We start from the raw sequence: 72,089 nt of genomic DNA, 5'->3' as shown, positions 1-72,089 counted from the left end.
CATTCATACCGCCTACTCTCAGCTACTTAACAAACAATCAACTCTGTAAAGTCATTGTACCCAACAACTGATTAAGACAGCTGATGAAAATTGTCTAGTGCGGATAGTATGAATAACTCCGAAGCATATAGTACTTTATACACTATGAATCCTTTAGAATTTAACAGAATTATTAATGAACAACTGAGAGCAATATATGTAGATATGTGAAAATTTGCAAAACTGGACCTAAGACTGTGAAGCTGTGATCTAAAGCTTGTGTTTGATGAATGTTGAGGAAAACACTAGAAGTAATTACTAATAGGTGAAAAGTACTTAGTGGCCATAAGTAACTTAATTTCTTTATACTCCTTTCATATAAATTACTCTTGAAAGCCAAATTCTCTAGTGTATGTATATTTGAACAAATTGTAGCATGATAACATGAATTAGTTTCATTCTGTTCTACAACTTTAAGAAATAAATACGGGCATACTTTGAACTATTATATATTTCCAAATAAATCAATATAGCTGGGGGAACGATTTGCCAAAAAGAGTTATTTTTGACAATATTCTTTGCAACAGAAGGGACTAAAGTTCTGGGACACAAATTCCCAGTTAAGTATCCACAAAAGATATTTCATAATATGCAAGTGAACAAAAGTGTTACAGATTCTGACAGTTTAGAAACAAGGACACTGAGAATTTTAAGAATATTTCAGTCCAAGATATATAAACTATTTGCTTTCCCTTGTCAAAGCAGTTATCAGTTGGCTACACAGATACACAATCAGGCACACAGGCAGCAATCTGTACAAAGTACAAAATAGGCTATTAGTGAAAACACAAGCAAACAAATAGAACGGGTGGGTTGAATTACCAGATGGACACACACTTCATATATGAACAATTCTACTGCTCTCTCAGCAGCTCACTCTAAATTACAATAGTTTCTCTTTTTCTGTCAACTCATACAAGGACAAAAAGAATATAATATTAGTATTCATACTGGTTACAAGATAAACTGTTCATTACATCAGATGACAGTGTGATAACCTGTTCACTAACACAGGTTTAATTACTTTGCTACAGTAAGTCAATTAATTTTGTCCCTTTTCTCATTTAGTTTTCCTCATCTTTATTAGAAATCCCATCACAAGTACAAATGACATGGATATGACTGTCATCTCCATGATGAATACCACTACCTTCAACTCTCTTCAGAAAGTTAGGAAGCAAATAATTAGGGGGGCGGGGGGAACCAGTCATCTTTCTTATAGCTATTCCCTGCTTTGATTTTAACTAGTATGAAAAAATAGCAACTGAAGTCTAAGATGTGCATATGAACGGTGAATAAATAGTTCAGATAATTTAATCTCTGTAGTTTTAAACAACAATTTAAGTAATCCTGTTAATGACAAAATGTGCTATTATTATTATTCAGATGAGCATTAGAAAGTATTAAGTTGAATTTATATGCAAGAAATTCATCACTTCGTAACATACGAATCTGGTAACAATTTCACTGAGACTGAGTCTTCACCAAGAAAGATATGAGCACAAAAGTTGTCCTCTCCTGTGAGAAGAGGTAGCAAACACATGGGGAGATTTATGCACCTCTCAGTCCACTATTGAATAAATTCATATGGAGTGTGCCTTGCCTGCCTGAAAAGGACAAAACCCATGTATTCTAATTCAAACCTCACATTTTAATCCACAAATGGAGACAGGTTTCAAGATCCTTACAAATTTTTAAGTGCTATTAATACCTTACCACCTCAAAAAAACCCACTAACAGCAGAACACCTTGTCACAACTGTCTTATCACAAATTTCAATGCAAGACAGAGCAATAAACTCCAACTGGTCTTTTGTACTACCAGAAAATAGGTGAACTTCAACAGTAGCAAACAATAAAGTCAATAGGGCTCCAGTCTGGGGGCAAAAAACCTTTAGTTTCCTATACAGCTACCTGCTAGGAGTTCTGGGGAGTCACTGCTAGTGAGAACATGTTACCTAATTCATAGTCAGGGGCTGACAACAGACAAGAACAGATCTTCTAGTATTCCAGTGAAGGGCAAGACTTCCTGTCTGCATGCTACATTAACAAGAAAATCACATTTTGTGTGTGCTAGAAAACATAATGTTTTAATTGGAATTCACATACATGAAATACAGAGCTCGTACCACATATGTGAAATGTCAGCGAACACATAACCTGAATACTATAAAAGTAGACAATAGAGAGAAATGCCTCAAAATATGTCTGCTGTTTCCACTTCATCTGGAAATTGCATATGTATTTGCCATCTCACCTTGTGGCAGAGGCTGAAGAAGGGATACACTGATATACAGCAGTCCTCCCAAATATATCCGGTGTTAGAAATAAATTTTCTCTCTCATGGCTGTCTGGAGAGAAAGAGCTGTTGGCTGGAACAACACTGACTGAACATTTTTTCATTCTAGCGCACTCTGATAAATAAAGGCTACATTTGACTGAGGTAGGAATGAGTTTCCACAACCAATTGAAATATCCCCTCATGGCAAACCTCTTGCTGAATAGTATCTTTGAGTAAAATTTTCTACCACTTCCAGCAGACTACGAAATTAGAAACATAGATTAAAATGGGTTGAAAAGCTCTCAGCAGATCATCAAGTTTAAGCCATGTATGATTAGCTGAGGTTGTCTGCTTGAGTTTTGAGTATCTTCAAAGACTGAAATTACACAACTCTGGGTAACCAGTTCTAATGTCTGACCATTCTCAATGTAAAATAGTTTTCCTACTATTTAACCAGATTTACCTCATTGCAACTTCTTTCTGATGCCTCCTCTTGTTCTATCACTGCATGCCTACCAGAGGAGTCTTGCTTCATCTTCTCTGTAACCACCCATCAGACAGCTCAGGACAGCAATAAGATCTTCTCTTGTCCTTCTTCAGGCTAAAAAAATCTATCAGCCTCTCCTTGTAACATCCCAATGGCCTTTCTCCAGACTCACTCCAGTATATCAATGTATTTCTTATACTGGGGAGCCCAAAACTGAACACAGCATTTCAGATACAGTCTCACAAGTGCCAAAGAGAGGGAAATAACCACCTCCCTCAACCGGCTATTGATGTCCTTGCTATTACATCCTAGATAATTTTCTGCAAAGTTTCAGGTCTCCAGACTGCACTGTTGTAGTTTGATTCCCGTAGATAACAAACCCATCTCCAGTGCCTATGTTTTTAAGAGCATCAGAGCTACATCTCATACTTGAGCCATTCATACTGTCATACCTCTTCACAGCCAACCAGGCTAGTTCTGTTTATTGCTCTACTCTAGCATAAAATGGAAGCACAAAAGGCCAACTAAACTTTTTAACAAGCCAAGGAAGAACCTGGATTTTCAACCAAGGACAAGACAATGCCGGTAGAAAGCAAAGTTACCATGTATCACCTCAAAAATTCTGGGTTCTGTACATGCTGGTAGGAAGCTAGGGTGCTATAGGTCAACTCTCAAATGCTGTAAGGTTACGCCAACCTGAGAAACCTTGTACCATCACCTTACCACCATTTAATAAGTATTTGGGGCTTTTTTTGAACATGCTATAATTTGTTTCCTCTTTTCATTCTTCCGGTCCTTTGATATGTGATGTACAGAAAGCAATATTTCTTACTTTTATTTTGCCTCAGAAAAATAATTTATTTCATGCTATTAAGTGTCTGATCACTAAATTAAGTCACATTATTCTGCAGAAGAAAGTGTTGGAAGTAGTACTTCATTATGAGCAGATATCAAATCTCTGTTTCTTTTGTTTTGCACTGCCTACCTCAATGCACATATCACTGTATCTGTAAGCAGAAGTTGGAATGATATATAATATAATGTACTGGCAATTTTGTTTCAGAAAATAAAGGTAAGATGGAAAGTATTTGATGATGTAATTTCCTGCTGTAGCTGAATGATCATACCAGCCTGGTATCAAAACTGAATGCCTAATTCTCTACTCCTTTACAGCCTATATGTTCCCATACATCTGTAAACAATGGGAGTGAAACACTACCGTTTGAGTGGGATATGCTTCCTGCTCTTAGCAAAGATAGAAATCTATCAAGTGCCCCAAGGAGAGTTTCCTGAGATCTTGATCTCTATTTGTTCCAGCCATTATTCTTGAAACTTATTTTTAGTGCTAAAACAGAACTTTTTGTAACCATAACTGAGCTTTGATGAAGACTTAGTAAAATGATCCTAAGGCAGCACTGGGGAATAATCGCAATAATAAACTACAGACACATCAACTATTGAAAGATAGCAGAATGGTCACATGGGCACTTTCTCCTGTTTCTTATCTACACTTCTACTAATGCATTTAAAAAGGAGAAACACATCACTTTTGTAACTGCCATTTTATACCTGTGTCTAAGTTAATATAAGTTCTGCTTTACCTATGATATGTTACAGAATCACACATAGGACGACAGAAAATCCCTCCACCGAATACTCTGAAATGCATTACAGACTGGTGATATATACATAAGGAGTTCAGAAGACAGTTCCAGGAGAAACAGCAACAGTATGCAGATACAGAATCATAGAATATCCTGAGCTGCAAGAGACACACAAGGACTATCGAGTCCAACTCCTGAATCCACACAGGGCAACCTCAAAGTTAAACCATATATCTAAGAGCACTGTCCCAACACTTCTTTAACACCAACAGGCTTGGGGCCATAACCCCTGCCCTGGGGATCTTGTTCCAGTGCTTGACCACCCTCTCAGTGAATAACTTTTTCCTAATCGCCAATCTGAACTTCCCCTCACACAGCTTTAAGCCATTTCCTTGCCTGTCATTTTTACAAACACACACACACTACACCTATTTTACATATTATGAAGCACCTACTAAATGCCAGCTGTTTCTGTTTCAATATCTGCTTTAGTTAACAGGGCTCTACAGATAATCACATTTTAAGGAAGTTAAATACTCTCTATGGCTTTCTTGTTACTTCCACCTTCTTTTAACTTAAATATTTCTACTCCAACACCACAAAAAGTTAATGAGATTACAGCAGTGGTTAAGGCATTCATTTCTATGGTGTTGATTTAATGAAAAGAAACAATGTTAAGAACTGCAGCACTGAAAAGGTGATACAAAACATTTGTGCAGACACTGCTGTACTGCCAGCCTATGCTTATGCCAGACAGCTGCCCTTATGGAGGGAGGTATAGACTTAGCAACCCTATTCACAGCCTCAGAATAACAGCAGAACAAGACTGAGTGAAACAGAGGAATGTGGAAAGGGATAATGGAGATGTTTAAAAAACACATAGATGCAGTGCTTAGTGACGTGGTTCAGTGATAGACTTGGCAGTCCTAGGTTAGTTGGACTTTATAATCTCAAAGGTCTTTTCCAACCTAAATGATTCTATGACTTTATGGGACAGTATCTGAGATACGACACTCCAGACTGCTGAGTCAGGAGAGTCTTCAGAGTCTTAACTTTCACAGAATTTTGTGGGTCAGCAGGTGGCACAGGGAATAACAAAAGCAGACATAACTGACATTGTGGCGGCATAGATAACTCTCATCAACAATCATACTTACTTGTGAGACTGAGGAACTACAACTGAAAATAGCGCCTTCTGTCAGTTCTTAGTCTGTACTCGTTACTCCATCAGTCTCTGAAATCTATTCCCACTTAACAGGAAGGAAACTGAAGCTGAGAGTTTGAGTTGCCACTCTAAACTTAAGATTTTGCTTCTTGAAAAAGGTATAATGTAGACCTAGGATAGGAAAGGACAAGTCAGTTTGAGTTAAACCTGAAGTTCAGATGTTAAGGTTACCACCTTAATATAAGAAACACTGTCACAAAACTCAATTGCTGATTACAGAAACCGGGTAAAACCAGCTTTTGTAGGGCTCAGAGAGGGAAAAGGGATGACCCCATAAGATCAGAATCAAAATTTAAAAGTCTTGGGGGTTTAGTTTGGTGGTTGACTTCCCCTCCTCTGGGCTGATCAAGCAAGGCTCTCTGTTTTAACAGAGAAATTTGTGAAAAATTAAGTTTTTGCTCCATAGAGGTAGAATACTGAAAACAATCAGACGCAAGTCACCGACTGTCAGTACAAGCATTTTTTTTTAACTTTCCTATAAGCGAGTTCAAGTCATATCAGCCAGAAAGGGTTAGCAATTTTATTCTCAGTCTTGCTAGAGTACAAAAAATCCTCCACAAAACAGGTGCTTCCATCATTTAATTACTGCTAGCCTGAAAATGCCTTCTAGTTTGAACATGAACATTGAGTTAAATGGGGAAAAGGACTAGGTAACATACAGTACCCCACCTGCTGTAGCCCTCCAGGTAGGTTAACTGTGTTCAGGAAAGCTAACAGGTAACAGCACAAGTATAATAAAACCTTTTTGTTGACTTTTCAACAGCTGCCCATTGGAACCACCCTTTAAACTGCTGCATTCTTACATGGTGCAGTGCATTATCATGGAAGAAAAAGTACTGGAAAATAAGATTAAGATATCATAGCATTATTCCCTGGTATTAAGTTATATTTGAATCCACTGACTCACTGGCCAAACAGTTACACAGAAATCATTTTAATGAGCACCTCTATTCCACACATAGTATTATGCACCAGCAGAATACCACTTCCAGCCCTGCTACTGCATGAGTTGGGCATACATCGTACTAGACAGAACTTTCCAAAGTCATATGCTATAAGATTAAGGTTTAAATTAATCCTTGACAATTTAAGGACAAATACATGCCACACTTCTGCAGTTTATTCATCTCGATACCTTCTATTGATGTATTTTGCACCCAACCTCCTGTTGCATACAAAGAGACTGTTTGGCTCTTGCTAGGAGATATATTTAAAACAGTTTCCAGAAAAGCAGATCTTGAAAGTTCACATCACCTCTACACCCATAAATTTTGGTGAAGTTAGCCGTGATTTCATATTCTAGCCACAGATTTTTACAGTAAAATTTTTGCTCACATTTTTAGCATGTTGCTCAACTGTGCTGCACTGCAAGATCTCTAAGCATTCACTATCATTTCCACAGACCCACAGGGTTTGACAGATTAAAATATGATGCAAGAAAAAGCCATGCACCCTCACAAATACTTTCACATTGAGTAGTTCTTTTGGCATTAAATCAGTGAGTACTGACTCTCTGTCTTGGTAACTGCAACTGAGAAAACGCAGGTAATCCCCACTACGTTCTTATTTCAACTGGGGTAGTTAATTTTCTTCTCAGTAAATGATGCAGTGCTGTGCTTTGGATTTGGTGTGAGAACTATGTTGATTGCACATGGATGTTTTTAGTTGTTGCTGGGTGATGTTTATACCAAGTCAAGGACTTTTCATTTCTCAGGTCCTGCCAGCGGGAGGGCTGGAGGGGCATGGGACACCTGGAGGGGACATGGGACACTGGGAGGGGACACAGCCAGGGCAGCTGACCTGTACTAGCCAAAGGGATATTCCATACCGTATGACATCATTCTCAGTATATGTAAGCTGGGGGAAGAAGGAAGCAAGCAGGGGACAGTTGGCATTAGTAACCGTTCCGTGAGATGGAGCCCTCTGTCCTGGGGATGGCTGACCACCTGCCTGCTGACGGGAAGCAGCTAATGAATTCCTTGTTCTGCTTTGCCTGCACATGTGGCTTTTGCTTTACATTTTAAACTGTCTTTACCTCAGCCCATGAGTCATCTCACTGTTACCCTTCCGACCCTTTCCCCCATCCCACTGTGGGGGCAGTGAGTGAGCGGCTGTGTGGGGCTTGGCTGCCGGCAGGCTTAAACCACAACACACCCACCACCACCACCCCAGCATCTCACGGGGCGGGAGGAGGGAGAAACCTGTTATTATAAATAAACCTGAATAAATTTTAACTAACATATATTCCCTCACAAATGAGTGTGAAGCAATTTGTAAAACACCACTAAAAACATCTCAATTGCTGTATTTCAATTCTATAAAAGGCCTTTTTTTGATGAACATGCACCTCAGGTGAAATTACTGTAATTCAAGCTTATAACTTCAGGCAATTATAATTATGTGTATAAAGTAAGTATACATTCTATAATAAAAAATTGTCATTTGTGTTTAAGACTGTACTGTGTTAATTACATACATATGCATATGCCACTCCTGTATCTTCAAACTTTTTTCCACTCAAAAAAATGTTTCTTCTATGACTAGATACTATTTTATTAATTATTTTATTAAGTCCTCTATCGCTAGTTTAGATTGGGAAAGGAGTATCATGGGGCCAGTACAAGCTGGCACGGACTGGTCAGAAGCAAGAGCATCCCTGGGGAGCAACAGCATCTCTGCACTGCCTTCTCCTGTGGCACTTTTTTTCTGGAGGACTTCTTGCTCACAGAAGGAATATATACCTAACGTCTCCATACTACCCAAGATACTATGTTATCAGCCGGGCACCTTCAGCTACTGGATAATGAGAATTAGCCAACAGTTGATGAAATTATATACTGTTCAAGTTCTCTTCTAAGAACTTTACTTTTGATCCTTTTTGGTTTATAGTTCCATTAGTCTATGGTAAATCAATTCCACAGTAAATCATTTGTTAGTCTTTGTGTTTAGAAAAGATGTAAAAGTCCTCAGGACTAGAAATGGATGATAAAGAGATAAAGGTTTTCCACAGGCTTTAAATCATGATTTTCAAAAGTTCCACTCAAACAGCTATGTACGAAGACTCTTTAAGGTCAAATTTTGTTATTCAGTCCCCACTCTAATGTCCTCCTTAAATGATCATACATAAACAAAATCTTGTGACTTTCTCCTTCAAATTAACTCTTTAACACAATGAAGCTATTGCAACGCTTTATACCCCTCTATGGGATTTTATCACACCACAGGACTATTGGTAAGTATTTGCAGTGCAGAAAAGTAAAATTGCTCACAGTACTTTCAAAAGCGGTAACTGAAATATTATAAATAGTTCATTAAGTAGCTTTTAATCAGATTAAAACTATTCAGCAAAAGAACGTTTTTTGTCCATAACTCACCGATTCATATATATTAATTGTTCTCCTTCTTGAAATAATATGAGGTAGAAGGTGCACTTAATTCTTGGACAAAACCCTCAAAGAGCGAGGTGAAGATAAATCACTTACAAACAACATTTATAAAACCAGTGCCAGTGAGGCTTCTTTGTTTATTCAAAGGCTGTTAGAAAACATATTACTAATGTTAATTTGATAGACCGTACTTACCCAAAAATAAATCTAAGTCATTTCTGGACCACCACAATTAATCAAGTTAACTTATTAGATGGGAAGAATTTCTTAATTGCCCCCACAGTAATTTATTTCAAATGAAAGTGAAAAGAAATCAGAAATTAATCATCCTTTTCAATTATTTCTTTCCCGACTTAGTGGGACTGCTTAACTTAAAGATTTTGTTCCTACTAGTAAAACAGAAGACTGCTCAGTGAAGTCCACTGAACACCCAATTTAGTACCATGTTTTGGTTAGTGATACAGTTGCTGCCCTGACATTTTCATTTTCAAAAAAGTTACAAGAATCAAATCCAACTGGCAAGAACTAAGTTGCAAGTCAAAATTTGAGTCATCTCTGATGAAAAATCAGTATTCAAGTGCTAAGCTTGTATTCAAACCATTTTATCGTTCTTCTTTACAATTAAAGAAACTACTTCAACAGTCTGTACTTTGATGCTTCAATGAACCAAATGCATTTGTAGGAATATTTCACTTGGCAAGCAATGGAGACATTTTTAGATTTTTATCATCTTGTTAGACTCTCTTCCTAGTCCTCAGAGATAGTAATTCAAACACGGCAGGATTAACCAAGAAAGAAGCAGTCAGAGAATAAAACCCACTTAAGGGTTTTTTAATGAATTTAAGGAAGTCTAACCAGGCAAGCCAGAGGGGCGTGTGACTTACCAATGACTTATCAAGCTTCCATGCTGCAGTAGCATTTCCTATTCTGGTTAGACACTGTATCACACTTTAAGAAAGATGTATACTTCAATTTATAGCAAACAGACCAGATGCTGATCTTTGCCTTCATATTTGATTTGCAACAGACGTTGGGGAAAAAAAAAATCTTTCCTTTCCAAGATGATTAGAAAAAAAGGTAATCAAAACACTATAGACTAATGGGATATTCTTCTAATTACCAAGGAAAACATAGCACATTGCATTGCATACTTGGCTTTCAAGCGAGATGGTATTAAGCTTGTCTTAACTTTGCAGACCTTAAAAGGGTCAACACTAAAAATGAAAAATCTATTAGGAACATGAGAAAGTATCGCCCATTTGTTTCAAAGTCCAAACAAAATAATGAACATCTCCATTTTCATCTGCATTTCACCTGATACCTCTTGAGTAGAGGATGGCTGTACTAGCTGCTCCCACAGGTGGCTGCCAAGCCTGCAGTCAGCCCTGGCTGCTGTGGAATATAACTGGGACTCTTGAAAGGGCCATAGCCTCAGAAATCTCTCTTCCTTCAGAGCATTTGGATCCATCAAAAAAGTATTTCTTGATGCATAAAAAGGGATAAATTCACCCCACGCTAAGAGGTCCACTTGCTTTCCTGCAGTGCACTGGACAAACAGCCACGCCGGGCCTACCAGGAATCACGACTCTGTGGCCGTTTCCCTGGCCGTGCTTCCTCACATTGCCTCCCTGCCCAAGCTGGCTACCTCCGTTGCCCCCCACCAGCTGCATGACCCAGAGGATACCTTTGACTACACAGAATCCCACTCAGAACAGAAGAATGAGAATTATTAAATTCACTTGAATAAAGGTAAAACAAAAGAGCAAAATTAACCCAAATCTACACAGATTTAAAATCAAGGATCTTTGAATAAAGTTCTACAGCTGTAAGACCAACCTTAAAGAAAAGTGCACACCTCACCTTTTGATAAGCATATTATTTCTGCTTCATAACCCGACTACCACATGGCAAAGAGGAGTTCACAGGTTATAGCTAGGGCACTGTGGTTGCAGGGTCCAGCTAAATGTACCCCTCTTTATAAAGAAAGAAGAAATCTGCCGGTAATTCAAATGCAGCACTGACCCACACCCAGCACTGTTTAAGGCAGACTGCGCCTGTGTAATTAGCAAGGGCAGAGTGTAATCTGGCAGGCCTGCTGGGGAAAACGAGTTCCTGAAAGCTCTGAAACTGGGCTTAAGTAAGCACCTTGTGCCCCAACAGTTAGTTTCCATTTTAATTGCACACATTTTACCATAACATTGGCTCCAAATTACAATAAATTGTTAAGGCAAATAACATAGCTTTTTGAATAAATAAAATAGCTATTGAATTGCTAGGGCCAGCCAGTTTGCGCTTTAAATACAGACCATGTTTCAGGTAATGCATATTCCTCCTAATGCTGGACCACAAATGTACATAATAACAAACTACTAAGCACTCGTTAGTGCTCATTTACTTCTGCAGTCAACAAATGTGAAATCTAATTTGGTAGCAGTATATACTCTCTTTGCATTCATTTTGGCTGGGAATAAATGGTGGTGTTGGCTGAAAAAATTCCTCTTCTGATCATCAAAGTGAAGTACATCAGTTTAAGAATCATATTCTAAACACATCCTCGATTCTCCTCAGCTCAAACTATACATCATCAAATTTCACTAAGTTTTCAGTCATCTCAAAATTCTTGAGCATGAATAACTCAATGAGACAAACTGTGTTTCAAGCACAGAAAACATTAAAATTGTTGCAACATGTTCATCGTCAACCAAAAGCAGCAGTACATCTGGTGTTGGCTCTAGCCTGGTAGCAAGGTTACAACTCCTTTAGCCACCCCAGAGACAAATTCTGTTCAAGTTAAAAGGAAAAATAAGCATCTCAACCTCAAAATAAAAATGCTATGCATCCATACATGGTAACCTGTCAATAAAGAGCCGTGCTCTATTCCAGAGAAAACAGCAGTCCATCACAAACAATAAGCAGAACTAGTTGCTTCTCTGTCAGAGAAGTCAGAGCGTGTACCTATCTCACACATTCACGTCTGTCCACGAGTATCGTGCCTAAACTCGCCAGTAGCGACTACACAAGCACACAAAAAACCTAGTTAAGATGCTACATTTCACCAATAGTATTACAACCCAGACATACCAATAACTTTGTACACACACCTAGACGATATTGACAGGTTTAAATTTAAAGAGATACAACATAGCTTTCACAGTTTTAGCTTGAACATCATCTACACACATATCTATTTCTTCAGACAATATGTTCCCTTAAGAATTACCTCAATCTATTTAACAAAAGTAATTTAAAAATATGTTACAGCAATGTTGTTCATTTTCACTGAGACATAGTCGTTAAATCTCTCACATCTAATAAGTAAGAATTAGTTTCCCTCAAATTCTAACACATTGTAGTTTTATACTCTTCAGATACTCGGCTATGGCAACAAATGCTGTGTACATGGCTAGCCTGGTAATTAAAATGCATTAGAAAAAAATTAAGACAAAAATTAAAATGTCAAATACTGTTTTTAAAAGCAGAATGTACTTCTTGATTCCTTTATAAAGAATGATATTTTCAATGATCTCTAGGATAAAGGGCTTCAAATTGAACAAACTCTCAATCTCCCAAGGAAAAGTTGAGATACATGAAAATTTTCCTTCTTAGAAAGTAACATGTAACACTTGCCATGATCAGGATTTTCAAAAGAAATTCCCTCTCCAGTTCTCCTTTGTGCTCAGCTACATCTGAGAAGGTACGAGGTATAGACCAGGGAATCTTACGCGCATTATTAAGAAACTGCTTTATAAAAATATGACCAATAAAGCTTCTACTTCCCGGGAACATTAGAAAAGCAGTGCAGTATACTCATGAAACAGAATAAGCCAGACTTGGAAGTATCCTTTTAAAACTAGGATTAAGTTTTGCTAAAAGAGAAAGGGTAAAGTAAAAAGTAAAGCTAAAAGTAATCTGTCATGTTTTAAATTACCCCCAATACAATAAATACTTGAGCAATTAAGGAAACACTGTTTCTTTGTGCAACAGTTCCTGACATCATCTAAATTTTTCAAAACAACATAATTTAATCATCTGGGAAACTCCACTTGCACTGCCACGTATGGTCTTACACAGGAGGCTGACACTATCGGTTTATAAGAGGAAAACTAGAAGCTGTAACAGGATTTTTCTCTTCCCCCTGACAAGCTGTAGATAAAAGTTCAAGGTCCATAACCAAGATAAACATACAAGGCTCAACTGTGCTCACCACGGCATTAATTTTGCACCAGTATAATTCCACACTCGCTTAAATGGGGCTCCCCCTGCTTGACACCATCTAAACCCACCTCTGGGCCCAGAGAATAGTAGTGGAATGATACTTTTGTTTATAGTCTTAAGAAAAGCATCAGCTTAATTTAACATAATTTCAAATAAATGTTGACTGTTAAAATAACATTCCAAGTCCAAAAATTACATAAACAACTATAAGCCCAGCACTGATTTGCTTAACTGACACTTAATTTTCCTATGATCCCCTAACTTCAAAATATGCTCAAATTCTGATTCATAAGATGATTAATTTTTGTAAAAGGAAACCTATATGAACCCTAAAGTATTTTGTCTTTCTGCATAATAAAAGCATTTTTGCCTCTTTCTTGGCTCCAGATTTTTAATAAGCATAATAACTGTATATGATGCATTCCTACTGCACTTTTTTCTTCCCAAATAGCAAAATCAGTTCTTACAACTGAACAGCAAATAGCCCAGAATAAGGAAGGGATTAGAATGGAAAAACAATCATGGAGTCATAGAAATAAAAGTCAAGGATCCTTATCTGTCATCCAGTTCATTTCCTTGTCCTTCAGCAAGTGAACTTTTCCAACATGTCCCTTATAAATATCCAGCGCATATCTTTGTTAGCAGCTCCATGCTTTGAAACACATTCTATTTTAACTTAAAATATTTGTAAGTATTCAATACTTATTAGTATTTACTGTTTGATCATGTTTGCATATACAAATGCACATACACATCCTAACCGACACCTGTAGAAGGTTTCATTACCAAGAAAAAAGCCAACAAGCAAACAGATACTAGAATAACACAGTAAAGTTTAAAATGGACAGAAGTAAAATGGATCAAAAATGTAATAGCTCAAGCATTGCTCTTTGAGTTAAAAACACTGCATAGATAGGCAAACTGAAATGAGACAAAGATAGGAATTCCCTAGGTGTGTTTGCAGTACCACTCAGGATCTGAGGACTAAAATACCAGGACAATGACATAGCACTGATGCACTGGCTGAAGATGACAACCATGGCAGGTTACATGCTCCCTATAGTAACAAAAGAGGAAGACAAGGGCACAGTCCTAGTCCTCACTTTTTCCCCAGATCTGTTTTCCTGCATACTAATCCTCCCATTCACAACAGGCAGCTGGGTCCTACCCTCCTAGTTTATAAAAGCTGTAAGACTTCAGAAAAGCTTAGCACCTTCAGCAGCACGTACGGAAATGGTGACAACACAGGGGTGAATTGCACACAAGCAGCAGTGGGGAATACAGGAAAGTCACTCCTCTTGCATAAAAGCTCGCTGTTAGAACAATACCTAAAGCAACAAAAAAAACCCCAACACAAAACCAAAAAAATAAATAAATAATTAACCTTCCACCAAAACTTCAGCACAATAAAAACAGTATTTCTTCTTGCAATGACTTTACTTTCTGCCCCACCTTAACAGCATGTGGCACATTAACAACAAAATCTGAGCTAGACTGAAGTCAGCTGCTGATGCAAAACAGACCTCCTATTTCTGTGCACAGGTTAGTCATGAACACAGACCTCATGCCTGAGGTGCAAATCTGACCTTGGTTTTACACTGCTGACCTTCCCACAAAAAGCACTAGAAATCTATGGATATAGAACACAACAGGGACAAGGTATAATTTCAATAGTGGTATAATCGTAGCAGTAATAGTCACAACTGATTCTCATCAATGTGATTGGAAAAATCAGTCCTTTTAAGTTCCACAGTAAAACAGAAGTGGAAGGCATCGTATACAGAACACAGAGAATATAGGGTTGGGCTAGATTCAACAGCAGTTGTGAGTTTATATATATATATACATATATATAAAACACTAGAGAAAATCAGTAACTACATCCTCCAAAAAGTAGTGCAAAACTCTATTTAGGATATAAATACCTGGATTACTCCTGAATGAATACCTGAAAAAGTACCTGAATGGTACTTTCTTCTTTGTTTCTCATTTTACTTAAATTTGGCAAGTCCTTCTACCAACAGAGTCACTGATGAATTCACGAAGTAATTAATGAAGGATGTACAAACAAATTAACTAGAGGTTTTACAGAAATTTGTAAAGTGGATTCTGCAAAACAATATTAATTGTACTTACAAGCACTCTGTCCACCTCCCATAATAGTCAAACCATTTGATGGAAGAAACAGGAACAACTAAAGTGAATCTAAGTTTATCAATGCTTGTGCCCTTAAACCAGGCTGCACCCAATAGATCCTGAATTTCTTCCTGAAAAGCTGACCACTTACCCCACTTTCTGGGGATAATTAAATCTTTAAAAGACAAAAAGTTAACAGGAAAGTAAGATTTGAAAGACCTGGATCTGAGAAGTTCTCTCAGCTGAGAATACTTAATGTCAAGTTATTATCCACACTGGCAATTGGGACTGGCAATGAGGACAGAAAATTAGAAATGGCACGGCCACCATTCTAAATGCCAATTCTCATCTCCCTAAAACTGTCAAGACTTCTTTACTTCAGTCTCACTCAGAAAGGATGTTGCTCCTAACCATATCTTTCTGCATTTTCAAATTTTGATTCACCATTTGATTTGAATTATTAGCTCCACTGCCAGCCTTCTTCATTCATAATTCATCTCCTACTGACAAGACTGAAGAAAAAAAAAATAAAAAAAGAGCTAGAGACTTACTGGTGTTCAGGATATTCAACTGAGATACAGAAGAGTCAGGTTTGAAGAAGCAGGTCCTACAGTTCCTACATCATTTGCAAAGAAAGATAGCTCTACCAGGAGAGACCTCATGGTCAACACAGTTGTTTATCACAATCTAGCTAAGGCAATTCCTTGCACAGCTTGGTTACTCCTGCAAACCCAACTATTACCATGTGTAATTTTCCCTGCTTCTCACAAACTTCAAAGTCTACTTCGGGGCTCAGAAAAGACAACTTTGGAATGCTAGCTACAGAAACACCGCTTACTTACCCTCACATTGGCTTAAACAGGACCAGATTGCATCCCCAGATTGCAACTGTCACTTGCATTTTAATAATTGTTACCAGTGCAACTATATTAGCAAACAACACCTCTGCAAGGTCTTAAAATAAATCAATCCTTAGACTTATCCTGAAATAATTTTCCCCCAAGACTTTTTAAGAAAAGGCGCTCAGCTCCACCTGCTGCCAGATTTAGATTATTTCTCTCTGAGACCAAGGACTACACTAACACAAAGGGACCTATTTTCTATTTGTTAAACATTGTATATGCATGCAAAAGGCAGAAGTCCAAACTGCTGTTATGTAGATACCTATCAAAGTGAAAGGCATCCCCTCTCCCCACAGGTCCATTAGCACACCTCGTTACTGCCCTTAGCAGCAGCGGTACCCATCCTTGGAAGACCTGTCTTCAACTCAGAACTAATTTATTGTATTTTGCCATTGTTTGCTACAATAATTATAAACATAGAGGCCAAAGGACACTGAAGCTAAGCTGCCTAACAAGAGTCAATTAACTATTTCACACAGCTATGCAAAGATCACTGGGGGGGGGGAAGCCAGTATACTAAATATTAAGATGCTCTCTCACTCTGACTCTGTAGTACTATGAAAATCCACCCACTAATTATACTGCTATAAGTTACAAGTAATTTGAGAAATGGGTGTTTTGCATTTGATGAGAAACAAATCCTCTTAAGAAAGGAATAGGTTCTTTTAAAGAAAAACACTTTACAATGAGTTTAGAGATTCCTAAATATATATTCATTATTGCTTCTTCCTTTCATATGCACCGTTTGGACTCATGAAGTGCTTCTAATGAGTAGCCAGAATAATAAAGAGATATGTAAAATGCCATTAAAATATATTTAAAACTAAATGTTTTAAAATATAAAATTCTAAACCAGATCTTCTGAAAAAAATCTTGCAATAGAAACAAAGTGTACCCATGCATAAAAAGATTTTAATCACCTGTCTTGCGTGACCTGTATGGCTTACCTGTGTCAATGAAACAATACAAATTGACATCAATAAAATCTTTAAAAAACCCAACCAACCAGTCAAAAAAACCCCCACAACCTTTACACCCTATTCCTTTTTATAGGCCCGATTCTGATATTTTTACCAGTATAATTTCTTCTACCTTAATGAAGCAAAACTAGATTTACACTGGAGTAATTTAAAACAGAACAGGGACTGTGTGCCTATAGACAGAGCTCTCCATGCACTTTGGTGGGATTGTGTTCATCTAAGGACAAGTACGAAATGCTTTAATAGCATGGTAGTTCAGTGGAAAAATAAAGCATTCTGAAACACTTTGGCTGTCAGTCTCCTACCTTTTGCTGTCTGTTACATTTCTATTCTCCCTGAGCCAGTCATCAGAGGAGACACTGACTTTTTTAACACTCTCCCCTTGAACAAGGTAAATTGGCCCACCTACATAGTGCAGAGAGGGCAAATCCAGAAGAAACACACTTTTTCCTCTTGCTATGCTGTACAGAATTTTTAATGCAAATCAGTCTGGTATATTTCCTCCTATTTTGGAAAAATAGGTATATTTTGTTTGTTTATTTGGTGTTTGTTTATTTATTTTAATTAAAATAACAAACAAAACCGCATGGTTTTGCAACTACCTTTCCAGAAGTCCTCTGCTGCCCTCATGTGTTTCACAAGAAAAGTAACTCTTGAAGTCTGCATAAAAAATAAAATAGCTCCTCCAAGCACAACAGCTTCTCCGGTTATGGACGAGCCATAGTCCATGGATAATAACTGAAAAATAACAGAAAATGTATCTTTTTTTCCAGTAAAGCTAAGTTGACTGGTTTATCATTTAATTACTATATAACAAAATAAGAACATTTATTCAGTTGGAGATAATCATCATTTCCAAGCAATAGATTTCAAAGCTAGCATACTTTTAGTATTTAGTGAAAGCTGATAATGTTAGCCTGGTGGAAAAACACTTTATTTCAAAACTTACTTTTTGTCAAAGCTAATTTCAGTTGCTTATGCTGACTGGCAAAGTAACTTCTTTCCTGTTCCATTATACTATACTGTACAGAATAAAATCACGTGACAGTTGCACTAAGGCTCCTGTTACTCGTGATCAGTACATCCAAGGTGTGGTTCCCATACTGAGCTTTCCTTTGACACTCCCACCAGCTGCTGCCCTGCACTTGTCCTGGGGGTCTCAGTGCCCAGAGTCACAGTTTGATGGACTTTGCCTCAGGATTTGGCTGCTGAGGTTCAGACCACCCTTTAAAAGGTTTCACCATTCACTTCTTGTGTTATTGTCTTCATCCTATCCAGTCCCTACGCTGCTCCTAGACCTCATGATGTCAATACAAGTTTGTAATAAGTTGTAGTAATATCTCTTATGGCAATGCTGGGTTTACAATGATAAAACATATCAGGATAACCAATAAAATCTGCCGTTATCAAGCTCTTTCATACTCTGGCTAAAAGCCATGAATAGCCCTCCCATACCAAAAGTGGTGACAGATCAGCCAGTCCCCCAGCAGTCATTCCACAGGAGGGGGAAGGCAAAGGTAGAGATGGATCATGATTCCCACATTTGTTCAACCCTAGACATGAGCTGTTGGGTGGGATCAGATCATAAACTTTCATTTATACTGCCTGAACTACCATGATTGATCAATCGTTAATCTACATCCCACCATATGAATGCCTTTAAAATGCCTCAACATCTCAGTAACGACAGTATGTTAAACTCTCCCTTCTCTACACAGAACTCTAGGCTATAAAGCAGAATAATCTATTTTTCTTTCCATCATTAAGAAAATGTACCTGCACGGTAAGTGTTCTGCAAATAAACACCAATGCTCCGTTATCAGCAGGGTGGACTGGAAGGAACTGTTGCCATCCCATAACTAAAGTACTGAGGGTTGTTCTCCCTTCCCCGACAGGTAACAGCTCTGGTACAGTAGTCTCATTTTAGAATAGTGAGGGGGGGTTTGTAAAATTGCTTTATATTTGTTCAATTTTTTAAAAAACAGTAAATGCAGCATGAGGACAGCCAACACCAGAACACTTTTGCCATTCTGGTGACAGAAAAGAGCAAAACACCATTTTATGTGAAGGGGGGGAGAGGGGTTAAACGCTTACCTAACACAGAAGACTCTGTAGTGCTGCTGATTAAAGTTATTCAAATCCTTCTCCAGTCACCACCGGGGAGATGCCAGGCATCAGTCACGCACTCAGATTGCTGAAGCTACCTGTACCTCCCCAAAAAACAGGCAGCCTTACCATCCCAGAGAGGAATGCTAACAAAAAATCCAGTTCTCAGAAGTCAGCACGCCCGGGGGGTGACAAGGCAGCGAGGTGTGCAGGTCACCCAGTGGGGCTGCCCTCACCCACCCTCCACCCACCTCAGGCATCCGTTTAACCCCCTGTCTTTTACTTGCCAGCTCTGTATGCACCTACTGTTACAAGTTACAGATACACGGATCTCCTGGGTTTCATACAGCATCGTTTCTCTTTCAAACTTATATTATCGGATAAAAATGCTGCAAAAAGAACACACTGGCACAATCCTCCACCTCACCCTTTACAAAGCCCATACTCCAACACGAGTTTGATGTTACACAACACAGCAATGGCAGCACAAAAACTTCACAAGTGTAACTTAAAATTTCAGCACAAGGGAAGCCTCGTGTTTTCCAAACACGGCGCTGCGAGGATTGCTACCAGCACCACAGGGCAGGGCACCGCGCTGTGGTAATGGGATGGTCAGGAGAAAAGCAACGGAGACAACCCAAACACAGACTGGGTTTAAAGAAACGTTCTGCTTAACTGGCGATGGAAATTAACAAAAAGGACTGTGTTAACTGACACTGGAGTTTTAAACACCAAGCACTAACCTGCTTGCTCGAGTACCTGCAGATGACTGGTCTGTAAGGAAAACCATGAGCCACCCGAAGCCCACACAGGTTTCCCTCAAATCTTTTCTGCAACACAAACCAGTCGCGCCGGGCACCAGAGGCTGCGGGCACTGGGTGTGTAACACGGGGTAGCCCTTCCCTCCCCACCAATGCTCCCCTCGCTAAAGCTCCGTTTCTGCCGCCCCAAAGCAGCCAGGGCGCCTTCCCCTTCCCGCTGGCTGCCCGGTTTGCCGGTACCAACCAGCTTCCCTCTCAGTGAAGGCCTGCCGTTAACCTCTAACCCACGAGCTAACGCCCGGCGCCGCTTCCCGCCTCATCCGCTGCCCCGCGCGCCTCCCCGCGCCCCGCCCGCAGCACGGCTTCCCGCGCGCCGCGCCACGCGCAGCGCCACACCGCCCGCCGGGCGGCGGGAGCCCGCGGGCAGCACCGGCCCCAGCGCCGGCGGGAGCGCGCCCAGCCCTCGCATGCGGCGCGACAGGCGCGGCTGCCGGGCGGCCACCATTTCGCGCCGCGGCCCCCCGCGCCCGCCTGCCCCACACCCGCTGCGGGGGGAGGCTGGGGGCTGCCTCTGGCCGCAGGCTGGGAGGAGAGGAGGCGTCAGCCCCCTTTGCCCCACGACAGCAGCCCGGCCCACAGGCGCCGGGTGGGAAAGCGCCCCCCAGGCCCCACCCCGCCATGACAGGGCGGTCAGGGGAGGGGCGCCGCCCGGGGAGCCGGCAGGGAGCGGTTCTCGCTGCCCGGCGCGGCATGGCGGGTAGCGGCGCTGGCCCCCGCCGCCCCCTGAGGGTGTTGGCGCTTCTTTGCTGCCTGTTGCGGGCCGGCACCTGCGCCCTCCTGCCGCCGGCAGGCACCCGGCCCGGGGAGGAGGGCGGCGGCAGTCAGGGCCGCCCTCCGTGGGACGGAAGCGGCCGGGAGAAAGAAGCGGCGGCAGCCCTCCGGGTAGGTGTCCTTGCCCGCACGGACACTGCGGGCTCCGCCGGAGGAGGAGGAGGGGTGTGAGGTGCCGCCGCTAAGCGGGTGGCTGGCGGGCGGAGGAAGGTGGCACGGCACAGCCCCGGAGCGCCGCTACCCGCTCCGGCGTCCGTTGCAGTTTCGTTTTCCTCGGCCCTGCCCGCTGGGCTTCCCCCGAACCGCCGCCCGGGGGTGGCCGCTGCCCCCCGCCCCTTCCCCGCGCCGGCGCCAGGTGGCAGCCTGGGGCCGCGGCGGTGGCGGAGGCGGAGGCGGGCCCAGCCCTTCCGCGCCCCCGGCTCCGGCCGCTCGGCGGTGGCCGCTGGGGCCGTTTCGCAGGGAATCGGGGCGGCCCCGCCCCCGGCAGTGCCCCCCTTTCCCCTCGGGGCGGCCCAGGCGGTGCTGCCCGCACGCACTCGGTCAGCGCTGCGGTGAAGTCTGCGTAAAAAAGTGGCGTTAAGCGTCTTTAGGCTTCGTGTCGAACTTTGTCTGCAGCAGAGGGGGGTGGGGGTGTCCCATTGTCTTGCTTTTGTAGGTCAAACCCATGGTTTCCAGAGATCTAGGATTCCTGATAACTTAAAGGTTAATTTTTAAATGTCTCTAGGCCGTTATACTGCCCTTTTGCTTTATGAGGAGGTGAAGCGATACAGGGTTAGCTCTCACACGAAGAGATTTTTAAGTCTCTCTGAACCACAAGGTTTGTTGTGCTGCTGGAAGAGGCCATCAGATGGCTTGGACACAATTTCTTCTTGGCTTGGCTGGTTTGGCTGTCTCATACCATTTTTTTACCGTCTGTGCCCTTAACATTAAATGCTTATTCCGTGTCTTTCTTGGAGTTGAAATCTGTCTAATGGCATTTATATTGGTTTGCTGGGAATCCACGGTGGATCTGAGGGGAGCAGCTGTCTTGTTACCCAGGTTCATGTTTACTCTTCTTTCTCTGCTCTTATGGTTTTGTCACTACTTCTAAGTTAATAATGCCCACTAATATTTCTTTTTCCTTCAGGAAAGTGCTAAAAGAATTAGGTTACTGAATTCATCATCAAAAGATAATACAACTGCTTTCTATGGAATAAATCAGTTTTCTCACCTGTTTCCTGAAGAGTTCAAAGGTACATTTTCTGGCTGCTGCTATTGCCTTTTCTTTTATTTTTCTTTTTTTTTTTCCCAGAACCTTGTGTCTTTCACATTTATGGATTGTCCCAGTGCTGATAGTAAGCTAGTTTACAATGTCTGGCACCAAACTGTAAGTACTTTGGAAGAATACAACAATCGTTTCCTGGGGTGCACCAAGCCCAGCACAGCTAGCCGGCCGAGGAAGGGATGGGCCCACCCTGCACTGCACTCACCTCAAATACTGTGTGTAGTTTTGGGCACCTCAGTATAAGGACATCAGATGGTTGGACTCGATGATCTTAAGGGTCTTTTCCAACCTAAATGATTCTAGGAGTCTGATCCTGTGTTTCTCTGGTCTTGCAATGTTGAATTGCCCAGAGCCTGAATGCGATTTAATACATACACTATTCCTTCTCCTTCCTTTCTCCTTATTCCTTCTCACAGGATCTTAAAGCCTTCTTTATTTGCAACAGTTTTAAAACTGGAAAATACACAAGGTTCTCAAGTACACCCCCAAGACGAAACTGGCTACAATCCAAACAATGCTTTAAGGTCCCTGGCTGTACTAGGATAGCCATGACTTTCAGGAGCAATATGACACAATTTTTTTTTTACAAAGTAAATTTTCCTAGTCTTCCCTTCTTGCTGTTCAAGTCTGCTCTTAATTCTATTCATTGAGGGATTTTGCACCTTTTTAAATTTTAAATAATTAAGCAGCTTTTTTTAGTGAAAAACTAGCAATTTGCTTGTCTTTCGGAATCTATACGTTATTCTCTTATTTTTCTCTTTTTGCTTGACTAAAATAAAGTAATATTTTTCAGTAAGTAAAACGCTGTAGAAAAATTTCAAACAAGATTTGGTTTATGGAATGGTTATTGATCAGCTAGTAAATCTTCATGCTTTGTACATACATTCATTGCCTACTTGAGATATTTCTGTTCTTTCTAGAACTCTAGGAATATTTACATTCATTCTGGAGTACAATGAGTATTTTGAAATACATTCATTTTCTATGTATTTGAGAATGTGATGTAATCTCATGATTGTAACCACAGATCAAAGTTTCCTCTTGGGTTTCTAGTAAAACAGTAGTTTGTGGGGTTTTCTTAGTAGATTTATAGATGTTTGTATTTTGTTTAGCTATTTACTTAAGAAGCATACCTCGCAAACTTCCCAGATACGTGAAATTGCCAAAGGGAGAGGAAAAACCTTTGCCAAAGAAGTTTGACTGGAGGGATAAGAAAGTCATTGCAGAAGTGAGAAATCAGCGGACAGTAAGTCCTGGTGTTTTCCTTTTGTGATTCTCAAGCACTGCTCAGAGGCAGTTCCAGCAGGTAAGTTGCAGAGCACAGTGAGGGTTTTGGAAGGGACCAGCACTGCCTCAAGACTCCTTGGAGAGCTGGCACAAGCATGGCCCGCTGAACATATGCAAAGTCACATCACATTTTATGCAAAATGGGATTAGACTTAAACGCATGAGGTGTAACTGTTGTGCATTTAGAAATTACACAGTTATAAACTGTGTGCAATACGTTTTTTTGATCTAGTTAACTAAATCTGCAAATATTTTGCTCAATGTGTATTTTGTCTTTTCCTGAAGAGACTGAGCTAAGTTCAGTACCTGACGTCATCCCCCAGTTTCACCTGGATGTGTATAGATCCTTTGCTGTTGTTTTCTGTCATGATTGAATGCCCGTGGCTGGTCACCACCTACATCTTTACCATTGAACACCTCGGGGGAGGCATTCATGATAGGAAGATAACCAGACCCCACAGGATTACAGTTTATCCCAAAGTGACTATGGTCACTGGTAAGAAACAAACAAGCTGGTAAATACCCAGTGAGTTTCCTTTCTGTGCTTCACATAGTGTGACCTGGACCTTACCTAGGAATAAATTCAGCTTCCTATTTTAAGTGCCGCAGTTTAAAGAGCCTAGAACTGCAGTATAGATTCTGTTACTGTCTAAGAATTTTGTTTTTATGCTTATTTTCAGTTTACTGTTTCTTAAACTGTCATCTAATACATTTCTAAAGAATTCTTCAGACTGTGCAGCATTATAGACTGTCCTTAAGTGCATCCTTTTCAAAAACTTACTGTTTAATGCGGTTTAAAAATTATTGAATCCTGAGACCCAATCCTTCTTTAAGAAAATAGATATCTCACAGCAAAAAGCATCTTCAGACCTGTCATAAAGGCCAAAAATTAATTTGGAAGGAATCCTTAAAATGAGACACCGATAATGCAATTCTAGCTTTCAGAAAGTACAGGGGGGGAGGGAAACAGTTCATATTAAATGGCTGCTTAAATTTCTGTATTATTGCCTTAAAAACAAGGTTCAAGGAAAATGTAGTAAACGAGCATTAGAGAAGACCCTTTCGACTTTATTTTTTTTTCCTTTTTACGTGAGGCTTCAAAAACAAACCTGACTTTTATTTTTACCCGTTTACTTTCTCTTTGTACCAGTGTGGAGGCTGCTGGGCTTTCAGCGTTGTGGGTAGTATAGAGTCTGCCTATGCAATTAAAGGAAATAACCTGGAAGAACTCAGCATACAGCAGGTTATTGACTGTTCATACAATAATTACGGCTGCAGCGGGGGATCCACTGTTAGTGCTTTGAGTTGGCTGAACCAGGTTTGAAACTTTTCATAAATCTCGAACCCTTTCTTAGCTTTCCTGTTACCATTCCTGTTTACTGGGAAAAAATGAGGGGGAAAGTGCAGTGTAAGGTTGTATGAGATTTTTTTTTTTTTTTTTTAATGTATGGGTGTGCAGGTATATATATATACACATATGCATGTGTTTGTGTATGTATGTGTGCTTATTTATTTAACCTAGAGTCAAGCGGTTCAAGCAGAATTGAAATTTGATTGGAATTTTATGGTCTATATATGTTTTTGTGAATAACAAATCAACCCATAGGGGTTGAAAGTAACGTTCCTTGAAATCTACAGTATTGCCACTGAATTAAATCAGAACTGAGACGTACAGTGCCAGTGTAGGAGGAGTCATTTATCTGTGTGTTGTTTTGTGGATTTAAGTGTCCAGTTTAACCACCAGCATTTGGGGAAGAGGAGGGATGTTAAGATAATTCTGCTTTCAAATTTTTGTGGTTCCTGTTGCAAACACTAAAATCATGCCACAAGTGTGGAGAACCTCAGAATAAAATTCACTGCTTTTACCATTGTTTCACTTGCAACCCAAAGCAATGAAAACACAGACATAGTTTCTACTTTAGTTGTAGCTAACACATTTCATTCATGAAAAATGCAAAATGTACGTTACTATACATCAGCAGAAACATTTTAGTATCTTTAAAAATAAAAAGCACTCTAGGACAACAGTTTGAGTATAGGAATATTAAAAGAATTCCATAGTTATTTAAGTTTTAAAAAAGAAATTATTTTTTCTTTTAAGAAACTGTAATTATGGTGAAGGGTCATATAACTATGGCTAATAACAGTCTAGATACTTGTTTAATTATTTAAGTTTTAAAAAAGAAATTATTTTTTCTTTTAAGAAACTGTAATTATGCTGAAGGGTCATATAACTATGGCTAATAACAGTCTAGATACTTGTTTAATTTGCATTTCAAGAAAGACTGAGGATATTCCATCTAGATTCATCTGAAGCAAAATTCTCTTTTGCTTGACCACAGAGGAACTACAAATGAGTTGGACTGGAGAAGACACTGTCATAAACAGACTGTACTGCAGAAGACAGGAAAAGTATAAAATGTTGATGCAATAGCTTTGTAGCTGGACTTGGAACTGTGGCAGCCGTTATAATATGTTGTATACCTGTGTGAGGATTTGATGCCAATAACAGAATTTGACTTAATTTCAGTATTTTATATAACTGTTCTTGGGATACTTGTAGTCTTGAACTGTCCCAAGGAGAGGGTCATTTTGTGTGTGGGTGTCATTTGAAGGGAAAGAATAGTCATTCATTAAATGAATGCATAGTCTCTGTGTCTTGAAACTGATGAGATTGCTCATAAGGCTAGTTTAAACCAGAGACCTTGTAAATTTCATTCATTTTTTAAAGACTTGTGAATCCCTTCTGAAGCTTTCTCCACAAACAAGGAAACTAAAGATAGCAAATACCGTATTTCCCAGCATAACATTCTTATTTTGAATCTCGCCCAGAGCACACTGACTTTTGAGTGAGTTCTGAGGTAATTTTCAATGTATTTTGAGCTTTTTAGTGTTAAAGTCAAATGTGTTATATTCTCATTCATTTATCTTCTTGCAGACAAAAGTAAAACTCGTGAGAGATTCAGAATATACTTTCAAAGCTCAGACAGGACTGTGCCATTATTTTGGTCACTCAGATTTTGGAGTTTCAATAACGGGATTTGCTGCATATGACTTCAGGTAGCTGCTATTGATTCTTTTTATTTGCTGTACTTTTCCTTCTGCGTTCAGTAACTGTGAAATAAGCTAGAGCCAATAGTGCATTGACCGGCCAAAGGTTATGAAGCTGATTGCATCAGTTGTGTAGCTGTGTACTGGATAAGAATTAACACATAACATTTTTGAGAGTTAAGGTTTGCCACAATGAATCTGCTCAACCCTGTCATCACTAAGCCATTTTGAACTAGAAAGCTTAAGTCTGTGTCTTCAGATTATGTCTTTTACATTGGCTATGTTTAAACTGGAACGTTGAGTCACATACAATTTTTAATATATTCTAAGTGAACATTACACTGCTAAAGTATCAGAAATGGTAAATCCTACCCATACTAAGTGGAATTTGTTGATAAAAGTTAGGAAGTATTCAGTTATTTCAGTATTCATTCATTTGTATACCCATCTGCATCCTCGTCCAGTCCATAACTTTACAAACAGTGCTGTCAACTGAATTTTGTAAAGACAACTGGTAACTTTTTAGGTTTCTGTACCAAGAAAGTTTGTTTCTGATTTTTATTAGCACAATACAGCTGCATACTGAACTTAAAGACAGGAAATACAGTTTTGACTAGGAATTGAATTACTGCCAGATATAAATAACTAAAATCAATTACAGCTTTGCCAGTCTGTATTTGCCAAATTTAGTTATTGCACATATCATGCATGATAAAGATTTCCTGTTCCATTATATTATATAAGTAAAACCATATGAGGATGCTAATGGTAGATATCCCATAGTGGTAATGTCTTATGTTTTGTAATGTTTGAGATACGTATTTTAGTGTATTATTAGGTATGATATAAGAGGTACTTCTGCATGTTTGAAAAAAGAGTGGGAAGTAATAATACAGGCTAATGGTTTGTCCAAAGCTGTTTTTAATTGAGAGGAGTGATGTATAAAAGGTATGTAGTGCTCACCATTGCCCGCTGACTTTACCCAGAAACCTGCTTCTTTTCAATAGGATCATATCTTTGGATCTGCACCTTTTCCATAGTCTTTGTGCCCTATATTTATGTTACTGTATTGTATTATATGAAATACGTATTTATTGATGTATGTTATGTGGTGTGTAGAACTCAAGAGGAAACAGTTCAATTATTTCATTTTAGATTACCACCTCTCGGATTGCTTTAGTGTGCTAAGTTAAGTAACTAGGCATTATCAATCACTTCTTTCACAGCGGTCAAGAAGAAGAAATGATGAGGATGCTTGTTAACTGGGGCCCTTTGGCAGTAACAGTAGATGCGGTTAGCTGGCAGGATTATCTTGGTGGGATCATACAATATCACTGCTCCAGTGGAAGAGCAAATCACGCTGTTCTTATCACTGGTTTTGACAGAACAGGTGCGTTTCCATCAACTGAACTTCAAATCAGTAGGTTTTTGTCTTTCTTCTCTTATTTGCAACTTGCCTCCTGTAGGGCAAATTATTAAAATCCAGGACTGGGAGTTCTGTTAAAATCTGTTTGGTTTGGTGTCATATCAGTTCTGGAAATGCAGCCTGATCACAGGAGGAAAACTCTTCTTGTCTGGCCTCCTTCACTTCTGTGGGACTTCATGTTCTTGTAAAGGCAAGAACATGGCTGTGTTTCTTTACACTAGCAGAGGATATATCCAGTCTGTTCAACTCTGGAATATTAGCTCTGTCCTCTGTGTGCGCAACAGTAGGTTTCACTGTACTATATCGTCAAACTGTCAGAAATGATGAGATATTAAAATAGTAATTAACGCTGTTAGATGTTTTTTACGCTTCCCAGATCTTGGGTGGTCGCTCATTGATGAAAATGTCTCTTCCAGGTAGCATCCCTTACTGGATTGTACAGAACTCTTGGGGGCCTACATGGGGAATAGATGGCTATGTTCATGTTAAGATAGGCGGCAATATCTGTGGTAAGTCTGACAAAAAATATTTCAAGTGATAAAGGCCACATGCTGGGATATGTTTCTTCATGTACTTAAAGTGATCTAGTGGGATCCTGAGAGAGGAAATACAAGGGATTGCTGTGTTTTAAAAGAGGTTAGATGAGTCCAGTAAATAAAGTGGTTGCCGGTTCAACCAAGCCATATATTTGAATGCTTGAAAAACACTATGCAAAGATAAAGCTGGATACGGCACAACCAATAAAGCGCTATTGTACCTTACCATATAGAGGTGATCGCATTGTAAAGCGCATGGTCACGTATCATGGTTGGAGGTTAGTGCTGTTGCTATCCTCAGTACAGGTAAAACAAACCGATCTGGAAAGTGGATCTGCCTCTGCTTGGGAATCGTGTACCCTGCTTGTGGCTTTTCTTGCAGGGCAGAGGTATAACTTTTAGTGCTACTTCCACCTGCCCTCTTTACCATTTGCATGAGATTCTTCTTGGTGTTTGAGGGGGTTATGTAGTGTTTAATACCCAGTGTCTTCTAAATTGCTGGATATGGAGGTAAGGCAGATGAAGCTCCTGTTTACCGGCAAAGATTGCTGAGCCAAATTGCTGGGATTGGACTACCAGGTAGTGTGGTGTGTGTCCATTGAATTTTTGTCTGTTAGATTAACACTGGAGGTCTTCTGTTGGCTTTTCCTTCCGCGTAGGTTTCAAAGTAGCTCTCAGTCATTGTAAAAGGTGTTAAGATGATGTAAGCCATCTGCAAATAAGAATAGATAATACTGCATTTGCCTGCACTCGGTAAAGATCAGGACAATGTATCCCATCATAGCTTTTCCATGTTGCTGAAACTTTTGTTCTGACTGTTGTTGTATAAACACAGTATTTGCAAAGAGAAGTTTAGAAGTAGTGCTAATTAAAGCAACTCAATTGTAGAGGTGGTCAGGAAGAACAGATGTGTTATTTTCAATATCTCATCTTTCAAAAAGCAGGCTTTTGCACATTTTCTGTAGCATGCCATGCAAGAACATCCTGCAAAGGCCAGTAGTTTCTCTTTTTACCCCATAGATTATGTCTTCTGGTTTATAGGTGCTGTGACACCACTTTGGAGGGTGTAAGAGCCATCACCCTTTGATACCTTCCCAGGCTGTTGTCAGACTTGGCTTTCAGTGCTGGAAAGAGTACAGTACAAAAAGAATTGAGCATGAATAAAAGCCTAGTTCGTTCTGTGTTTGTATATATGTACAAAAATGTGTCGTGTAATAGGATTTGTGATCTCTAGTCTCTTGGTGAGCTTTCAAAGCTGCATAGCTTCATATTGTCTGTACATTGCTAATGCATGTGATTAGAAAGGAAGAGGATATCAAAGTTTAGAGGGCTTTTCAGTGCTGAGATTGGACCAATGCTGAGTCCTCAGAAAGGATGTAAAGTTTTGAACATGAAAGCAGAGGGAGGAGGAGAGTTGATCTCAGCTATAAACAGTCAGGCAAGGGAGAAATAAAAGGACTGCAGCTGATTCCCTGCCTCCCCTGCCTGCCCCCAGCAGTTCACCGACTGTCATGGCATAGATGGCATTATATGAATTCTGGAAACTTATTTCTGGCAAGTTTCCACTTCCAGTATTTATTAATTTTTATTATTATTATTATTTCATTTGTAGGTATAGCAGATACAGTTTCATCAGTATTTGTTTGACACTTAATGGCCAAAGACCACAATAATGGTTTGGACACACACTGCATATGAAGATTTACTTCAAAACAACATTTTCTGAGATAAGAAATTGCTGTAAAGGCAATTCCTGCTTTTAGGCAATACAGGGATGGGCTGGCTGGAGTTTTTTGAAGTATTTTTATTTGGAATGTGTGTTGCACGTCAAATCTCTCATGGAATAAGAAGACTCAGAATCAACTGCAGAGTATGCAAAAAGAAGTTACAAAGGTGGACTGAAACTGTGAGTGTGAACTCCATCCAGGTGTTGAATACTACTCCATAAAATAAATGTGACAAGAAAAGAAGTGATGACAGATGATAAGGAATTTGGATCCAATAATCAATAGAATGACAGTGTATAATTGAAATGCTTTGAATATAAGAAGGATCATGATTAGGTCTGCTTTTATTGGACAGTAGGAAGAAAATACTTCCTGTTATTCTTTGATACTTGGCTTTTCTAGCACCTCTGACAGACACAGCCTCCTTTTTGTTAAATCTTACTTTTTCTCTGAAGTTAGAAGAATAGAGGAGGGAAACACCTAGTCAAATGTTTCCTGAGCAGCCAGTGTCTCTGAAGTGCTGCGGTCCTTCAATTTTAGTCTTTAGACCTTTATTAGGTAAATGTAACTTAAGAGCTTTTCAGAGCATGTTTTGGAAGGTGCCTGGAATGTCAGTGTCTTCTGCATTCATTTGTTAGATGGGTAGAAAAGTAAGAAGTAACTGTATTTAGGCATATGGAGGCAGTTCTAGTGATTTAATGTTGTGTCTTCTGGCAGGATGTATGTGTTTGCAAATCAGCTTTTCCGTGCTCTGAGAGCTGTACCAGTTCTGTACCTTCTGCCTTCTCTACTTCACGGCTAACAGTGAAGCCAGTTGCGAAGCAGAAATTAAAAACCTCCCTTATTACAGAAAAAGTGTCAGGGTGCAGTTTGTTAATATATATTTGCCACCTTTACAAAGTCAGCAATTACAGAATATTCCAAACTGAGTCAGGGTTAAATTTCTCTACATTAATTGAATTAATAGGTGGGACTTGCTGAGAATCGAAAAAGGGTGCCAGCTTTGCTGACTTGTAAAACTGCTGTTGCAGGCAAATATAACTGAAATTCACAACCAAACGTAATTCTAAAATGCTCTGAATCTTTCACCTGGAATGCTTTACCTGACTCTTTTAGGAAACATTGCTAGGATACGTATTGAAACAGTTCTGCAATTTTTGCACTAAATTAGCTCTACCATGTTAACAGATCGTTGTGTTATAATCTTTTTTTATGAAAAATGCAATGAATGGTCATAACTGTCTATTGTAAGTATTGCCATTTTAGTCCTCCTGCTTCTAAGTGTTAATATTTTAAATGAAACTTAGACCAAGTGCAATGGTCTCACTACTTCAGGTTCTGCTACTTACTGCATTTACTGCGGATTAACAAAAGAGGAAGTCTTCTGTAGTTTTGCCGTCTCCTGTAGAATGGCCTTCCCTTAACAGTCTACAAACAGCAAATAGTGCACTTCCATAACTGGAAAACAATAGCCAACATTCCTAATAGGCATTGCTAAGGACAACGTTATTAAAGTGGTATCAAACACAGATGTCCCACCAGTGGTTTTGAGGTGGTACTACCCCAGGTGTAAGTACCTAAAGTGCTAAGATACAGAACAACTCACCAGAAGTTAAGGCCTACAGCATATGTCCCTTCCAAGGGAAACATTTAAAAAGACAAAAGTCAATCTAATAAGAAGACAACTTTATCAATATTGTATAGACAAATTTGTCTCGCTTTATATCAATTTTACCCTTATTTCAATGATATTTTGAATAAAAAAAACTTAAAATGCCCATGAAACTGTTGTTTGAACTTCATGCTTGCGTTAGAAGACAACTTAACAAAAGATGAACTTTAATACTGCTTTATTTGAAGTGCAAAGTGAGTACTTACTTAATGTTAAGAACAGCAGATATATTTCTATGGAAGGGAGGAAATATATTACATGTTATCATATGTAACACATAGACAATAACATAGTTCTTGATGGGTGTAGAAGTTCAAGATGCTTGGGTTTTTATAAAATCAAGACTTAATTTTTTAAATCTCACTTTTGAAACTCTTAACCCAGAATTCCTTTTGAAATGCCACTAGAGCTCAGAAACTAATAGTCTTCTACAGGTGATGAGGCTAATTACATGCTCAACTAGAGGGAAATTAATAATAACCATTAGGCAAACAAACAAATAGATAAATATGTACAAATAAGACATGATTGTGGTAGTTCTGTGTAATTTGCTCCCTCTCTCTCTGTAGGTTTTACGAAGCCAACTAAGACTTGAATTGGGGTATAATTTTAGTTTTAATATAGGCTAACTCAATACAGATTATTTTTTCTACAAACAATTAAGTTTCTTCCACAAGCAGATCATACTATTCACATAGCTTTCATACATAAATACGTATTTACACACCCACACTCAGTGAGAATAGCTGTTGTATTTGAGGGATGGCACCACTTGAGGTGAAAGTCCTGAAGCAACCAGCCTCAAAAGGCAGGCTAGTCAGAGTCGTCGCTGCTAAAATAGGAGCTGTCGCAGTATTCTGCTGTGTAAAGGAATTTATGAATGGTTGGGTTCATCTTTGGTATCCAGTGTCTTGGAACTAGAAAAGTTGAAAGATTGAACAAATCCACAAACACTTTGTATCTGTCACTGAAAAAGACAATCAGGACAATTAATACGGTGATACTGGCATAGAAGGCCATAATTTCAAAATCCTCAGGAATCATTCCATCTTTTTTTACTTATTTAATAAGGTTCCTGCACCAACCCTCCTCCTGACCGTTCTGGAGTAAGAATCCAATCCTAACTGTTCCTAGGGCATAGCAGGTTATGACTTAAAAAGGAAATACAGTTGCTACAGTCACATTGTTCTTCTGAAAATGCAGAGTATGTAGGCTGTAGTCTCTAGACCTCCACTCTTGTGGTAGATACAAATACCTAGGAAGAATGTCAACCTGAAATTAAGGAAGAGTGAGAAGGCTCGCTGAAAAAGACAGCAAACATTTAATCTTCAAATTGAATCTAACCGTCTGCTTTCTGTTCCACCCTCTGTTAACAATGATTGTGATGGGAATTGTTGCCCACAGCCGCATGTGGCAGTCACCAGCTATCCATGGTTTCTGTCTGAAAACAAACTTCAAAGAAGCTTCTCTTAAAAGAAGGTGCTCAAAGTATCCTTGTGTTTTTTGATATAATGTGGTTCAGGACTGTCAGGACATAGTTGCAGTTCAAAGACTTGAACTGTCTAGCTGAGTCCTCACATTTTGTATAAAAAGTTCTACCTGTTCAAAGAGTTCGGTGCTGAGCCCCCAACCACCCCTTTTAAGTTCCTTTTCTGCTTCATCCAACAGAAGAAAACACGTTTCTGATTGTTGCCTGCACAGCTTGAGGGTATTAATTACTACCAGCTTTAAGAATATATTCAATCCTAAACTGAAGCACCTTAGGTTGTATGATTAGAGGTCCTGCTAAGGAATAAAAAAACTGTCACAGCTGCACAGCAGACGGGACTCGCTTCCAGCCTGTATCACCTCATTAACTTGGGCTCGCTTGCATGCAAACTAAAGAATGCAGGATTAATGTTATTGCCATTACAGTGACACCTGGACCTCTTGATGGAGAATTATACGTGGCACTTTGCGCGAGCAATCAAAAGGAGTTCTGTTTGCCCTAGAAGGTTTGGAATTTACATATGTCAACCCAATAAATACACGTACAGCATCCAGGAGGAAATGCCAGAGTCCCCAAAGAGAAACAATAGCCCCTCTGGCCTTCAGCGAGTGGCATGAAATCTGTCTCTTGGCATTAGGGTCTCTGTGAACCGCCTTATTGCAGGCAATGGGGGAAACACGTTGTCCTTACCTCACCGTTGAGCGCAAATAGTGGTAGCCTGACGAGCCTCCGGTGCCAGCCTTGCTGCCAATCATTCTGTGCACCATGCAGACATGGTTATCTAAGTCATACAGGGAGGAAAATCAGGGCATAAGTTCAGTGTCAAGGTACAACCAAAGGGTCACATCAAGGTGCATCACTGAAATACTAGTTTTCAGTAAATATGATCATACAGAGGTCTTTACAGAGAGACAGAACTACTGGGTCTTCAGCAATGCAGGACTCTGAGCTAAATGCAGGAAACATACTTCAAAATGGAAAAAACCCCACTCTTCAGTCAATTAATATAAAACAATTGTTGCTACAGAATGAATACGCTAACACTTATACATTATTATGCTCTGTTAATACAGAATACATTCATTTATGAATGTCTATATAGGGAAGGAGCAGAAGGAGCGTTTGCATTTGAAGAGACGTCATGATGGCATTTTGGGAGACACTGGAAAATATATACCTGTCCCTTAAATAAAATTGTTCACCTAACTTATATCATGTCATGGAAGTAATAGCTGTACCTGTGTATCTAATGATCACTGAAGGAGCTGTTGATCTTTCCTCTTGGCTGAAGTACAAACAAAAAAAAGTCATTGCTAAAGGACGAACTCAGGAGCTCAGTTCTAAAACTCTGGGTGTACCTTGTCTAAAGGAGTGTGAAACAGAACGATTTACTTGCATCTAAAAGAGAGAATGTCACAGTCAGAAAGTGGAACTTACATCTCCATTTGGTCATGAGAACATCTATATCCATAAGGGAGGTAAGAAGCTGAAAGGGAACCTGGAAACGAGGCTCCTCCCTTGGAAAATGAAAGAAAAGAGAATGAGACCTCTTATGAGATGCGGTGTTTTTCAAACTACTGCTACACCAGTGCATAATGGTGACTTAATGTATATTTTTTCTAAATTGCTATTGAAACGTCAGTAGACAGAATTCTAACAGACGTCTCTGCCGTGTGAGACCTGTTCTGTGCCTTTTCCCTCATACTTGGATAAATATTTTAAATCTTTCTAGGACACTCTGTAGAACAGTTCGATCAAGGCATTTACTAGTTACAACCTGAGAAGCAGCAGCTGGTCAGACACACAGTGGCTGCTCAGGGAGGCCACGTAACCTCCACCCTTGAAGATGCTCAAAACTCAACTGGACGCAGCCCTCAGCAGCCCAGTCTGACCTTCAAGTTGGATCTAACTGGTCTGGGGGTTTGTGGAGGGCTGGACACGAATACTTTCCAAGTCCTGTTCCAACCTAAATCAACCTGTGCTGCAGTCCTTAACCTCCACCTCTCCTGCTGACAGTCAGCGTTAAAGATACACCTTCTAGCATTACCTGTAGAAGTAGATCATTAAGGCACCCTTCAGTGCTTTGTAAGACAGTCGTCTTTCTCCTGCAAAACACAAGTGTCCTTAGTTTGTTACTGATTCTTCTGCAAATTTAATGCTATTGTGTGATTGTATATATCATAGATAAAAAGTGCATAGTGACATACATTAATTCAATCTACCTTTACTAAGAAGGTGTTCATGGCGTTTTTCATCAAATAACGAAAGTAATACATCTTTCTGCTTTTGGAGTTCAGATAAGTCATCATCTTTTTCTTCTGATTCTGGTTTGGCCTTTGATATTTCAAACAAAAACGGGTTTTAGAATTCAATAGGGAAAACTGAGCGCTTGAATGACCCATGATGTAACTTATTTTCATGATAATACTCTCTATGTTTACATCGTAAATGTAAGAACTGTATTTTCAAACAAGATAGACGAGTCCTTTAAAAAACACTACCACAAAATGTACAATTAAGTAGCTGTCAACACAATTCAGATGAATGAATGCTCAAACAAACTGGCAGCTTATCACTTCTCTTTTGATCTAGAGGCCTTAAAAACACTTAATCTTCATTTGTTTGAAGTCTGATTATTTTTTTTTCGAGGCAAAAACAAGACATCCTTGTAAATAAAAAAAGTTTATGTAAGTAAGAAAGTTGTAAACAGGTGTTCTCAGGAAATAGATTAATTCTTACATTATGGGGTTTTTTCCATTAAAAATGTACTTAAAACTACAGGTCTTAGAATATTTGGGGATTTTCTTGTGCTTATTTGCCAGTGTAATTCAAATGATCATATAGCAGCAAGTTGCCACACACTTAAATAGAACTGGGTTCTTTATAGTTAGACACTGCATACTCATAGCTCAGGGGCCCAAGCTTTGTGTTTACTCTGAACTGTAGATGCAAGTACTAACTACAGGTAAAGTTGTAGTTTCAGTAAAATCAGTTTCAACCCTTCCATTGATACTGTCCCTTCCCTTCTGCATTCAAAATCATCCATGTATCTCACATGCTTTAAACCATCTTAGATGTCAAATTAGAAACTTATTCAGATTTCATGAAAACGGCAATTTTTTTCTCCTTCTTGCAGACAGAGGCTGCTGAAGATTAAGTAGAACAAGTTAGAACCTGTGTGGGCCAAAAGTCAAATTTATGTCAGGATGTCGTTTTGGCAGCTGTCGCTGTTTATAGATAGATCAAGAGTACATTATATACCTGCACCAAGGCAAATTCCTCCTCTAGACCTTTTAAAACATTCACTTCAAATTGTCCCCAGAAATCAAATCCTTCTGCATCGAGTCCTGGAGTTCTTTCCAGCCATGCCTTTAATAATAATAATGATGTGTTCAAACATTAACAATGCAACCGCATTACTGTAGAATTACTAGTTACAGCAACATGAATTAAAGTGCTACAGTTGTTCTAGTTTCATATCCTGCAGAGGTGCTTATTGCTGGCGTAAGCACATCTGCATAGATGATTTATACCTGTGTAACAGTGCTGTGCAAACACAGCCACAGGTTCCAGGCTAAACGACCAGTGTTGGAAGACAAAAGCTGTCACATTCTGAGTTATCTTTAAAACCAACTCCCTTGCAGATACAGGAAAACACTCTTAATCCACATATATAGGATAACTGTACAGATAAATCTCAGAAGGAAGATACAGAACCATTATAAAACTGGGTTTTATCCTGTCAAACAGGTTGAATACTGATCAAGCAGTGTGTCATGCCCTTCCACCACAATATGTGATGGTACAAGACAAATTTACTTGGCCGTTAGCAAAGCTTTCTCTTTGATTTCTTTGTAATAATGGGAATGAAATTAGTAGGGAAAAATATTAGGAATCGTTATGGCAAACTCCCTTTAGAGATCACTTAATTTAGCTCCTTCTCATCTGAAAGATACAAGAGCATGACGTTTTAATGAATGTTGAAAACCTAGAGAAATGTCTTACATATACTGTATCAGATGTCATTAGACAAACGGATAGGGCTAATAGGAGTGGATGCTTTTACTGAGGTTTATAATCCATTATTCTTTAGAAAGTTCCATTAATTTTGCATATGAACATGGCAAGGGAGTTAGAGAAATTACTGAGTCATTCATAATTATGAGGCAAAGTCATTAAATCAAGGTAAGTGATAATGAAACATTTGTTAAACATCTTTTCCATTTTGGGTTGTCATTTTTCCTTTTCTTTTTTTTTAACGTTTCTGATAGCCATCATTAACAGTGGAAATATTGTTAAAGTTTTCTTTTAAAACGGGTTTGTGGTCATGGAAAACAATGCAAATGAAACAGTACATTTATATACTTAGCTCATACTTCCACAATGCAGTTTACTAGTTTTAACAGTCAGACTTTCCTAGACAAGAGGAAATGCTGTGAAAAATCAGTCAGTTTACTAATGACTAACTCTTTCGTACAAAGTTTGGTAAGAATCCAAAACACAATTGACTGAGAAATTGCCAGCATGCTTGCATCTCTCAAGGAAGAACAGTTTGTCACTGACACCAGTGAAGGACATTCCGGGGAGATGGGGGAAAACGAAGCAAGGTCTAAGATAAACACTGTTACCTCCACAAGTTGCAATAGCGTTGGTTCTTGCTCTGATTTCAGTAGTAGTTCATAATCCTGTCCCTTGAAGTTATCACGATAATGCCTTCTGTTATAGGGCACTCTCAGACTTTGGGGAACACCAATTTTGTTCTCCAGCATGCGAAACTGCAGGCTCTGAAAACCCGAAGCTGGGCTTAGGTAGTATCTTGGGGCAGAAGAAACGATAGGAAAATGCAGGATATTATTTTACAATGATGACATTCTCTGGTTCTCAACAAAATAATACATATTTCATATTTGAAGAATATCAAATAGCTATCTGATCATTTTTTATATGATTGCAGCTAAGAAAAGAAAATACCCAGGTGATTCTAATGCAACTACAATGTATGTATAACATACTCTAATTTTCCAGCTATATATTGCTTGTGTATACACAGATGTATACACACACTTATTTTTGTACTGTGTTTTAAAAAGGCAGCTTTGCGTGTGTGATGTACAGGAGGAAACATTACTGAATTATCATTCCCTTTCCAGACAGAATAAGCAGCTTCACCCCAAACAGCTATTACAAATATTTCCATGCCATTAAAGTGCCAATGAATGGGTTTAAAATAGACTTGTTATACAGAATAATTGCTATGTACACGGTGGAATAATGCTCAGAAAAATATTTAGTGGGTTTCGTTTGTGGGATTTGTTAATGGAGTTCTTCAGAGTTAAATGGTGTGACCACGCTGAAAAAAATATTAATAAAAGTAATTTGAAATGGCACTTCACTAGATAATTGTAATGCACTTTGAATTGCAAATACAAGATTTGGCAGAAACAGATCATTGATTTGATCTTATGTTTGCTTATCAAATGGCAGTAGTTGAAAAGCAGAAGCAAGAATGCATCAAAACAGATGACTGCCCGGTGGATTTCCCCTGCTGTAGTATAATGCTAGATAATACAGATGTTTCAAACTTCCAAGAGAAGCAAAATTGTAGTTTCACATGCCTTATAGTTAGGGAACATTCAAAGACAGAAAGGAAAGGGTACTAAAACAGTGCAGAAGTGGACGGGATGCTGGATGGCACTGAGGTCAGGAGTCAGGTGAGTTACACAAGCAGAACAAGAAAAGGAAGGCAGACGGTGGATGAAGCTGTCACGCATGGTAGTGTAGTGGAAGATCCTAGCTGGAGTGAGGGAAGAAATAGAAATGCCATGGGAGAAGCGAGCCAAGCCAAGGGATCCCGAGAAAAGCCTGGGCAGAAGGCAGAAGAGGTACCGACCATCCAGCCCAGCAATATGCTGGGCAGCTGCTGCAGAGCAGAGGTTGTTGGGGAGAGAAGAGGAGGTGGCGGTGCTTCCTTCAGGCCCGTGAAGCCTGCAGCACTGCAAAGCCACTGAGATCCCGGAGCAGGGAAACACTGTGCAAACCCAGCGCGCTGAAACACCCGCCCCACAGCCTACGGGGAGCACGCTTCTCTCACTCAGGCGCTGTACGATTTGCCACAGCACACGGCTGCTACCGCGCAGTTTCAAGTAAATTGTTAACAGAACCGTGAGCCATTTCTATATTGTTTCTATCGTTTCACCTTTTTGCTCTGAAACCATTCAGCCGCAGCACACGCAAACACCAACAATTAACTTGTACTTCATTGCAGAGCGCGCTGGGCTGGCACTCACGCTCACCTTGCCGTAGCTGACCCTCACGCTGCAATGTCACTGGTGCCTCTCTAAGGCACACTCTCACCTTGCCGAGTGCTGCGTGTGCTACAAGCAGCCAGCGCATGTAAAAAAACCCACAGTCAGGTCTAAGGCTGGGAATACCAGCCTGTGGATTCCTGTGGAGGAAGAGTGAGTTTTTACCTGAAATCAAAGAAATCCAATGCAGTCATTGTTTCCAAAACTGAGAATTGTTCCACAAGTAATTTCAGAATCATTGAAATTCTGTTCATTCGAGTAATAACCTTCAGCATGTTCCTCTCATCTCTTACCTGTAGAAAAAATAAAGACCATAACCAGACAGAATGGTGTTCTTTTTATATCCTACTTATTTATTTGGGGTCTTTTCACTGTCGTACACATTCCCAAGTCCTTTCCACATGAAAAGCATAGCAGCAGAATCTCACACTGAATAGAGAGCCCTGGTTTTAACTGAAAACTGAAACTATAATTTTCAAAGACAGAAATCTGTTTTTCTCTGATGATACATTACAACTAGGCCTAATATATAGATTTTTTTTTCTTTCCTACATTTTTGACTGAAATAGAAATCACCACAAGAAATTAAACTCTAAACTAAAATTATTTAGATCATGATCATTTCCGATGATTGCAACATGATTTTAATGGTATATGATGCCATCAGATAATTATACTGTGCTTTCTATTTTAATCACTTCTATAATAATTTCTATTATTGTGAAGGAACAAGTCATAAGGCTTGGAAAGAACTTAAAAGTTGAGAGGAGGAGTATTGAGAAGTACACCAGGAGACCATATTTCAAAAGATGTTCATCAGAGATGTGCATTAGCAAGTAGAGGAAAACAGAGAAGACTGCATCTGGTGGGAAATAGAAAATATTAAATGGAAGACACAGGAACTGCCTTCTGGCTAAAGCTGAACACTTTGCCTGCAGAGGAGTCTGCTAAAATTCCTGTTGGTTTAAATTGGATGAAACTTCTGTCTAAGACCTGGACATGTAACCTGAAAATATTAAACTACAAAAATGAAAGATGATAACCATTTCCTTAATCACCTGGCTCTATACTTAACCTTTACATTGACATTTCAAATTCTGATTATAAGCAAAGTTTCTCTTTTCACAAAAATAAATAATGAAAAATTATTCTACTTAAGAACGGTTTTGGATCAGTTATTATTCAATATAATGTTCAACTAAAAAGCCAACAAAATTATGAATGTGGAGGACCACTGAGGACATTTTCACTGGACATTATGATAAAAAGGTTCCTTCTTTCAGTGTGGTGTAGTTTCAAATTTTCTTCATATACACATGCTCACGATGTTATTTGAGGTATTTCTCAAACTACACACAGTCAGCCTTTTTCTGTGGCTGTCATATCAAGTCAGGAATTTTCCTTTGTCTCTATTTTTGAGGTGTGTTTAGTTTGGACAGATGTTTAGAGATGTTCAAAATATTCCTCTTATATTTGTCAGTTTCAGAAATTCTTAGACAATTGTACACTGTGATTTTGATTATCACTTTTCTGTTGGATATAATGAAACGCAACTACCAAAAACTGTTTTCCTTTCATATAGCAGATACTGGATGGAAAGACATAGTACGTAGACTTCAAAAAAAAACTGAGCAAAGGCAGAAGTGCCTTTTCAACATAAAAATGCCTGTGAGCCCTCTGGTTTTCAGTTTTGCCTCTGAGCATGCTTTTTTTGCAGAACACTCCCAAGTTACGTTTCTGTATTTATCCAGTACGAGCAGAATATGAGAGCATTTTGGCCACTGAAATCCACCTTGGAGAGTGATCTACACAAAAGGCAGCTTTCAGGAGGAAATAAGATTTTGCCGATCAAATGTCTGTACTATCAGGGTATAAGAGCCACTCAGCCAAATTTTATTGTGGATTTTTTTTATGGTGTTTTTTTAAAAAAGAGTAAACTCAAATATTTTTCAGGCTGGAAGGCAGGAGGCAAAAGAAAGAGAGGGCTGCATTTTCCCAAGATTAGTATTTGCTTTTAACTTACGTGGCCATTCTGAAAGATCCCCCGCACAGAGTCCAGTTCCCACAGAATCTGCTTAAACCAAAGTTCATAAGCTACAACATGAAAGGCACTGTTAGCAGTAACTTCAACATTGCTTTGTTTATTCTTCGTAGCATGGAAGAGGTAAACTTCTTACATTTTGATTTGAAACTAATAGCCTACGTTTACACTGCTGGTGTACAAATAGATGCTGATACACAAATGTATTGCCTGTTATAGTATGCTGCCCTGTACCTAAACCATTACATGAAATAATCTAGCATATCGAGAGCGCTGACAGAATTTTTTAAAGCATGTTTTTTTACATCAGATATCTGATGTACAGAATATTCATTACAAAAGAAAAGAGGAAAGAGAAAATTTGGATCTGATACTCCAATAAGAGCTAGCTCTAGAGCTGCTTAAAATCTTTCCCTGTCAGTAACAGGAAAATATCATCAGGCCAGAGCCCGCAAAACACACGAGTATCAGCAGTTAGGAAGGACCCAACCAGTATGCTGGCTTCTAGACAGGCTCTGGATGGTTAAAATTGAATTGTAGTTTCAGAGAAGGCACAAGCCAATGCACAAAATTTGCCACAATAAACTGCATAGCAGCCTGTTACTCTGAGGGGAACGAATTTTGCCACCTTAATTTCCCTAGAAACAGAACCATCCGAATCTTGATTTATCAAATACAAAGGTTATACTTATGGCTTCATAAGCATAGAGTTGATTACAGACTTACAAATTATATAGGGATATATACGAATATAAATGCAGATGAAAGACAGAGCAATTGTAGCAAATGTGTCTAAAATCAAAACAAATCGTGTACTGCATGGTTCAGCACTGAATAACTCCCTTTGGGAAAAATGCTGCTTAGCCACCCCGAACTCCCGACTGCTTACCTTGATGTGTCACAATGAAAAGGTGCTCGTCATGGATTTTGTTTCCTCTCTTCTCACTCTGAAGTTCCTGAGCATTCAATATTTTGTTCAGCTTAAAAAATAAAGATAAGACTGTTCTATAAAGCTCTCAATTCTGATATTAGTAATGGTAGTCCTATTGTGTAGAGCTAATATTTAAGGAAGATATTTTAATAAATATATATGTTTCATATTTCAGGTTGTATGAGAAGTTAGACTAAATGATCTCAGGTGTCACTTTTACTTTTTATTTCAACGAAAAAAAAAATCTTTCCCAAAATGGAACATGTAAATATACCTCAAATAATAAAGTTTGGGAAACCATTTTAAGGGTCTCTTTAATTATTTTTTAAAAGATAAAATAAAATATCCAGCATGTTTCTAGTTCTTACACCTATACTGATGTAATCCATGGAAGTGGACTTATAGTAAAATTCTGTGTAGTCACGTAATCACATCTGCACAAGAGCTCTGATTTGAGGCTGTACTAGTTAGTTCTGGCATTACTGATTTTTTTATTGAGTCAAATTTACAATCTAATCATAGTTGTTTTAAAAGAAACTTTTGCAAGATTCTACATAGTATGTCAACAAGTCAGTCTGCTGTTCACAAGCACAGAGTAATTCCACTCACTTCAGTTCTTGCCATCACCAAAAAAAAAAAAAAAACCCAAAAAAACAAGTCTGGATTCTTTTATTACTTAGGGCATTTTATTTTTACTCATTTCTTAATTACTTCTAGCTGTTGCAGTTTTTTGTTTGGGAGTTCTTTTGTGTGTGTGTGTGTGTCCCAGTAATCATCCATCCCCCTAGATTTCTGCAACATATCTTTCCAGCCAAATATTCTGGGCTTTCATGCAATAATTAATAGTAATAATTCACATAGCCTGCTGACCTGGAGAAATTGCCAAGTGGTGATTGTCAGACCAAAGAAAGCCTTTTGCGGTGCACCACTCCACAGTTTAAGTTTACCCGTACGAATGATTCCCTACCAAAACCCTCAAAATGCCCAGCTTCCCTGCGGTTTGAGAAGCCATCCCACGTCCACCTGCACCATCCCAGCTGGGACAGGCATCTGTGCCTGTGACCACACATGGGGAGTTCAGAGGGGAGCAGCTTAGGCTGGCTGGCTGCGGGGCGTCAGTCCCAGCTCCTGGCTCAAGGCTTACGAGTGATCAGGGCAGTAAACATGAAATCCTCACTGAAACTTACTTGTAGGTAGTCTCCATAGACAAGTCCACCTTTGCTGGCTTTATTTATCCCTTCTTGTGATTTATCATCTTTTTCGTCTTCCAAAGATAGCTTGTTAAAATTAAATCTAAGAAAAAAATTAAGGAAACGTATAAACCGTTTAATTAAAGAACTGTGACTATACCTGCCTTTTTTCTAACAGATGCATCTACAACTCCAACGATACTTTGTTTTGAGAAAACCGAGGCACTAACGTGGGCTTTGGAGAAAAACTGTACACCTGAAATACCTCGTCCCAGTAATGGCTGGTAAGCATTACATCAAGGTCATGACATAACAAGAGCTCAGACAAGTCCTTGATACAACCCCTTTTCCTTCAGCAATAGCTACAACTATTTGTTGAGAATCGTTAATTCTTCTCTAAGAATTTGTATTTTACATTTAACATGATATCATTTGAACTGACATTACGAAGCAAAGCACAGAGATGAGGAACTCACAGATAATTGTTCCCCGCAAAGGGGCACTCGCTCATGATGCCAGGACCCACGCTCGCCAAGCTGCCCGCCAGGGAATATGCTCCGTTGGTGTTCTCAAACCTGCCGCAGCCGCCTATATGTAACCTTACCTCACTGCCCAGGCCAGCCCCCAGGTCCCCCTCCCCAGCCCTCAGCCCATCCCCGTGATTCAATAAGTACAGAAACTGTTGTATCACAAAGGTCAGTAAGTTCATGTCCTGCTGGCTCTCCAAGGCTTGGGTTGTTTGTTTGTTTGTTTTTTCAATCAGTCAAATACGAAAATCAGTCAAGACAAATAGCTGGCATACTTGCTTTGTCCTATAGCAAAGTTTTTTGTGGTTTTTACTGCAAGATTTCTACCAGTTGCTTCTTTGGAGACCAAAGCTGGTGTAAGGGGTGAGTCAGTGAGAGGTCTGTGTGTGAGGAAAAAGGCAATATTTAATAAATTCAGGAATTGTTAAAGTAGGTTTTTAACTTGCAGACCCTTGTATAAAGATATCAAGGTACGTTTAATTTTTTCAAGAATGAAACGTGGAAAAGGGAAGGGGAAGGGAAGGAGAACATATTTATATGGCAGGCTGAATAAGTCTTGTAAGAGATTTGAAGTAATACACATACTTTCAAAAAATGCACAGAGATTAGATAAAAGAACTAAAAATAATCATGTACCTCATGCTGTTTTTCCAGTGGTTTAATTCATGACAATTTCTTAATTTTATTTCTTCATGCAAAAGTTTCACTCTCATTTGTTGACAAATGTTACTCAATTCTACTTAATCGTCACCTTAACACACTATGAAGTAACATGTAACTAGTGTGCATTTCTTTCCTGCCTGCCAGCCTTTTCTGAAAAAAAAAAAAGGTGAATGCTCTCAGTTTTACTGCAAACAAAACTACAGGGCCCCTGTGACCCTCGGCCATTTGCTTTCTGCAAGACTTAGTGGTGTCTGTGTGGTGGTTTCAGCTGCTGTAGTCACTTCAGTGTAGCTGGCTCATAAAAAATGCATATGCAGTGCATGGGTGATGGCATGTGTACCAGCTCAGCCAGATGCCGTATGTCAGGCTATACAAATATTAGCTTAAAACTAAGCTGAGACACAAGAAAGTAGGACTCCACTGAGGCAACCCATCAAGCAAGGTCAAGGTGCTCTTCCTTCACAGTGTGAAACCTGACAGAGGAAAATAATCCTTTCACCACACGCAGCTATACATCTGCTTGGGATGCAGGCAAGAAGAGATGAAAGCGAAGACTGTGCACTGGCACATATAAATTAAACAATTAAACATTGAAAATTTTGTTTTTCACCATCCCATTTGCACTCAAACAGTTTATTTACAAATGTAATAATCTCTCACATGCGTAGATTTCAAAGGCACAGACAAGGAAGGTTTATCTTGGCGTTTCTATACACCTTCACCTGAAACATCCAGACTGAGACTCCACAGTGAAATCAAACTGTTACCTTTTCTTATGGCACAAGCAAAGGAAGAACGTGAACCCAGTAAAAATAAGGACAACTGAAAATTATTGTATTCTCAACCTCACCAAAGAAGTCAGTCTGTTTTCTTCTGCAGTTTTAGTTTCTTCTGTGGGACACAGAGAAGAATAACCTTCCAGAGCAGTGATCTCTGACTTGCAACCTTTACATTGCCTACCCAGCAGGCAAAGGACTTTGAAGTATCAGAGCCCTTTCAAACTCTGCCTAAAACATTAACTCCCTATTTGGGAAGTAGTATTACCCTTAATCGGTCCAGGGTTACCGAACTCAAATCCAGCTGAGGTTACTACCTGAATGAAGCACTCTACAAAATCCCCTTAGGATTCAGCAACAGACAAGTTTCAGTCAATCAAATAAATCAGCCAGACTACAATGATTTAGAAAGTTATTTCGATTATTTCAAACATATTCAAACTCTCTGTTTAGAGACCTCATAGCCAATTGGTTCCAAAGAACTTCCATCCTAAAACCCACCAGCCTAGTAACACTTGTGAAAATTGAAAATCCAAATTAAACATTTCCACTAGTCATCACTCTTGCTTGGTCACCACATTCACTTTCTCTGTTAAACCCTCCTGTGCTGGTGCATTTAGAAAGCTTGGCTGCCCCCAGGACTTTCCTGTTAGGAGAACATTCCCAAGTGTCTCCAAGTCCTTTATCATTAATATCTGCCTTTCCATCAGTTCCTCTTGTGTTTCACTAGCAACCAAGAACCTTGTGATACACATGAAAGGATTCAAAACCATGATCCTCCAAATCTTCAAAAAGCTACAAATACATTGGAAAAAAGAAACACAAGCAGTTTGTTTCAAGCCCACCCTTGGGCAGGATCTGTAGACTGACCATTTCCTGAAAAACTGGGTAATACTATGGATAATATCATCCTTGCAACCATTCATTGAAGGAAATTTAATCTCACAGTAGCTGAGTTCTGCTTTCTAACCGTTCCAACTACAACAGACCTCAAACTATCCAAGATCACTGGATAAAAAGGTCTTAATGAGGACTTAAAAACCCTTGAAATAAAACCAGTAGCCAGTACAGAACTAGTATTCATTCCTCTTACGGGCTAGCTTTGTCTGACATCAGTAAGGATCCACAGCTGTGTAATGACCTTGGTACTGGAAAAGATTTTTAAATGTGACTTGTACTACTGATTATGAAATTGTCTGTTGGCAGCGTAGATGTTAGCATGGATTAAAAGAGCCCTCAGGTTTGGGTCAGCTCAGAGCCTTAAACCCTGGTGTGGCTGTGGACACCCTTAGAAATAAACGTGCATGTGCCATGCTGCTCAGATTTGGGGCTCACTGTAGGGACCTGATTTTTCTTTGAGTGGTCTGAGTATCGGGCCCTTTATGGTGTGACAGAGATTTTACAGCTACGGTGCCATCTCTTTACAGTAGCTTAATCCTAAATTAGTCTTGATGAAAAAAAAGGTCTTCCATGTGAATATAACCGAAAGCAAAACGTAAACTTAACTTTAACTGATGGTATTACTCCTTTCTCAGAATGCACCATCATTTGCCTTTTTCATGCTGAACCCTCAGAACCACGTAGAAGCAGATGTAACCACACACACAACTTGCTGTTCATGCTGTGGATAACTGAGCAAGGCCATGTGAAAACAAACTGTGTGTGCGCCCTTGAGCTTTTATTTAGTTATTTGTTTATTTACTTTTAAAGCATGAAAGTCAGATAGAATTCTGTTCGTCCCAGAAACATATCAGAGGACTCTAACCTTCAGCAGACAGTGAGAATGTTCTGTTTCAAGACTGGGCTGAATACAAAAACAAACAGTTAAACACAGTAGAAAAAAACCCCACTGCTTCCCAGAACTGCACATTGTGCCTATCATGACGAGCTGTCAGGGCCTTCATGACCAAGCACGGGAATTGTTAAGCATCCTTCTTAATCCACCTTCGTCCCCTTTCTGTTCACTTTCCCTTCCCCAGGTGGACACGGGGTGCCTGGGGTAGCTTTGCTCATCTCAGCTGCAACAGGGTTGCAGAGCAGAGACCAACTGAACTTAGCTGGGCTGAGAATGATTCACATGGGCAAAGAGGAGACTCCCTCTAGCCTGGCCAAGGGGAGGATGGGTGTAAAGCAGAGGTAGCCTGTAGCGTATTTCGTAGACAGAGCTGGAGCCAAGATCCTGCATGTTCTTACCGTGTGGGTCTAAAATATTAATATGATGAGAACAGGCTAAGTAAGAATGACCTCCTATGTATTGTCATGAACCCAACAAGAGTCTTCTCTCCTACTAGATTACAAGTGACCTGTTCACCCAAGCTGAATCTCAAGATATCCTACATTAAATCACTTATGGAAAAGAAAAAATGCGCACATGAATGGTTTGGACAGTGTCACCCATTCTTCTGCTGAAACCCTCATTCTGATTACAAAATCATCACAGATCAATTTGTTTTTCCAATGTTCATTAACTTGAACAAAGAGATTGGAGACCTTCTGGCCACAAACAAGTGACGCTTGAAGCTTCCCAACACGTCCCAGAATTACAGACTAGTTTTCCAGCACAGGTGGCTTCTACCTATGTAACAGTGGCTGCAGCGAGTTGTATAAAAGATCCATGTAATCATGCCATGCTGGAGAGTTTCTCCTACAAAGTAGCAGATGTCTTGGGAAGAGTTATTAAAACAAAACAATCAAACATTTAAAAAGAAACCTAAACCCCAAAAAACTGAAAAGGAAGCTTACAGTGAGATAATTTCCCCAGTATATCCATGTAACTTTTGAATGTTGATAGTCCAGGACTTCCTAAGATACCTGTGACCTTGCATTTAGTACTTGTTCTGTGAATCCACAACGTGCAGCAAGGATGAGTGCTTCCCTGTGCTAGTTTCAAACTTCTTGCCAAGTAATCGAGTAATTCTGTTTGGTACTAAGTCATGGTTTATACACAGTGCGGATCTTACTGTACTATATCTTTACAGTCCCAGTCACCCTTTTCTGCACTTGTGCAGATCCTGTTGTGAACTTTTAGAGGTGAAGTATTCAAAATGTGAATATTTTTTCGATGTCTAGATGCAAGCATTGTTAGTTCCGTAAAATTAGAGTGGTGAAAGAATTTTTCTCTTGGACAACAAACCCCCAGCTATAATAGTGAAATGCAGTACAGCAGCTATTGGTAGGTTTTTGTTGACAATGTGTAACTCAGACAGCTCAGGTGAAGCACCCAGTAACCTAAGACAGAATCTCACTGTGCTGCTGCTACGCAAGCAATGAACAAAAATCCCTTCCCGGTCAATTTAATAATAAGCAAGAGATAGACAGGTGAATAAAGACACAAAAGGAAGGTGAAGAGAGGAAGATAAATTCGGCACCAAAACATGTCCCTTGTTCAAATGAGTGTTTCGTGATTTTCAAAACTGGACTCATTATTTAACTAGCATCTGAAATTACCAGTTTGTTTTAAGAATAAAATTTAGTGACTCAAGGCTAAAACAAACAAGCTTAAAGTTGATGCAATATTAATAATCCAATCAGACATTTGCACCTGGGGGAGGAACAGAGCTCAAGGTCTTGTAGACTACAAACAAAAAGAAGAGATAGTGATGCAAGGATTTTTTTTTTTTTTGCATATTGTATTTGTTCTACTCTTAAACACAAAGAACTGTGTCGTCACTTCTCACATACCTTTAACTTCCATTTGTTTCACATGTCCCAGCACAATCCCCTCCCTGCTTTCTATCATTTCTGGCTCAGCAGAATGCAGCCAAATTTCTTTTCTTTCACATTTCCCAGTATCTGACGCTGTCAAGGCGAGTAACAAATCTCCTGCCCCAAGCTTTGCTTAAAGAGGAACTCTTCTTCGATTACCACCAGCTCCTCCTACACCTCTATTTTCTAAATATACAGCTGATTGTGCTTTCACAGGTTGCCTGCGAGCTGTATTCTGATGGCGAAGCAGCCTGCTCTCTGAGTTGTCACAGAGGAACATTTTGTCTTCCTTATGTTCTGACTGATAATCATTTTCCAAGTACAGAGAAAATGTCCTTTCACTGTTCTTGCCAAAACTTTCTTCTTTCATCAATGAAATGTATCCGTATCAGCCAAAATTAAAAACTTAGGAAAAACAACATCTCTTCAATACATGCCATGGAGTTTTCCCAAGGCAAACCTGCCCTCTTTTCATGCCTTGCAGCCACATACTGCGAGGTGCAATTCCTCAGCGTAGGAAGGTGTTGTGTTTCCTCCTAAACACCTGAACCCTGTTTACCGGTCAGGTACAGTGAAGTCAAACTCTGGAGCCAGAAGCTTCTATGCCTCAATTCGTGGTGCTGTTCGCTCTGTGGTACAGCTGGTTAACATGTGCACAGGGCTAGTTCGGGACAAACGCTGACAACAGTTTGCTTATCTGTATTATCATTAATGGCTTGGGCGATGGATTAGGTTGTACACTTCTTAAATGACAAATGAGAACAGCGTAGGTGGTATAACAGCATGCTGGCAGAGAGTGGCTAGAATTCATAATTATCTTAATGCACTGGAATAAATAATGTGCAGCTTTACTGATGTGAAGAATAGTACTTCTGAACTTCAGCTGTGATAACCAAACTAGCAAGGAAGAAATTCTTTACAAATTATCTGTATGTTTCAGTTATTCAAAAATAACATGTTAAGCAACAAAAGGCAAAACTGTGAAAAGAACAGATTTTATATTGGAGATTTTAAACTGAAACATTCTACACGGCATGGAAACCCTCCTTTCCAACCAGCATCAGAAAGAATTTGCTGTGTTATGGCCTGGGCACCAAGAAAGATGGAAGAGCCCTTGGAAAGGGCTCAGAAGAGAATGGCAAGAACAACGAATGTTTGATGCAGAAAATATGGTCCCTTAAGAGAGATGGAAAGAATTATACTTGACCTGTAAAACTAAAAGAAGATTGTGGGGGAAAAGTGATAAATACCTTTCCTTCAAAGGGAAGAGCAATAAGCCATTTTCCATGTACAAGAGGATGGGAAAAGGAGTAACCCATTTAAATTATGGCGGGATAACACAGACATCAGGGAAAAAATAAACCAATCTCTAGTATCTGTAGAACACTAGAAAACATTGATAAGAGCTTTTAATTTCTCCAGTCATACCTGATTCTTCCTCAAAGCAGAGACAGACCTAATGAGTTCTCAAACGCTCTTTGAGCTCCTTCTTCTGCAGTTCGCCCCCAAGCTCCTTCCCCCACTGCTGGATCCACTGGCCTACCTGCTTTGAAGAAAGGAGCAAGACAAATGCTTGCACATACAATTAATTACCATTTTCCACATATCCCAGCATTTGCCATGAACTGGCAATAACAATGCATTGTAACAGTCCAGACAGTGATCACTTCTTTTTTTTCTGCTCTGTTTTTCCTTTTTTGCTAATATTTTTTTGTATGAATTGAGTATAAATATTTGCAGTCTGCTATATTAGCAAATGTGTCACTTGCTCTGTCTTAAAAGGAGATGGTGTTTGAGATGCTTCCATTAGGAAAGACAGCTAAGCAAAACATTATTAGAAGTATTAATATTGATAAAGCGCTTACAGAGCCCCATGCAATGAAACAGAAGTTGGAAAGACTTTAACATTTTCTGAAAAGAAAAAAAACCTGTCCAATGAAAGCTAAGTATGCACTGAATACGTATTTGTGTGTGTGTGTGTACTTTCTCCCAACAGCCCGTAAGAATGCCTACAGGACATTTTGCTGCAACTAGGCTATACAGGAATAACTTTATCAGAAACACATTATCTATTTTGCTCAGCAAACAGCTATGTAGTTATGCTGGCTGCAGCATTTTTATTTATTTTTTTTTTAAATTTAGCATCATAAAAGAAGAACTGAATAGCACTGAGGATTGACTTCAAATAACATTTTGAGTAGAAAATTTACAGTATGTACGAATACAAGAAATTGTGACCACCTCTGTCATCGGTTGGCTTTCCAAACATTTATTGCATTAAGTGTTAGGGAATGTGCTCTTTAGATAACCAGATTCCCACTGCAAGGAGTAAGCAGAGCAATCAAACTCCTGTGACCAGTTATAGTCTGAAAGCTCTTTGTGCAAGCCGTTTGGGAAAGACGATTACAAAGTGGTTGGTCTTCGCCCCCTAGTGTTTGTTTAAGAATTAATGTCAAACAACCATAAAAGAAAGAAAATTTTAAAAACTAAATTCCTTCTGTAAAACCCAACCAGAGAACACACGCCATGTTTGTCTAAAGTATTAGATAAACATAATTTTTTTTGTAAGATGGCAATTCACATAATTAAAAAACCCAAAAAATACAGTAAGATGAATCATATTTGCTGTGTAGAGAGCAACTTACAGTTTGTACTTCGTTGTATGCATATAGCAGTATAAAAGACCAACATAATTTGCTTTAAGAACTCCAGCAACTCAAGCCAGAGGCATTGACTGCGTCCTGTGAATGGGAGTGGTTTGCATTAATAGGACTGATCTGCAAAACCTGCTGGGCAGCGCTTTAGGTGTGGATGTTATATACAGATGTTGCAAACCAGATGACTGTTAAATCCTTCATTGCTTGAGTGAATGCAAGTGCTGTGCAAAGCTTGCCCTGGCTGAGAGCCTCCTCTGTGTGGCAAAAGTGAATACGGAAATTTTCTGCTTGTCACACAGGCATGATTAAATGGAGTTCAGTGCTTTACCTTGCTGCTCGTAGCACTAACATCATGGCCAGAAAACAACTACAGTGAGGTACTGAGGGGCCAAGCTAACACACCTGATAACCCAAGAACACTGTGGGCCATCAGCTGGACCGTTGCCAAGAGAGTGAATGAAAGAAGCAGATCAGAGAGGGAATGTGAAGTGGGGTTTTTTATTATTTTTTTTTCCTAAAGCATTAATCAAGCACATCCCAGGTCTGAATTTTCTAGTATTTTTATTGCCTTTTATTAGGTGCTCGGTTCTTTCCTTGAAACAAGTTTGAAACAAGATCATACCACACATCTAACACAAAAGCAGTCTCTCTCCTTTTTCATAGCTACTGGCAGGATTGACCCTGCATGCATTTTTAACCACGCCCACAGGCTTAGTTCTCAGGAATAACAGCTCATTTTTGCTAAAGCCCACAAGAACATGAAATCTGGAAATAATTATGAAGACAGCTATTCCAAGTGTGGATGAACTGCATCCTGCTGCTGGTGGGAACCTAGTGGCAGACATTTATTACTCGACAGAGCAGGGAGGGCTCCTTAACTACTTAAAGATAATCTGTTCAGTTCTGAACAGTGCAGTACGTTAATGAAGATAATTGGTCTTTCTAAAATAAAAGGAAAAAATATGAAAGAAATTTACAACGTGATGCAACACACAAGATAAGCCTGCATTTGTACTATTACTAGCATAATATGTACTTGAAATGTATATAAATATGTACATTTGATCCTGTCATAAAAATAATCTCTTTTATGTTGCAGACCATGTTATTTAAAAGACAAAACATAGCAACCCTGGCAGGTAAATTGCCCATCAATTAAATGTGTCATCAAGTATCACCTCCCATTTAGTTTTCTATAAAAGCCATTACCTAGCAATGATCACAGTGATAAGGCAGCTTGTTATCCACTTCTTCCTTTCTGAAATAAGCAGAGCCTCATGGACCAGCTTGGGAGATTCATTCAATCAGATGCTAAAGGTATGTGGCTAAACATATTAGAGTGCTTTACCAAGAGTTTTGTTACATTTTGATAGTTTTTTTTCAGGACTGACAACCAAAAAGAGAAAATCTGTCTCCTTTCTCTTGAAACCTTGTCCAAAAAGAGCAGTACTGTACATTTTCAACATACAAAGAAGGGAGAGGTGAGTAAAGCTTGTAAACAAAAATCGTAGAGTGACTTAAGAAGTGAGGAAAATTCTCTAGCTATTGGTCCTTTATGCATTTAGAATAAAGCTAACACAGTTTTTGCTAGGTAATTAATTCTCTGAATGATACCATACATTAATGGTTTTTAGATTAAGGCAAAGAGGAAATCACAAATCTATCTAGATTAACTAACCACTGCACAGACGTCACATATAACCTTCCTGAAATAATTCTTTTCAGGTTAGAGCTCTGGCTGAAGATGAGCTATTTTTAAAAAAGCTATTCCTTCTTAATATGTTCACTAATAAAAATCCAATCACAATTAAACATTGGGAATACAAAAATAAAAATGTTGTACCTTTGTACCTTATTTCTGCTATGCAAGAGCTTAGCTTCCAGTTCTTCCCACTGTGTCCTGTTACATCTTTTTCCCCACTAGATCAAAGAGCCTATTACTATTATCTACCAGTTCCCTATACAAGTAGTTACAGATCATGACCACTTACCTGCTGATTGAAGTTCAAAACCCCTTTAAATTCAATTTACAGTGTTAACATTAACGATAGTGTGAATTTCTGATGTTTTTACATAAGCTTATAATAGTATGTCCCTAGCAATGTATCCCTGGTTATACATACAGGGAAGTAATTTCTTCTTTAACAACTGGAAAATCAGGTGTACCTGACTGATCATGACTGTTCTCTGGGCTTCTCCAGGAATCAGTGTTCCCTGAGGCAAAGCATCTGCAGCCCACCCTGAACATATGAGCTACCTTACGAGCTCCTGTGTGTTCTGTCTTTGGCTCCAGACAAGTGGTTTGCTCCTGGACATGGATTCCTCTCATTTAGTTACCTCCTTGCTTTTTTTACTTATCCATCTTCTACTCTTTGGAACTTCTATAAATATTGGTATTATTTACATTTTGACAAAAATATTTTTTATTGTAGTGCCTACATTAAATGTACTTTGTATTGCTACTAAACAAACATAGTGTTCTCGAGACTTTATTGTCTAACACGCTAAGGTCTTGCAGGACCTTACTGTCTATCTAGCAGCATCTTGGATACCCTAATTCACTTACAGCTAGTTCAGCTGTGCTGGTTACACAGCCTTAGTCCAGATACACACAGCCTAAGTTTTGCACAGCATAGGATGAAGGGTTAATTATTTGTAATCCCACACCAGCCCATTATTGTGGTGTATTATTTTACTATTTGTTAACTGAGACCTGGAATAACCATTCTATCATTAATTGTATGTCACTGGAATATACCTGTGAATAAACAGACAAAATCCCAAAATGCATGGTGGGTCCCGACTTACAAGTTTCTTACCATTTTCCAATCTACCACGTGAGAAATTTCACACCAGAAATATACCACCTGACCCTATGTAGCATAGTTAATCTTTTTTCTTTCTATTTTTTTTTTTTAAATTATAGCATTTTCATGGAATCTGCGAATAGAAGAAGGATTCTTAAAGACACTCACCTAATAGTGCTAATTCCTCTGGTGAAAGATGGCCATGAAAGCAGCAGTATGATATTAGATAATCTTGTGCATTAACAGCAAAACGTTCGCAATCAGATAAAACATCATGTATACTTACTGTAGTAGCTATGCAGAAGAGCTCAAATACAGTTTGGCTACTTATTTGCATAGATTTTAAGTTACACTTCTGCTGATTAAGCTAACTAGTCTTTTTTGATAGCAATGGCCTTCTATGCTATCATTCTTTTCCCTAGCACAGTATGTATAGGAGGAGTAAACACACACAGCATTTTCCCTGGAGAAAAGGGTCTGACCTGCTTGTGGTCTCTCCTTGGAGCCTACGGGCAGCTGGTGCAGATGCGCTAGGAGTGTACTTTGCTCCGGTGTTATGCGGGGAGCAGGCAAAGTGCTTGTTCCACTGCACACGCGCTGGTGGGAGAGCAGCCTACAGCAACACCAGGAACCCACTCACTCCAGCAGGCTGCAAAAAAGCACACAGGGCTGAACAGCTTTGCGATGGGATCCAACAGTCACTAGAGCTAGGAGCGAAACTTTGGGTTTTCCAGCAGAAAACTCCTTGATGATAAAAAGGGGTCACAGTAAATCATACCAGTATTGATCAAAGTTCTTCCACAGATCTTTAAAGAACACCACAAATTTCTCCCCCTTCAGAAATGGTCTGAAATCCAGCACCATCTGGGATTTCATTAGCAACTGGGCAGAGACCACGGCAACATCCCAGAGCGCTGCTGTGGTCACAATAGCTTCGGCAGATGATCTTAACATCCCTTTGCTGCTTTGTCCAACTGTCATAGCCCCAAGTAAATCAGTCTTCTAAAGGGGTGATTTTCTTCCTACCATGCATGCCACACTGTTACATCTATTTGTTGGTTAAAAAACAGAACTGGGGAAGCATTTAGTTGCTGTTAAACACTGATCTAAGTAATACATTTTCAGATCCTAATTATTATCGTCTCACAAAGTTTCTTTGATTTACTGTTCTTCTGGACTTCCTTAATGACAGAATGAAGTAGCAGATAATAATCTGTAAATGAAGCACTTTGCAGAGAGACTGGTCCAATTATGATTAGATACAGGAAAGGTCTTACTAAGTTTCCCTCATTTGGATGTTTTAAGAGAGAACATTCTGTTCAAATCCATGCTCAAAAGATCATTCAGCAGCAAGCGTAAGGAAATGACTACATTTCCAGGTATAGATTATATTCGTTACAGTTATAGCTCTTAAACTTGGATTTAAAAATGTTTTGATTCAGTTTTATTAACATCAGTTTGTAGAAAACAGGGGGTACCTGAAAAATAAAAACCATTCCTGATTCCTGGAATCAGACAAAAAAAAAAAAAAAAAAAGGTGTAGGTTTCCTTTTGAACCTGTAACCTTTCAAATTTTATCCAGAAACTTTTAACAGTGAAATTCCCTTTCATATCATTCCCTTTTTACCATATTTCTCAGAGCAAGTATGAAGACCAGGCCTTAATGGGATGTTACTGTGAAAATCGGATGCTTAGTGTTTTACAACAGGTTTGCTGCAACCTGAGGTTTTAAATCACTGAGGTATGTCAAAATCCAATCTTTTCCACAGGAGTGGAACTAATTTTTTATCTTAATGTGCTTAAAAAATGGCAAGATACAGTTTGTTCTTAGGTAGCACTGAGCTGATCTTTTAGCATCCAACTCTTCCATCCACAGAAGTTCACTACTTAGAGAATTTATCATTAAAGAGAAATTTTACAACTGCTTTCCAATATCAAAATTACGTGGTTTCCTTTCTTAAGTGCCATTTAAATGCTAATTTTAAAAATGCGATTTCACTTTGTTTCATATTAAGGAATATTGGAAAAGATACGATTGTACTTAATAAAGAAACTGCTGCCCCGTTTGGAAGACAGAAGGAAGTATCATCAGGAGTTTGCCTCATCTACTTCATTTCATGGAGTTCATAACATCGTTCAGACGCAGAGCAAGACACGTAAAGTGCTGTGGCTATTAGTAGTCACGGGCTGTCTTGCCATTGTTATTTGGCAAATCTGCAGTCGCTTCATCTACTACTTCAGCTGGCCAACCACAACTACAGTGGTGGTTCAGTATGTGGAAAATGTCAAATTCCCTGCTGTGACTTTTTGCAACTTGAACAGGTAAAAGTTATGTTTGTTGTTCACTCCTGAGAGGCAACACCTCTTTATCTGAAAGCAGTCAGGTTCCGCAATTTGTTTGAACAAATCACATAAAACAAGGGAAATTTGGCTCTGAGGGGCACATCTTCCACACCACCACATGAGATCTACATGAAGAGGAAAATATGAGAATCAAGGAAGGGAGGTGGCTTTTTTAACTTTCTCCTTCCTTCAGATGAGCAACTGCATTACAGATTTTTCAGTTTCAAAACATAAATTAGAGTAGAAAAACCTCTCTGGTGGTGGTATTACCCTGCATAAAGCCCTCCCGGGTTACCTGCACAGCGTGCACTGCCGCTGGAAGTCCCTCTTGATTACTGGGGGCTGTGTGTTATAAAAACACCTCACTTCTTTTAACTAGAGTGGCAGCACATTGTAAGTAGCCAGCTACTGAGCATGGCACTTGTCTAAGTGACAGTTTGCTGCCGTATCCATCTGTTGCTCATGTTGTGCTTATCCTTCCCTCCCACTTTTAGTAACCAGGCTTTTTGTTTGTTTGTTTGTTTTGTTGTTGTTGCTGGCAGGACAAAGAGGCACAGATCTACATTTATTTTTTGACTCAAATTCAGTTGTGAAGAGTTGTTCCCACCAACCACCCTTAAGTTGCATCATTAAGATCTATTATACTAATACATTGATATGTTTGGTTTTTTTTAAATAGGACTACATAAAATGGCAATTATAAAGAACATGGTAGTGTAGTTTCATTTGTGCTCATTCTCTTTTCAAACTTCTAACTGTTCTTTAAACCTTTACTGCACTAAAGGGCTTCAATGCTGTATGTCAGGAAAGCATCTCCAATGCCTCATCATGTTTTTGAGGCTTTTCAAGTGGTTTCTAGGAGTAAGGATCACCCGTGGTGCTGTGTGACCAGCCACAGAGCTCACAGGAAAGTAGACTATCTCTACACTGTGGTGTAGGACCTTAGAAAAGCAGGTATATGAGATTACTGCAAATGCACTTAGAAATCAATTTTCTAAATGATGAAAGACCACTCTTTCAAAAGGAACAGCTCCTCCCAGTTAGCTTCCCCCATTTAAATGCAATTGTTCAGCTTGTCATCAGTTCTACAGATCTGGTTGTTGGCTTATGCAGATGGCTGATCTACTCAAATTTTGGGGGTTTTATTTTTTTAATAAACAACCACACACAACAGAAACGTTTCCAGTATGACTGACCAGAATAACCATGGGAAGGAAGGTGTCCATCTTTGGTTTTCAGATATGGAGAATACCTTCCTAGAAATAGAGACTATATTGTTTATTCATGTGGTAGAGATCGAAGTGCAATGTGGTGGGCAACACACCTATAGTTTGCAAGTAGACAACAAATCATGTTATAGATTTGGAATAGCAGCCTTGAGATCAGTCCTATAACTCTGCAGAACTCCAAATGATTTTTTTCTCCTTCCCACTGACAGGTTTCAAGCTCATGCAGTAAGCAACCTCAAAATAATTTTTTTTATTTGGAACATTGTGTCTGGAGTTCTCCAAAAATTTGCTAAGGAAGATAAATATTCTCGAGAGCTAAATGATTTCCTTCTTGGGAACCAGAACTTCAGCATCAAAGAGTTTACAAGGAAAAATGGGTTTTATCTGAACAGCACCACATTGCTAGAATGTGAATTTTTTGGAAAGCCATGTTACCCACAGGTAAATATGTTTAATTTACTATAACAGTAGCATGGAGGCGAAGGAGATGTATTCTTAGCACACCTAGCTTTCCCAGCTACTCCCCCTGTTTTCCCTTTACAGTCAGCCAATGGAGAAAACAAGTCCTGCTCTAAATTACCCTGAGGACCTTGATTCTCCCACTGACTGCAGAGACAGCCTGCTGGACTCCCTGAGCTGTAAAATAGGATTTCAGTCTAAATTGCTCTCTGTCTAGTGCCACTTCTGCACAGATAGCAGCCTTTGAAAGCTCTCATAACTCCAGGCTGTATCTAACAACCTTTTCCATAAGTGGCCCACAACAAAGGTCAGTTTAAAGAGAGCTTTTTGCTTGACATGATCGCATCATTTTGTTCGTGAGGCCAAGAATATAGACAGGCAGGGTACCTATATGCAGAGTCAACAGGAATTTTAAATAACGAGGTGAAAATAGCCCATCTTTGGGAATTTCAGACAACAGCCAAAGAATAAGATAGTCCCAGTTTTGAGTCGATTCTTTCATAGAGCAGTTCTCAACTTAAATAGAAAACATTAACAGAAAAGTCAGGCCTATATTCTTTCGGATTAATCCAACCTTTAGATAGGATGTAGGTTCTAAAATTAGGTATTGGAGAGTTCTCTTCACTGAAATACACTAGCGCTAATAACTAAGGCAATGAGATGTGGTCATATTAAACGATGAGATGGCTTTGGGAAAAAATGCAAATATTGTATTCCATATGTAACATGACATTTAGTTTTGAAACAGTCTTCACTAAACATCTGGAAAAATTAAAGTTGGGTTTGAATATGTAATTTCTATATAATGTAACAGGTACAGAAAAACAACAGGACCTCATTAAATGATACTGAGCAGCTCATAGGTACTAACAAACTGAATTTTCTCCTTTAAACTTCATTTTCTGTAGAAAGGCATTAAATCCTTTTGAATATTCCCATCAATCACCACTTTTCTAACTGTAATATTTGGCACTGCCTTTGGAGGGGGGGAACAACGATCAAACCAACAAAACCCAACGCCAGTTAAAGTGGTATTTCTCTCAATTTACTCTTCCCTATTTTCCCTTATTGAAGGATTTTGAACATGTTTTCACTGAATACGGGAACTGCTTTACCTTTAATCACAATGATCTTCCAGCAAGAAGAGTAAGTTTGTCTGGAAGAGGCTTACATTTGCTTTTTGACATCCAACAGGTACAGCTACCCTAATGATTATAAACAACAAATCGTGCAATAACTTACAGATGAGTGGAGGTGTTTTGTTTTGGCTTTGTTTTTTTGTTTGGTTGGTTTTACACAGACCTTCAGAATTTTAAAATTCTGTATCAAGACTATTTCTGAGTGAGAGGGTATTTTAAAGGGAAGATCTCATACAGATTTAAAAAGTCAGAATTATTATTGGCTCTGTCCCCAGATAAATAGTTCTAAAAGTTGCGAGTATATGTGTGTATATATACAGTTCACCTGCAACTGAAACATGTCATCAGAGCAGTAATTTAATTTTATACAAGCCCTTCAGAATGATATAATTTCATTTTAATAAAAGGCCTGGTAGGGAAGGTCATGTGATGCCAATTTCTTAGTAATACTGAATTTTGGTTGCAGGAGCAGCTGTAGGTGCTCAATACCAGCTAAGATCTGGTCTTTGCAATATAAATAGTCTCTAACCTTATTAGAACTGTCATTGACCAACAAACACCAGAAAACTCAGGGAATATCACCTTGTGAGATCGGGGAAAAAAAATAAAATCTGGAATGATAAATGACTTGGACATTCACTTTTGTTCTCTAGGAATTATGAGACAGTAGTGACACTTTCTGGAGTGACTAACGGAAAGTTTGTTGAAATGTGATGGGTAGTTGCAAGTAAAAGGAACAAATACCCACATTATGAGTAAATGTTCATCTATGCCTTCTTGCTTTTGAAATTAGATGGCAGAAGGAATAAAAAACCTGAAAGTTTATAGTAACTGGAAGGAAACCCACAGAGGTAATCAGCAAAGGAAAGTCAAGTCAGTTTGCTTCTATACTTTTCTGTAAATTGCCAAAAATATGACTAGATATACAAGACCAAATTAAAAAGCATAGTATCATTGTAAATATAGCTAAAGCTTCAGATGCCAAACAAAGCCAAAACTATCTCATATAATTCTTTCTGTATCAGGAACAATTCACTGATGAACCTGCTCTTGGTTACACTGATGCTGGTATAACTTTTGTAATCCATTCACCCAAAGAGCTTCCACGCTTTGATGGTTTAGGTTTATTAACACCAGTGGGCATGCACGCACAGGTCGCAATCCGCCAGCTGAAGGTAAGGACTTTCTCCATGAAGTGGAAATACCGGTCTTTACTGTCTCAAATTCTCCTCTGAAACATGAGATTTAATTAGATGTTTAGGAAGCTAAAATATTTATCATGCCAAAGTGACTCCTAAAAATATTTTTTCCTCCAGACGCACAAAAAAATTACTGCAGTTTGGGGGGGGGGGGGGGGGGGGGGCGGGAATGTCATTGGCCTTCATAATCTGTATCTATTAGAGTCAGCCTTTCTTTCCCAACATTCTACAGTCTCGCTGACATATAATGATATAAATACACCGCAGCATTTCCCCACCAACACAGTCTGTTACCATTAAGGTTATCTCTGATTCCTAGTGGAATCTAAGTGGAGTGGACTCCTCTTCAGTGCTAGGCTGTCTGATCACATCCTACCTTTGTTGTGAGAGAGATGAGATTCTTTTATAATCCCAGAAACATGAACTGTAATTCCTCCAATTAAATCAGAATGTTACTGCTTTTGTCTTCAGCAGGCTTCCTTCAGCATTTTAAAGTGTGAGAAAATAATATCAAATAAAAAAGAGACCAAAACAATGTATTTTCTGTTATTATTGTCCTACAGTCAATTATCCAAGAATACCCATGGGGAGAGTGCAATCCTGATCTAAAGCTTCAGTACCACAAGATTTATACTACTAATGGATGCTTGCAGGAATGCAAAGCCCAGTACATACAGGACTGGTGTGGCTGCTTGCCATTCATTCTTCCAGGTATTTCTCAGGAATATCATCATACTATCCACTGATCATCTTACTAGGAGACCTCACCTGTTACTGAACCGAAAAGGAGATGGGGCACATGCTTGAGGGATATCTACAACTGGGATTAATTAAGATTATATACATTTGTCTTCTTTTTCTTTTTGTAATTTGGAGAAAAGCAGCCAGATATTCAGTCAGCTCTAGACCTAGCATCTATGTCATTGGCTATTCTTAGGATAGACACCAAGAAACTTGAAAGAAAAGATTATGCCTCAGGTCTGTGAGACAAGTCTGTAGTCTTCAACCTGACTTCCTAAACAGCTGGAACTAAATCCAGAAGTCATAGATTTCCCACATCTACCCCCCAAAAAAATACTTTGTGGTGTTTAGCAGCCACAGTAGGACTGATTATTTGAAGACAGAAATCAGGGTCCTCCACATGAACCATGGAAAGACTCTGGCACCAGAAGAGGGCTCTGCAAAAGCCAAAAGGCTGCGTGGAGCCATCAAATCAGCCTGAAATGCAGAGTACAGGTGTATGCTGTAATGCTCCCCTCAAGATTCCAGGCATCTTCATCACTCTAGAAATGTAAAGCAGTAACGCTGAGCCCTGACCAGTATCCTTCCTCCCACCTCTTCAGCATTAAAAAAAAAAACAAACCAAAAAACACCAAAAAAACCAAAAAACCAACCACAAAAAAAAAAAAATAGTCACCTCTTTCTGAAGACAAAGCTGGAACCCAAATCTGCTCTCACAGCTCATTTTTTTGCACTATTAGTGAGCAAGAAAGTCATTGTTACACCTGCACTTTCTGACTCAATGTATTTTTAAATATACCCAAGCAAAGTAGGATGTTTTCCACTAAGGGAGATGCATTAATGAGTAATCTCTAGCCTGTTTGACCACCTCTTGGAAAGGAGGTTGGAAATTTCCTCTAAACTCTCATGGAAAGGGGATTGAGAAGGAAATTAAGTTTAGGTCTCCCATATGCAGGGTGACAGCTTCATACAGTCACAGATAAAGGAGGGCAATGTCTTCTTTAGCTGTGTGCTAAAACATTAAGGAATATTTCCATGCAAAGGAAAAACTTGGGGTGAAACTGAGACCATCTGAAAGCTTAAAATTTTGCTGTTAGTTCAAGGTGCTATCTTACCCCTTAGGTCTCCGAACAGCTCTTGCACAAAGATCAAAACTTTTGCTGAAACACACGGGGTAGTATATAATCATATAGCCCATCTACCCTACTTTGTTTTTTCATTTCCACTAGGAAAGCCAGAAATTCCTGGCTTTAGCAAGCTGACACAAAGAATGAGCCACAAGCTCAAAGGCAGTTCTGGCTGGCACACGTAATAAAGATGTTTGCTCCAGTAGCAAGCCTCCTGCCTTGTTCCATTATCCCTTTTTCACTATGTACCCCTTTTGGTGTTTGTAGCTGCACTGTGCCCATCTGAATTGATTTCTCAGTAGTCTAATGATAGACAAGAAGCAGCTTTGATGACATTACATTTCAGTTTAGTACAAACAGAACTAAGGGTCAGATTGTTAATTGATGTTCCTAAAGTTTGTTGTTTATTTTTAAGGAAATGGAACAGAATGTGATTTGCAGAAGTTTTACAATTGTGTTTATCCGGCAGTCTGTAAGTAATAACTTTATATTCATACTTTCTAAGTCAATTCCAAATAGTAGACAATATCTAGCTATCAAACAAATATCATCAAACAAAATACTGAAAGTAGCACTAGAATGGAGTATGTCCCAGTCCATTTAATATTCAGAAAATAAAGAGAAGGCAGTGCATTAAAGAGATGCCAATTTAAAAAAACTAAAACAACATAAGAACTCGTTTTAGTAATAAAAAATATTTTAAAATGGGAGAACATGAAATAAATCTGTTTTCAGTTATCAGGCCTCTGGCTTGCATTTTTGCATCTTCATGGTATCATCCTTCTAGCTCCAATGTTGTATTCTTCTTGTTTTGACAAAAAAAGTGAACAGCACAGTAATAACAGGTTTGCTAACTGATAGAAAACATAATTCAAAATTGCTGGACTTGAACGTTTTATCTTTTCAAAAGTAAAATGAATTATATATTTTCAAAGCGCTCCAAATGCAATTCATTTCCATAAGCAAATAATCTGCACACAGTCAAGATGAGACCTGTAAGTCACTACAAGAGGCTTTCTGGAAATGGTAATCTTCAAATGGTAATCTAAGAAGTAATTTCTCATGAACTTTAGGAAGCCTCCTTTTTAATTGTTTTGGATTCTGCTATGTAAAGTGACTGTCCTTTCCCAAAGGAATGGATGATTAAGATACCAAGTAGAGTAACAAGTTTTGGAGAGTCTGTGCGGGGTTTTATTTCTGTTTTGATCCGGCATGTGCAACATTCAGGCAAGATCTACTACCATGAACAGCAGCTGTTTCTTTTTCCTGTGGCCCTTGTGAAACAGATTCCACTAAGTTGGCATTCTTATATAATCATGAGCTTTGATAGCCTGTCATGGTGCAAGTACATCTATTATTTTACTTCATGGATATTTTTGACCAAGTTTCAAAGAAACCACTGAGCAATGGACAAAAACAACCCCTAAGTCCTATCAAGGATGGGTAGGATTCAGAGCTGGACCCCAGAAGGAACTGGCATCATAGTCCATGGTGAATCTGGCTTGCAGGGGTCTGGTTCCCAGGACCCTGAGTTAGGTGCTAAGTCTCTTTCTAGGCGCAGGAGAGATTGGACATCTGATAACAAAATTTCAGATAATAGCACACTGCTCTGCAGGACCCTCCGCTGAGAGCATTTATTTTAGGAACTCTAAAGGCTGGTTATCCAGAATGAAATCCACAGCCCCAGCACCCCTGGAGAGTACCTCAAATCATTAACTAACAGACTAAGGTATCTCCTTCTCGGCAGTTTGCAGAAGCAAGAAGCCCACATGCCAAGGGAAAATACACAACACCCACCATCACACCATGACAAACAAAGCATCACAAACAGGAGATTATGGTACTTGTCTGAGAACCAGATGGATTTGGGTGATGGTTGATGTTTTAGGAAATATTTATGCCTTAACATTTTTCTTCTACATGAATTTTCTCCAGCTCTCCCAGATCTCTATAATGATTTCTTTCTGTTAGAGCCTGAGCAGAAGAATGGCTCCCCACTGTCATGAGCAGACAGACCTGCAGAATTTTTTGACTTCTCTATAATATTTGAAAAAACCAAAGCTTTCCCTAAGCCCTTTTAGCTGTTTTAAGCCCAATTATGAAGTGGCAGGCATGGGTTAAGGTAAAGCAAACTTAGCTTACCAAGATTTTTATGTAGTTATCAGATGATGGTAAATTACAACTGGTATTGCTGCAGAACATGCTTCTGTACACTGAAATGAGCTAGGCAGACATCAAGGCACAAAGACCAAGGATTATATACCGAAGTGTGCAATCAGAAAGCTAGCACAAAACACGGAAGGTCTTCTGTTGTCCTACTCTTTAACTGTGAATGAGAAATAATAGGCACATAACCCCCTAACAAAGGCAGAAGGACTTGCAGGTGCTGAATACCTGAAAAAAAAGTCATTAAAAAAAAAAATCTCAATCCTTAGAACTGTGCACCAGTTTCCCAAATGTCAGTTATTTATAACTGAGAAGTATCCACTTTTGTCAGAATAACCAACCCATACATTTATCTGTCAGTTAAAAGTAATTTTCTAAGTTTTTTAAAAAAAGATTTTTAAACTGCGTTCTTTTTTAGAAATATTATGTTGATTCTTTCTCCTGAAATTTCAGATGATATAGAGAAAAAAGGATTATGTACAGCAGGAACCCACAATTCTACTTGCCCTGCCCCATGTGAAGAAACAGATTATCCTACCACTGTCACCTATTCAAGTTTTGGAGGAGAAAAAGCCATAAAATACTTTTCTGCAAAACTGAAGAAAAGCCCAGAATACATTAGGTAATCTTCCTTAATTATTGTCTAATAAAGAAATAAGCAATTACTTTTAAGTGTGCTAATAGAGTGTTTGACGTAAATATGACATTTTAAAAAGATATTCTTATGTGTGATATTGATAGCGTTGTCTGTGAGATAAAATAACCTTAGGTAAAATTGGTTAAGATACATACATATTCATATCTATATCTATAAAATATACTTACTTACATCTAAGACTTGTGGATAACAGAATAGCTACTGCAGTTAAAAACTACTGTTCTCAATTACCTTCTGCCATAGATTTCTTCTGACAAAGTTTTTTTGATCACTTTTGCAATTAAGAATAAAGAGCATGTCTCAACAGTATTGCCTGCACCTTTTGTCCAGGAAGCGGTGTTAGAACTTCAGCTGCGCAGAGCTGTGTCATGCAGTAGTAGCACCGAGCTGACATAAACGGCATACTTTAAAATTAATAGAAGAGATATCATATATGCTTATGCTTTAATAGAGCATATGTGCCTTACTGTTACAATACAACAAATCAATACCAGATTTCCTTGCAAACACAACATTATATATCCCAAAACAGAAGGATTTCCATACTTTTTTGCTAGAAAGATACAATCTAGTTGTCAAAGAGCATTTAATACAGTTTGAATTACAATGAATTGCCTCTTGCTCATAGACGTAGAGGTTAGCAATACAAATAAGTAATAAGATGGCGCTACATGAACTCATAGTATCCACAACATCAAAATATGTTTATAAAGAACCATAGAAAATTGGGCTAATGAATATCTATGAGTACTTCATTGTTTCAGACACTTTAGTTTTTTCACTCTTGAAGCTATCAGTCTGCAAATGCTTGCATATGTTTTTATGTGAACAGGAACTATACGAATCATAGAATAGTTTGGGTTGGAAGGAACCTTTAAAGGTCATCTAATCCAATCTCCCTACAATAAGCAGGGACATCTTCAACTAGATCGCATTGCTCAGAGCCCCATCCAACCTGACCTTGAATGTTTCCAGGGATGGGGCACCTACCACCTCTCCGGGCAGCCTGTTCCAGTGTTTCACCACCCTCATTGTGAAACATTTCTTCCTTAGATCTACTCTTAATCTACCCTCTTCTAGTTCAAAACCATTACCCCTTGCCCAACCACTATAGGCCCAATTAAAACGTCTGTCCCCAGTGAAGATTATTAAAATTAAACCTGTTGTTATATGCAAAAGATATTAATCCATTGAGGACGTTTTATCTTTGGTGATTATTTTATTGTCTGTAAACATCATGCGCAATCCAGTAATTATTCAATTAAGCAAATGAAAATACAGAACATGCCCCTGTTACCAAGTCTTAACCAATAGGAACCCTGCCCATGTATTAACGAGTACATATTCCAAACTATAAAACATAAAGATCTATTGATTTCTGAAGATGTAAGAAGGGAAAAGTTAAATATTTATTAGATAGATCCACTAGCAACTCGATGAAAATGATAGGAGGTCTTATTAACTGAAGTTATGAAAAGAATATTCTTTTTAGTACTCAGTGCTACCTGAGTTTTAGAATTATCACCTAAAGAGATAGAAGTGATTATTTTCTATAGCACATATTTCATTTTCATTAATATTGTTAACGAGCTCATCACTGTCAACCCAAAAGTCTGGAACTTTCACACTTCTGAAAAATAATCGGTACTTTTATTCTTAAAGGTCACAACATTAAGTGTGCAATTGGGTTTTGTGTGGTTTATGCCACACCATTATGTTGATATTCTCTTCAGGAGTTAAGGAGACTCTGTAGACATGATATAATAACGATGAGCTCTTTACTCACACTGAATCATTCCACAGGTCTTGCTCCAACTGAGATTTGCCTACTCTTCCACTTTTGCAGCAGGCAAGAATATAATTAGGTAAGCAAGGCTATTAGCACAGAATAGAACTAAACACCTGAATACAGCGCAAGAGCTCTTCTGCACAAACATGCTCACTGAAATAAGCACAATTAAATATGCAGTTGCACATAATCAAGAGTGGTAGACTAGACTTCCAAGCACAGTATCTGCTGTAGGTCAGATACTCAAGCTTATCTCTGTGATCCTTAAAAGGTACAAGTGTCTCGCAGTACATGTCTAGGATTACTTTCTCAGCATAGCCTGAAGATCTACTCTGATAAGCTCCTGTTGTAACTGCTGTTATTTGGACACCTTTTTCCTTCAGTCCATCCAACTTATTTTGGTAACTCTCATCTAATTATTCTTTAAAAGACACCATCACTCTCTCTGAACTTGGTTCTTGCTGATAAATGTTGGCAAAAACGAACAGTGCTCCTGATCACCTCGAGTAATACTGTATGTAATTGTCGTTAGGCAGAACCTTGTGCGTATTGACATTAAATATCATGATCTGAGCTACAAAATAACACAGCAGCAGAAGGCCTTGACTATATCAGAGTTGCTTGGTAAGTGATTGTTTAATATTTATTTATTGCCGATTAATTATTAATCTTAAAAAGACCTCACACAAACAGACTTTTTTTTTTTGTTGTTCTCTCCCCTCCTGCGTCATAGCCCATATGGGCTTCTAAACAAAAAGCAATACCTTCTATTTTATTATGGTAATAATCATGTCTGCCTCACAGCCATTTTTGATACTGTCTCCTGTCATTCCATCAAAGAACCTGCAGTATGGACAGCAGCAGAAAATAACAATTAAGTTTGGCACTAGTTTACAGCTATATCACGCGTAGGACTGTAAGAATAGGGAAGTTTATGGGATTTAGAGGGGAGGGGGAAAACACGGAGAGGAGAAGCAAGGAAACAGTTAAAAAGGCATAGAAGCAGAAAATATTTTAAGTATCTGTTCCACAGTAGGATGTGTTGTGTTGTACTTGCTTTATTTAGAATTTTAAGAAACACATTAGTCTTCTCCAATAAACATTCTTAAGAATATTAATTCTGTTTTCTTAAAGTGATGAGTTATGTATATTGAATGTATTTAACACTTGAACCCAGCAGGGCCTCGTTTACTTGCTAGACTAAACCAAATGCTTAGGATGACGTATGTTTATTTCCTTCTATTACAGCTGATGTAGGTGGCCAGCTTGGATTGTTTTGTGGTGCCAGTATGATTACAATCATAGAACTGCTCGAATATATTTTTACTAACTTCTGTTGGGTGTGCATCTTTCTTCTATTGAAAGCTCCTGAAATGCCTCAATGGAACAACCCATCCCAGAACCAACCAACACACAAGGAAAAAAAGAAGGGAATACAAGAATGTTAGTGGCTTGTAGAAGCACAAAATTAATTGTTTCTGCAGCTTCCCTTCCTTTTCAAAATACAATGGAGACAGTAATACTTGCATTGCTCCCTTCCCTGCACTCATTCTTCCTGCTTCTTTTTTTGCCTAGAATTATTTAACTGTGCTAAGTAACTTTAAAGAGTGAACTTTGCAAAGTTTCACTTTCTTTCTCATGTAAAGAAAAATGTAATCTTTACCTAAAATCTTACTGTAACAAATTCCCTTTTTTTTAAATAGCATAGCAAGTGATGCTACCATACAACATAATCCAGCATTTCTGAGCCAGTTTTTACCTTCTGTATTTTGAGTGAGGAGAAATTATATGCATATCAAAACAACACACACGTTTCTTAACCACCATAAAGGCAGAGCACTGCTGTGATGAAAAAGCAGATTCCTTATTAACAAGGAAATCTTTGCTAGTAGGTTACCACTTTTACATGTTCAATTGAAGGATAACATAGCTTTATCTACCAGAATTAGGAGCATTCCTAGTAACAGTAACTTCTACAGTGTGTATCTGTTTGTCTGAAACATCCAAAAATAAGTCTCATGAGCCTGCCAACTGCTATAGAGAACCATAGGGCATCTTAGTGCGTGGCTAGTGGGTAAACATAGGCCAAGTTCAGTGTTTAATGTCATGGAAGTTGGTAATAAAGACTACAGGCTTCACCTAGGTCTTACCAAAAAAAATAAATAATCCATGAGAGTTAAGAATTTTGTGGCTTTAATGTTCAGAAAAGCTTCTGTGCTTTCCTATGTCTGTATGGGCCTATGGAACAGTAGTGGTAAACTTATGAGTTTTATGTTTTTAAAGAAGACTTCAGTGATTAAAAAACCACAACTTTCAAAGATGTGTAATGGTGTAGTATAAATAAACACTCACACACACTAAAGCTCATAGAACAGGAAGAGTGCACTGGAGGGGGGCCTTGCATACTTTTTACTACATCTTAGTAAACAGCAAAATCACTTTAAAATGTGAGTTAACAGGATAGGATAATTTCACTTTATACAATGAAATTAGACGTGTATCTTTAATACACTTCTTTCTCCAGAATGGGCCCCTGAATACAGTTCTGAACAAATCCATGGCTGCCCAAGTCTCCTGCCACAGACTCTCAATCAGAGCTTTTGATGCACTTGGAGGTGCCAAACAGTCTGGACGGAAACACATTAGGAGAGGTAGAAAACAGTCTTGTAAAATTAGCCTTGGGCACATCTTTTAAGACTACGTGATAAAGGATAATCCTGATGTGAAGTACTGACTTCTATTCAGTACTTTCTACTAGCAATAGGTAACTTCATCTTAAAACTTATAGCTGTCTAGAGTTCAGACTAGCACCGTATAGACTTTGCTAATCAAAATATTTTTACATTAGAAAGCTCACAAAGGCTACAACATTATACCTTCTTAACCACTGCTCCCCAGTGGGTGCCTGGGCTCTGCAGCCCTCAGACTGCCCGGGAGTGTGCCGCTGCACGCTTAGGGAATGTCAGTGCTGTGCCTAGAACTCCAGGTGAGCCATCAGCCATAGCCATGCTCTAGAGTTCACACTGTTCTTCCATACTCAAGTTCAGTGGCTAATAATAGATTAGTTTCTATGAAGAAAGTAGTAAGTGTACTTACTAAGCGGCCAAGCCCTTAATGTTAGACATCAAGTAATGAAAATGCTACTATTTGGCCATCAGTGGCAACAGCTTCCCTTCAATGTAAGCCCTAGGATAAGCAAGTCAAGAAATACGGGACATGGTTTTGCTTCCTAGAAAGTGATGTCTCCGTTTTACTCATCAATAACTGCAGGCTTGAGACCTTAAGGTTAATTTAAAGCTATTTTTGCTCCATTCTTTTTTATTGGTCATTACATGGACTTCGCCCCGCCCCGGCCCCCCACTGTTACCAAGGGCACACGTTTGGAACAGCAGCTGTACCAACAGGTCTACCTAACCCCCCGTCAGAGGTGCGCATCGACCAGCGCGGGGGAAAAATGGAAAGAACAGAACAAACATACTGCAATATTTCTCTGAAGATTTCTCCCAACCTCAAACACTCTATAGCTGTGGAATTCTTGAGCCAGAAGAAATTATGTTTTTTTGGAAGCGGGAACCAGGTATTATCTGGCTTCTGGATAAAAAGAGCAGCAGGGGAAAAATTAGACATAGCGATCTAACAAGCCTTGTATTTCAGAGATCAAAGTGTTTTGGAGCTATCAATCACAATGATTTTTTGTGTGTTTGCTTCTACCAATAAGGGCTAAATAAAACAAAATTAATATTGCAATAACTGAACAAAATAGAACTGGTATTGTTTCTGCTGTGCCAAAAGTTCAAGTGAAGCAGAGAACGTACACACACAAAAAAAAAACCTCAGCAAAAAAAAGCCATTTCTTCGGAAGGGAATGTATTTGTATCTTTGCTTAGGTTAACAAGACTAAAATGACTTTGCTTTCTCCACTGACTTCAGACAAGGACAGCCGAAATCACTGCATGATTATGGATTCTTCTAACGTAAGTGGCAGAAGGAGCTCTGAAAAAAATGCACAAACTGGTGTTTTGCTCAAGGTCAAGCAACAAACTGATGTGAGGGTTTTTTTGCAGCAATGGCTTGTGATGAGATTATATAAAGCAACTGATTCCCCAGCACAGCTAAATATAGCAAGTGCACTGTGCAGTAGAGCAGAAATAAGGGTGCTTTTGTATTTTGATGTATGACTACTGTTCTGTTAAGGCAACAGAATTTTGAAAAATTTTAAGAAAGTATTCAGCT

The 72,089-nt window shown here is 39.0% G+C and overlaps 3 protein-coding genes across 6 annotated transcripts; 2 read left to right on the top strand and 1 right to left on the bottom strand.

Moving 5' to 3' along the window:
- Positions 1-20,799: 20,799 nt before the first annotated feature.
- Positions 20,800-31,632, top strand: CTSO (cathepsin O). The gene is made up of 8 exons (XM_055795381.1): positions 20,800-21,063; positions 22,079-22,184; positions 23,329-23,462; positions 24,654-24,821; positions 26,442-26,563; positions 27,781-27,944; positions 28,397-28,489; positions 30,129-31,632. The coding sequence occupies exons 1-8, from the start codon at positions 20,800-20,802 to the stop codon at positions 30,161-30,163; spliced, it is 1,086 nt and encodes a 361-aa protein (XP_055651356.1). The 3' UTR covers positions 30,164-31,632.
- Positions 31,633-32,076: 444 nt separating this feature from the next.
- Positions 32,077-44,455, bottom strand: TDO2 (tryptophan 2,3-dioxygenase). 4 transcript variants are annotated; one of them, XM_005232490.4, is made up of 12 exons: positions 44,348-44,455; positions 43,869-43,974; positions 42,640-42,730; positions 41,733-41,803; positions 39,875-40,002; positions 38,033-38,219; positions 36,666-36,773; positions 35,627-35,738; positions 35,452-35,509; positions 34,842-34,921; positions 34,095-34,185; positions 32,077-32,882 (listed from the first exon to the last, which is right to left on the bottom strand). In XM_005232490.4, exons 1-12 carry the CDS (start codon positions 44,380-44,382, stop codon positions 32,729-32,731), a joined length of 1,221 nt encoding a protein of 406 aa, XP_005232547.1. In that variant the 5' UTR covers positions 44,383-44,455; the 3' UTR covers positions 32,077-32,728. The 4 variants fall into 4 exon arrangements, 3 of the variants coding, with proteins under 3 accessions (XP_005232547.1, XP_027635697.1, XP_027635699.1); XM_027779896.2 differs by having other exon boundaries at positions 32,077-32,832; XM_027779898.2 differs by lacking the exon at positions 32,077-32,882 and adding an exon at positions 34,643-34,689 and having other exon boundaries at positions 34,098-34,185.
- Positions 44,456-53,476: 9,021 nt separating this feature from the next.
- Positions 53,477-69,304, top strand: ASIC5 (acid sensing ion channel subunit family member 5). The gene is made up of 10 exons (XM_005232491.2): positions 53,477-53,516; positions 57,022-57,328; positions 58,788-59,019; positions 60,112-60,231; positions 61,202-61,351; positions 61,939-62,086; positions 63,659-63,715; positions 65,863-66,031; positions 68,389-68,480; positions 69,105-69,304. Exons 1-10 carry the CDS (start codon positions 53,477-53,479, stop codon positions 69,302-69,304), a joined length of 1,515 nt encoding a protein of 504 aa, XP_005232548.2.
- Positions 69,305-72,089: the final 2,785 nt, after the last annotated feature.

Source organism: Falco peregrinus, chromosome 2 (genome assembly GCF_023634155.1).
Source record: "Falco peregrinus isolate bFalPer1 chromosome 2, bFalPer1.pri, whole genome shotgun sequence".
Classification (NCBI taxonomy): domain Eukaryota; kingdom Metazoa; phylum Chordata; class Aves; order Falconiformes; family Falconidae; genus Falco; species Falco peregrinus.
This window is presented reverse-complemented; position numbering and strand designations above follow the sequence as displayed.

What these genes read in the sequence shown, in the direction of transcription:
- ASIC5 (XM_005232491.2), top strand. Translation starts at nt 53,477, where the DNA reads ATGGACCAGCTTGGGAGATTCATTCAATCAGATGCTAAAG. An exon ending in CTTGCCATTCATTCTTCCAG is followed by an intron (nt 62,087 to 63,658) that starts GTATTTCTCAGG and finishes TTTATTTTTAAG; the next exon opens with GAAATGGAACAGAATGTGAT. An exon ending in AAAAGCCCAGAATACATTAG is followed by an intron (nt 66,032 to 68,388) that starts GTAATCTTCCTT and finishes AATTGTCGTTAG; the next exon opens with GCAGAACCTTGTGCGTATTG.
- TDO2 (XM_005232490.4), bottom strand. Translation starts at nt 44,382, where the DNA reads ATGAGCGAGTGCCCCTTTGCGGGGAACAATTATCT. An exon ending in TTGGATTTCTTTGATTTCAG is followed by an intron (nt 38,220 to 39,874) that starts GTAAAAACTCAC and finishes TTCTGCCCCAAG; the next exon opens with ATACTACCTAAGCCCAGCTT. An exon ending in TATTTGCGCTCAACGGTGAG is followed by an intron (nt 32,883 to 34,094) that starts GTAAGGACAACG and finishes TGTCTTTTTCAG; the next exon opens with TGACAGATACAAAGTGTTTG.
- CTSO (XM_055795381.1), top strand. Translation starts at nt 20,800, where the DNA reads ATGACAGGGCGGTCAGGGGAGGGGCGCCGCCCGGGGAGCCGGCAGGGA. An exon ending in TTTGCTGCATATGACTTCAG is followed by an intron (nt 26,564 to 27,780) that starts GTAGCTGCTATT and finishes CTTCTTTCACAG; the next exon opens with CGGTCAAGAAGAAGAAATGA. An exon ending in CACTGGTTTTGACAGAACAG is followed by an intron (nt 27,945 to 28,396) that starts GTGCGTTTCCAT and finishes TGTCTCTTCCAG; the next exon opens with GTAGCATCCCTTACTGGATT.